Raw genomic sequence first — 72,089 nt, 5'->3', positions numbered from 1 at the left:
ATAATATTGTGAAAGTTTAAATTAAATTAATAAAATTTCCCCACTTCTCACACACACACACACACACATATATATACACACACACATAAGGTTTTATAAAATGTAAAATAAGTACGAATTGGTCGTGAGATAGCATTGGGATTTCAGAAGGATCGTGTGACACTAAAGACTTAAAATTAATTCCAAAAAAGTTTAATTTTAAGTCTTTAGTGTCACACGATCCTTCTGAAATCCCAACGCTATCTCACGACCAATTCGTACTGTTTTACGGGGTGGCTTATTCGTACGAATTTGTACGACCTCACTCGTACATTTTTATCCGATTTGTCTAAACCCCAGTGACGGTTTTAGGTTTAGGGGCGGGGTTAGGTGTAGGTCATTCGTACAAATTCATACGAATTGTGCAACTCATAAAATGCGTACGATTTGGCAAAAATCGTATGATTTGGTACGAGTGTGGTCGTACGAATAAGCCACCTCGTAAAAAATTTACGAATTGCCGTGAGATCGGGTTGGAAATCTAGAAATTTTTATGGAAACCATTATAATATTTTTATTATTATTTAAATGTATATTTTTTGTAACATTATGAATGTATTTCCTGTCACTTTTGACCAATTTAATGTGTGCTTGATGGATAAAAGTGTTAATTTCTTTCGAAATAACCCATATTTTTGAACGGTAGTGTTTGAGCTTTTGAAAACTGCTGGTTTGTAGGATGCCATGAGGATCCACTATGAGAACAACACACCCTTCCTCACCATCAGCAGCATCACTCGCACTGTCGAGGTCTCTCACTGGGGCAACATCGCTGTGGAGGAAACCATCGACCTGAGACACACCGGTGCTTACCTGAAGGGCCCTTTCTCCCGCTACGACTACCAGAGACAGTCTGACAGCGGCATCTCATCAGTCAAATCTTTCAAGGTAACTTAACTCTCTCAACTCATTAGTATTTAGCAAAATTATATCTGGTCCTTTAGCCTTGCTCGGTTAAACATGGCATCCCAGTAGCCAACAGTTAATATTATATAAAGCTTGAAACTGGCTTTAAGTAGAGAAAGCGGTTGGTTTTCTTCAACTTCCTTTTATTTCTTCTCACAGACCATCCTCCCAGCCTCTGCTCAAGACGTGTATTACCGTGATGAGATCGGGAACATCTCCACATCCCACCTCCAAGTTCTAGACGATTCTGTAGAAGTTGAAATCCGTCCCCGTTTCCCGCTGTTCGGCGGCTGGAAAACACATTACATCGTTGGTTATAATCTTCCCAGCTATGAGTATCTCTACAATCTGGGTGGGTGTCCCGTATCAGGTTGACAGATGAAAATATTTTCTATTAAAATAAACTCATAATGCCACATCCTCTTGTCCTTTAGGAGATCAGTATGCTCTGAAGATGCGTCTGGTTGATCACGTCTATGATGACCAGGTTATTGACCAGCTGACTGTGAAACTGATCCTTCCTGAAGGAGCCAAGTGAGCATCTGATATACATTAGCATGAGCAAACCTCACCAATAAAATCATAATTAAATTTGATCTGGTGATTTACCGCTGTTCTGTTGTTCTCCCCAGAAATATCCACATGGAGACTCCCTACCCGATCAGCCGCAGTCAGGACGAGCTGCATTACACTTACCTGGACACCTTTGGCCGACCTGTGCTGGTGGCCACCAAGAACAATCTGGTGGAGCAGCACATTCAGGACGTTGTGGTAAGATAAGAGTTGCAACAGGGGCCTTTTAAAAGGTGTTAAAGCTCTTGGAGGGATCCAGAACCTCTGTAAAAGCATTGTCTTCCTCTGTCCTGTCCTGGTACTCTTTACAGCAGTGCAGAGAAAATATCGACTGAACATTTGAGCTGTTTTATTGTCTAGTCTAGATCTGTATAGAGAACTAATTTCTAAAATAGAAATTACTAACTTAAAAAAAAAGTACAATTTGTAAATGCTCTATTCAACTGGAAATGTAAGCAAAATGTTTATATATTTTATAATATAGTTTATTTTTCTAATTAAATTTTTATAATTTTCTTAAACAGCTTACATTTTCTTATAATAAATCATTTTCCTCCTGCATTTATTTTATTTTTTTTTTACCAGATTTAACACAATACAAGATATTCATAAACCACCTTTTTAAATGATTCTACTGTATTGTTTGGAGACTTTAATTCAGTGTATCGAAGGTAATGGGATTACACTTTAATTTCTGAACAAAAAGCTGAGCAGCTGCAACCTGTTATTTCACAGTACAGAAACATTGGGACTCATTAAGGAAAATTGTGGAGTAATTTCCCCATAAAACACTTTCCCGAAAACTCCTCCAGATAAACAAATACTTTGTAAACATTAGATTTGATAGTTTAACATCAAGGGTATGTAAATCAATTGCAGTCATGTCGTAAATTGGGTGCATGTGCACACGCTTTCACAATTAGTGTAATCCCCGCCTCTGAATTATACCTTGTGTAAGTAACGCGTTCAGGAATGCTGTGGAATCTTCTGGACTTCCGTATCAGTTTTGGCTCCAGGATACTGCATTAATGCAAAAAAGAGACTAACTGGCCATATGCCTAGCAATAAATATTCAAGTAACGCGCGTCTACCAAAGCGTTTTTATCCAGCTGAGGAAATGTCAGGTGCTCTTCTGAAAATGCTATGGTCCACAGTAGCAACATATTATAGAAGCCCGTTTCCACCATTGAGTAAAAAATAAACATTTCTGTCTTGCAATTCTGGACTTTCTTTTTGTCCTCACAACTGCAAGTTTATATATCGCAATTCTGACTTTGTAACGGAATTGCGAGTTATAAAGTCAAAATTGCGTGATATAAAGTCTGAATTGAGATTGCGAAGTTGCAATTCTGAGGGGGGTTTTTCTCGCAATTGTGAGTTCAAATTTCGCTATTCAGACTTTTTTTTTTATTTATTTTTTTAAATTGTAAGTTAAGTCAAAATTGTGAGAAATGAACTCTATTCTGAAGAAAAAATTGTGAGAACTGAGAAGTCGTAATTATCTTGTTTTATTTAGTGGCGGAAACGGGCTTCCGTAACGCATTACTAGCATCCGTTTTGACGAATATTACTCGATATAAAAATGCACCAACATTAACTTGTTCAGTTCTTGTACATGTAGGATGGTTTGTGGGTGTAGTATTTGCCCTGCCCATCCCCCACTGATTGGACGGCTAGGTAAAAAGTGACAGTGACGATCACTTTCTTTTTACCCAAAGTTAACAGTTCTCAACTCCTAGTAAATAAAAATACATGGTAAACAAACTTGGAAAATATTATTGTATTGCATCAAAAATGCAGGGTCATCAGTTTGCGAAAAAGAACACGTACAATTTTACACACATTTACACATGGTGAGGAACAGGTGAACAGCTCTTTCTTACCAACTAACATTTTCATGAATTAGAAAGTTTACAGTTTTACGAACAATTTTTAATCATTATTCATGCCAGTTCTACTCTGCTTCGACTGTACAGGTGCATTTGCAGAGTAGCTTCAGATTTTTCCAAAGGAATTGAAGTGCATGTAAAGTTCAGCAAAAGTGTGCTTGTTCAAAAACTGAGCCTTGAGTGAGTATTAACTGTGTTTCTCATTAGGTTCACTACACCTTCAATAAGATCCTGATGCTGCAGGAGCCTTTGTTAGTGGTGGGGGCATTCTACATCCTCTTTTTCACTGTCATCATCTACGTGCGCCTGGACTTCTCCATCACCAAGGTGCGTCTGGAGCATGCGCTAATGTTGAAGAGAGGGTGAAGGTGTCACATTAACCAAGCTGTCGTTTCCTCATTTCCTCCTAGGATCCAGCAGCAGAGGTGCGCATGAAGGTGGCCTCCATCACCGAGCAGGTCCTGACTCTGGTGAACAAGCGTCTCGGTCTGTACCGCCACATGGATGAGGTTGTGAACCGCTACAAGCAGACCCGTGATACAGGAGCACTGAACAGCGGCCGCAAGACCCTGGAGGCCGAGCACCGCACCCTCACCAATGACATCAGTGCATTACAAGCCCGTCTCAAAGCAGAGGGCTCCGACCTGGCCGAAAAAGTAGAGTCAATGTCTTCTAAAGCCCATCTTTAAACCATATTTAGGATGGCTCAACTAACAATTTAAATTCTGCCTTTAATAACTCAACCTAATATCATTCTCAGACCTTTTTTCATCTCCGGAAAACACAAATGAAGATATGTTATTGATAAAATCCGAGGGCTTATATATCGCTATAGATGTAACGGTGAACCGTGAAGATCAGTTGAGATGCTAAACTAATCGCGAAAACTAATCGCGATACAGTTGGAGTAGGAATTTCTATGACTGTATCTCTGAGGGAAAGTTGCTGTCTTTATAAAAGTATGCGTTGTATTTATTTTTTAGCAGTAACCCAGGAAACACCGTATCATTGCTGTTCATAAGCGCCACCTGCTGTCAGAAACATGCAACAATAGCCTAATGAACACCTTTTCATTTGCTGTACGAGTTCAATCTGATTTTGTGAGAAAATTTAATTGTAAGTTGCGTGAATCATAACATCCCTATTTCTGACGCAACTACCACATTTATGGCCCCTAAAGGTAGTACCGTATTTTTGGACTATAAGTCGCACCTGTGTATAAAGTCGCATCAGTTCAAAAATACGTCAAGATGAGGAAAAAAAACATAAGTAAGTTGCACTGGATTATAAGTCGCATTTATTTAGAACCAAGAGAAAACATTACCGTTTACAGCCTCTCGTGGCTGGAGACGGTAATGTTTTCTCTTGGTTCATTTCTCTTAATTGATTTCTCTCGGTTCATGTCAAATTAATTTTGATAAATAAGTCGCACCTGACTATAAGTCGCAGGACCAGCCAAACTATGAAAAAAAACTGTGACTTATAGTCCGGAAAATACGGTAATACATTGTTAAAATAGTCCATGTTACATCAGTAGTTCAGCCTTAATTTTATGAGGCTAAGAGAGTACTTTATATGCGAAGAAACAAAAAATAACTTTATTCAACAATTTCTTGTCTTCTGTTTCAGTCTTCAATGTACCACTATGAAGAGAAAGAAATTGTAATTATTATTATTTTTATTTTAGTTTTTATGCACAAAAAGCATTCTCGTAGCTTCATAAAATAAAGGTTGAACCACAGTGTAGTAGCTCCCTTGCTGTCTATGAAGGGTCAGAAAGCTCTTGGAGTTCATCAAAAATATCTTAATTTGTGTTTCGTGAGGTTAAGTAATTTAATGAACCAGTTTTCATTTTTTTTGGGTGAACTGTCCCTTTAAGATAGATTTTTTTTTTTTCTCTGTTTTCCGTTTCTCTGTCTGCAGGTTGGTGAGATCCAGAAGTTGGACAACCAGCTGAAGGATCAGGTGTCCCGATCCTGTCAGGAGGCCGAGCGCCTGGTGGCTGGAAAGGTGAAAAAGGACACCTACATCGACTCGGATAAAGCCCTGACAGGCAAGAGGCAGGAGCTGGTCAGCCGCATCGACAGCCTTCTGGATGCCTTGTAAATCAGACACCAGATGTCCAGTCTTCAGCCGGGCCATGTCCTCGCCCTCAGAATACGTCACCCATACTCAGACTGGACCGACAGATCAATAGTGTACACTCACAAACAATATGCATCATTCTGTGAACATCACGCTTGTGCCTTCGTAGGACGTGAAAGTGATTTTTGCAGGATGTGCATGTTGTTTTGTGTGATTTGGAAGAGGGTTTTGTGTGTGTGTGTGTACTTGGATGCAGAATCTTTTTTTTTTCTTTTTTAAGTTTCAAGTTTCTGAATGTCAAATGCAGTCTTCATTCACAAGATTCCTTTTAATATTCCTCTGCAGTTTTGGAGTCTGGTTTGAATTTAAATTAGTTCTGCAACCCTCACCTAAAAAACACCTTTGCACTTATTGTTTCCAAAAAAATGAAAGAATAGAGAATGATCTGCTCTGTGTCCTAAAAAAAGAAGTATGTAACCGCAGATCCTGAAACGGTTGCCACTGATATGCTCATGTTTGCAAATTTTCCATTGGGGTTTTATTTCTCATATTTTTGTATGATTTTCATTTTTTTGTAAATGATGCATTTCATATCTACAGTGAATGATACTGATTTTTGTATGCCGAGGGTAAATGTGACAGATGTTGCTTGTAAATCATTTTCATTGGTCCGTGAATAAATAAGGTATGTGAAACCAGACCTATGATGTTATTTTGATTTATGCAACCCCGTTTACAAATTAAAACGTTTTCACTTTAAAATGTTTAAGCCATAAGATACCTTTATATCTAATAAAACTAAAAGAAGTTCAGCTTAATTACGAAGTCCAATTTTTCCATGAATATATATATTATTTTTTTTCAAAATAACTATATATTTGAGAAGTGTCTTGTTCATGATGTATAACTATGAGAATCAATTATTGTTTTGGTTGTAAGAAATGTTAACACTTGAATATTTCAAGTATAGATGCACGCACGCGCACACACACTCACACACACACATAACTGTAAAATTACTGTGTATTAAACCCTTTTTTAACAAAAGCCTGACAATAACAAATGAGGTCCTTCTAGAATGTGCATATGCCCAAAAATTCAGTCACACAGCATAAAGTCCAAACGTTCTTGCTTTTAGTGTATATTTATATATATATATATATATATGTATATCATATGGTGTGGTCTGCTGGTAAAAAAGAAAAAGAAAAATCAATGCAACCTGGATAAACCTCCCAATAATGAGTTTTTATGTTATGACCACAAGAGGGCACTGTTATTCTGTACACACTGAGAACATACTCGTGCAATCTCAACCTAAATCTAAACCATGGATTATAAAATGTAGTTAATGTTTTAACCCTTCTTTTGGAATAAGTAAAGGATAAAAAAAATACATCTTTGATCTATTATCAAAAAATAAAATCAATATGTCATTGCACTGCTGTTTGTAGCAATACCTAGGGTTTGATCACTGCATGTATGGGCAGAGATATAAAACATAATAATGATATAAAAACAGAATCACCAGTTCTCCTTCATTACTGATGTAATCTGTATAGTATGGCCATATTTCTGTGCAGGATTTGTAACCAGTTCTCAGCCAAACCCACAAAGCTGGCAGAGGCCAACCTGAGGTCATCACCTTCCCCGTGAGGTCATCAGTGGTCAGCGCAGGGCCGTTTCCTGGGGCAAAATAACAAGAGCCATTCTCGTCTCCATGATAACGCAGACATATTGTATATTCTGTACAATAATCATTCTGAAAATACACACTGGAGGGAAACCGAGACAATGTCTGTTAGCACTGATGCCTAGAGCGGCCCGACCCGTACAATGGCACGCACTCTGTGTTTGTGGTCAGGCTTTCGCAGCGGAGGGTGGGAAACCCTGCCAAACGCTCATTCTCACACATACGCAGACAAAATGCTGTCAAGAAGGCTTTTGTGAAAGTCCAGGGCATGTGTGAATGCTGAACAGAACATACAAACAGAAACTTCCCTAGAATGGCTGCATGCTTGTGTTTTTCTGTGCACATCACTCATATGTTTATAGTTACAGAACTTACTAACATCTGTCAGTACATCAGTCTGGGTCATACTGAAGTGAGAGTATTTGATTACACAGACAATACTGAAATAATAGTGCAGGTACTGATTGTTTTACATTTTTTAACTACCATTAAAAAAAAGTAATGATAATAATATTTATTGAGCAGCAAATCAGTATATTAGAATGATTTCTGAAGGATCATGTGACACTGAAGACTGGAGGAATGATGCTGAAAATTCAGCTTTGTATCACAGGAATCAATTAAGAGGCTTTATATACAGCATAATGCATTATGGAAGTATTTCAATGCATGAATTACACTTTTAGTGCATTGCATGAACTCAGAAATAACTGTATCCACAGTTTTAATACATTATAATAATTTTCTGTTCAGTGTCACGCCTTTAGAAAATATAATGCATAAAGGCACATGACAAAAACGGTTTCAGACGTTACAAGAAAGCTGCAAATATTACAATGCATTTTAAACTTACACTTATTTATATATCGATATAATGCAATCGATACAATTACAAATGTGCATTGTATATAACTTTACAATGAAATATGCATAAAGGCTTGAAGCATTACTGTTTAGATTTTTAAATATATTTAAGCACAAAACTGTTCTTTTAAACTGCAATAACATTTCACAATATTGATCTACTGATCAAATAAAAGCAGCCTAGCGCAGGCACATTTAAAAACTTAACCATCCTCAGTCCTTTGAACAGTAGCGCAATTATTCAATTGTTTTATGTAATTACTTATTTTAGATATTATGTAACTAAAGGTTTATTTATTTTATAAAATTTTTTATTAAAACTTTTTTTTTTTATTCAATATTATCAATAAAAACAACAACAAATGTAACACTTTATTTTACATTGTCATTGTTAGGAATATTGCATGCACTTAATTATGATAATAGAAAAAAAAATATGCATACAGTAATTGCATGCAAGTGACTCTAGACTTAATCCTCATCCTAACCCGAACCATATAGTAAGCACATTTAGTTAATTAATACTCAGTTAATAAAGTGTAACCAAACAAATACGAGCAATACATACAGACCAAAAATGTGACCCTGGACCACAAAGCAAGTCATGAGGGTAATAATAATAATAATAAAAAAATAACCTTTTAAACATTAATTTATGCATCATCTAAATAAATAAGCTTTCCTTTGATGTATGGTTAGCATAGGACAATATTTAGCTCGAGATACAACTATTTGAAAATCTGGAATCTGAGGGTGCAAAAAATCGATATATAATTTAAAATGATAATTTTGACCCATACGATGTATTGTCGGCTACTGCTACAAATATACCCATGCTACTTATGACTGGTTTTGTGCTCAAAGCATTTTTGGGTTCTTTTGACCTCCTAGACTAGCTCCAGCCTCCCAAACACATAGCAACACCCTGCAAGCCACCTACAACTCAATATAGTGTTGTGGTGAGTTTTGCAATGAATCTGTCTTTAGATGTGAAACTTTAATTTGAGGTTTCGAATCTTTAACATGCAACTGCTAATTCAGATCCTGGATGCTGATTGGTCAATACAGCGTTCCATCCGTGTTATATTCACAATATAGCACAGCCTCTCACTGCTAATTGCTTAAAGAAACAACTTTTCATCTCACGTCTTGATTTTGAGCCACATGTCAGATATTTGACATAATAAGGCCGTGCATGCAGACACGTTGAGGTTTGTCTTGGTTTCCAGCACGAGCTGATTGGCGAATGAGAAAGGGTCGTTACGGGTGAAGCCCCACCATCAGAGCTTCATCTAGAACATACAGTACAGCTCCTGCCAAAGCTTGCGGTTTAGCTGTTGACCAGACCGGAGCTTAAATTCTGTTTGAAACCGGAATCCAGCAGCAGTACTGTATCCTGATGTGGTGCACAATGAAAGTTGAGACGCAGAGAAAGAGAGGTGGATGTGAGGGTTGGGGGAGGTGGGCACACACCCGCTCCAAGCTGAAGAGTTCAGTGACAGTTTCTCAAAGCCCAGGCTGAAAGCTCAAGAAGCCTCCAGCACCGAACAAAGAGTCCCAACTTGGCCGGTGTTCATTAGCGATAGAGCGCCCACAATAGAGGCGAGTGTGAGGTGGTCCCGGGCCCCGGGACTGTACTGACCCGCCGTTGATTGATTGTGCCGGCCCGGGCTCACCTGACGGCCTGCAGAGAGACCCGTCAGTGTCAGAGAACAATATCCTGCACTGTGCAGCTTGCGACTGAGCACGCTCGTAAATCACTACTGTGACACAGACACCGCCCTCACTGTCCGCACTCCATGACACGCACACACACACACACACACACACACACTCTGTCAGAAAACCTCAAGCTGTGCAACTACGTGAAAGGGGTGTTTTTGAAAGGTTACATTGTAGCACCTGACTTGGGCCGGCAAAGAGAAATATTCAACTTATTAACCACGTCCTCTCAGAACAACTTTGATATTTGTGTGTAATTATGAAATGGATTTAAAGCATCCTGGTGCTGGGTTCTGACACAACACTCCATTTAGTGACAGAAAACACCTGTTTACTTAAAACATCTATGGTTCTTTCATCAAAAAGTAAACATTTGCCTCTGAAACACTTTCTTTTTCGGTTGAAGCCACCGATCGCATTCGTTTTTTCATCAGATTCAGACTGGACATCAACTGGCAGTTTATGGAACAAGAGTTAACACTGATATTCAATAATTCACTACACAAAGCACATTACGATCAATACAAAGTGTGTTTAGAATCAATGCAGCTTTATTTGTTATTACTTAGTCTTTTTGCGTAGTTCTGCTTTGTATGTTTTGGAAGATTTCTATCATGTAAAACGAAGGATTTGCAACAAAATACTGTAAAGTTAGTAAGGATGGTGTTTGACATCAACAAGATGAAGTTTTGGGATTATCTGCAACATTAATTTTAAGGTGTCCTTACAAGTTTTTACCATAGTAATAATAATAGTAATATATGCATAATTACAAGCAACCCTAACCCTAAACTGGCAGCACTTTATTGTACAGTCCTGTGTAATTTATGTACTTAACAATTATAGTTACTGCGTAATAACTAAGTATTAACCCTGAACTTACCCCTAAACCTTAACCCATGTAGTTACCTTATAGAATATTCTTGGGTAAGCACACTGTAACATACTGTAAAATAAAGTGCTTAACCCTAATTAATAGCCCTCAGTTCATTTCTGTGCAAATACACTGTAAGGAAATCTTAAAATAAAGTCTAAGCAGATTTTTGACTAAGCCTAATTATACACAATTATTTGATTGGCTGCATTTTATCATTTGCATTCATCTTTGTTTTTCCCCAGCTATCTGTGACAGTAGAAGACAGACCACTAATACAAGCCCCTTTTCTATTCTAAACAATTCCCCAAAATCCCCCAGCTAGATTTAAATAAATCCCATTACAGATGTTACATTTCATGTTGTTTGCAACATTTCATGTCTACTTCCAATAACCGAGTCAATGAATTAATCGTTTTCCATTATTTTCTTGCTGCTCAGTTTAATAAAACCTTGCACTGCCTTCATCTTTTTATTAGAAACAAAGACCTCCAATAGTGTAACAGGAAACAGACACCCCTCCACAGGTGAACATATGACCCCTAAAACATCCCCGTGAAGTGGACACGAGGCCCGCGGCCCGATCCTCCCCTCAGAACAACTTTTATCTCAAATGCACTTTCATCTTTCTTTCATCCCGTGTTTTTCTCTTTAATAAAGAAAGATGAATTCCAGCTGCAGCTTCCTCTATCTCCGTCTCCTTCCTTCTCCTCAACATCCTCTCAAATACACCGTTCCATTATGAGAATAAATTCAATTTCATGTAGTTCTGATGCTAAATTCTGATTAGATGAGCTGCGTTTGAATTTTCTACAATGACAGCTGTCAATAGTGCACTGTTAAGATACTGAGAATTTTTCCTTCAGATTACATTGAAATTAAAATCAATGCCATATAAATATAATATTAGGATAGATAAAAATTGATAGCCTTAATGCACTGTTAGTCGCTTTGGATAAAAACCTCTGCTAAATGCATACATTTTTATTTAATTTAAATTTAATATTATAAATATACATTTTTATATTTTTATGTTTTTCAAAGAAGTATCTTCTTAATAAGGCTACATTAATTTGTTAAAAAAATACAATAAAATAGTAATATTGTAAAATATTATTACAATATAATAATAACTAATATATATATATATATATATATATATATATATATATATATATATATATATATATATATATATATATATATATATATATATATAATTTATTCCCATAATACAAAGCTGAATTTTCAGGAGCCATTAGTCCAGACTTTAGTGTCACCTGATATTTCAGAAATCATTCTAATATGAAACATTTCTTATTATTATCGATGTTGAAAAAGGTTTGCTGAAGTTATGATATTCTTTTCCAGGATATTTGAAAAGAAAAATGAATTGAAACTTTAAAAGAGAAACAGCTTTTATTTGAAATAGAACGACGTACAATTTCCTAAATTTAGAAGTTTAGTCTTATTTCATGTTATCCTAACAGGAGTAAAAGCGCAGTGTTTAAGCATAATTATATGCATATAAATATAAATATAAATATATTTAGCACGGTATAATAAAACTTAAATTAGATATTTGAAAAAGAACACTGATCAACATTAGAGAAAACTTAATTATTCTTAATTAATTATCAGATAATTTTACTTAAGTTTCAGACTTTCCCCATTTTAACTGACAGCCATTCTTTCCAGGTTTCACTGACTTTGCAAAACTCTTGACTGAAAGTGACTGAAATCCTCTGACAGCGGCTTGTCCAGATGAAGGCCGATTTGAAGCTCATTCCAAATCGGTGATTTCTAGAATATTGCATCTTTACAATGTCATTAACTCATTCAAGTCCCCTGAAAAGGCTGGTCGTCCGCGAAAGACAAATGCACGAGAGGACAAGATAATGCAGAGAATTTGATTGGGCAATCGGTTCAGCACTGCAGCTGGAATTGCTCGTCAGTTCAGCGCTGAACAGGGAAGGATCTGTCACGGCATATGTATTGAAAGCCCACTCTGCAGTGACCAAACCTCTCATCAGCAGAAAGAATCAAAAGGCTAGACTGACCTTTGTTGAGGAGCATGTTGAGTGGAGAACTGGTTCAAAGTGAGGTTCAAAGAGAACTATTTATAATGAACACACAGTATAAGCAATAAAACACTGAAGGCTGTTCAGTACAGTGATTCAGAGGTTAAAAACACTCCTTTCCCATGGTATAATCAGTGTAATGCACAGCTTCAGAGGTCCAGCGGTCATTCCACACTGACAGAGATTTAGTAAGAGAAAAACAGGAGAGAGCAGGATGAAAGGTGAGCGGTGCCCTGCGCAGGTGGCAGGTGTGATCACGGCGGTAAAAGACGAGGGACGGCAGGAACAGAGGGACACAAAGGAGCGGTCTGTCTCCCGCTCACAGCTGCAGGGGGTGGAGATGAGTCCGGCTGACAGATAGACAGACACGACAGCGGAGGGGAGGGAGACGCAAAGATGGACGGAGAAGCTCTGACGGTGATACTTCAAACGCAGGATTGGGTGCTGGGTGCCGAGAGACACATTCTTTCTAAAAGACGGCGGAAGAAAGAGAGAGACTGAAAAGAGTAATGCTGCCTGTGCGCAAGTGTGTGTGGCTGTCTGTAGATGTTCAGAGAAGAATGATCTATAGAGTGGTTTCAAAAACAATATTAAATGTGTCTGAGTGGCAATGCATTCGATAACAAACAAACGATGCCGGAGATTTTTGCAGAACTAGCATCACTTTTCAGAATAACCACAGCTGGTGTAGTTTGTCACATCAACTGTGAACGCAGTCCACTAATGTTTTCACAAATCAGAAATATAAGTATTGGTGTATATAATATTATATATTTAAAAAAATATGGGTCAATGACAAATAAATGCCTTTGATAAAGAAAAGGGCAAAACTGTTTAAAAACCTAGTCTAAAAGTTCCATGTACCAAGTGTTTAAGAAAGTCTGCTTTTCTATTCGTTTTGGTTTTGATAAGCTTTTATAGCCTTTTTACCATTTTCAAGAAGAGTTTCAATTTAATCACTCAAAATTAGTAAAACCAAATTGCACAACAACATTTTACAGTTTGGACTAAGCTTGCCTTGTCATAAAAAAAGTCAGAATATCTGATTCTGATTTTAAAAGTCTACTTTCCTTTGAATATGGAGTGCTATAGATTAATAAAGATCTGTGTGTGTGTGTGTGTGTGTGTGTGTGTGTGTGTGTGTGTGTGTGTGTGTGTGTGTGTGTGTGTGTGTGTGTGTGTGTGTGTGTGCGTGCGTGCGTGTGTGTGTGTGTGTGTGAAGGCCAAACTGGAAGTTTTTTGTATATAAGTGTAAACACTATACATGTTTAGTTTTCTAATAGACCTGTGTTAACCAGTCAAATGCTTCTGCTCTCCTCCTCGTTTGTGTTTCTGTCCGGAGCTCCAGCTAAGACCCCCTGATCTCCGACACATGGCATCCCATCAAAGCATCTCTACCCCAGGTTCTGAGAATGAGTCAGCCCCCTGATTCATCTCGGAGGAAGCATGCCTGTGTCAGATCCCCGTCTAATGTTTTTTCATGAGTCTGTGTGTGTTATTCTTTGCCTCAGCATGACTCCAAATGTAGTTTCAACCCAGCTCCCTGTCAAAATACTGCCCGACCACTTCAGGACACACACACACACACACACACACACACACACAGATATGTCGATACATATCTGATTCCTTCTGAATATCTTCAACCATGACCATCTGTGTGCATACACTAACACACACGTACAGTCACACAAGCTTGGACTGATTGGAAGGGCAAGGTCACTTCCCATTGGCTCTACTCGACTGCTGATAGGAAACTTAGATAAAAAGACTTTTCCTTCTCACCTCCCCAGACACTTGAAAACATCTTTCTCTCTTTATCCCTCTCCACTTCTTCTATCCTGCCCCACAGCATTAACTATTTGCCCTCTACCTGTCCGAGTGAGACGTGAAGGGGAGGCCAGGTGTGCTGCCCACCGGCACGTGATGAAGCCTGAGGTTTGGAGCTGTTTGACAGAGAGGAAGTGACCTCGTGTCCCGCCTGCTTCCTGTATCAACTCTTTATTTACCCCTCCACCAAGTTGTGTGTCGGACCGCCGATTTTGCTGTCCTCTGAACATCTGAAGTTCACTTCCACCTGCACCAGCCTGAGACCACACAGACCTACAAGCTCAACCTCTATTTTTCAATACCCCAAAATACCATGAAATAAACTATTTTACATGCTCCTATGGAACAACGAGGCAAAAGGCACGCTGTTTTTTAGGCGCTTCCCCTAAAGTTGCTGAGGGGAAAGAAAAACAAAATATGAGAAGAATGAGGAGACTAAGAGTAAAGGTATGGTCACATTTTGCCTAATTTCCATGGGGCAACAAATAGGTCAATTTTCCATTGTCAGTAGTATAGTGAAGTATGAAGCACTGCTCACAGAGAAGCTGCTTTCAAACCAGCTTGAACATAATCCCACAAAGGACAAATCAGAAGTCCATACACTTAGCCTACTAATATAATAACAATTAACTATGCACAATTACATGCAAGTATCCCTAAACCAAACCCTAATCCTAACCATACAAGTCAAGTCACCGTTATTTATATAGCACTTTAAACAATAGAGATTGTGTCAAAGCAACTGTGCAGCATTAATTTGAAAACTAGTGTCAATAATGCAAAATGACAATAGTAAACACTCATTTTTTCAAAGGCAGTTCAGTTGATGTCATCATCCAGCTCAGTTCAGTTTAAATAGTGTCTGCCAGTTTATCACAATTATAAGTACATTAATCAGTACTTAAATATATAATTACACTGTAACAAGGACACCTTAAAATGTGTAGCCGAAAAAACCCTTGTGTAAAACTCCCAATCGCATGGTTTCAGATTGAAATGAATGGAATTCACCCAATTTCGCAGAGCAACACACTTTAAGAAAATAAATAACTGTAAAAATTTGATGAGAAAGGTAATACTAGGGCTGCATGATTGACTGAAACAAATCTGAAATTGCCAAATGGCAGTAATTTAATTGAAATAAACACGTAGCCTACTGCTGGTTGCAGAGTGCAGCGCAGCACTGTGTTGTTTTACACACCAGCAGCTCTTGATCCACTGTTTTCTGTGTCTCGGAGAGGCTTGGTTCTGCTCCACACATTATTTTATAGACATATATGCAACCACTAACTTAGGGGTTAAATTATTATTATTACCTTATAAACAAGTACAGCAAACATGGAGTTCTGAAAGACAAGAGGTTATTAGGTTATTATCATTTGCTCTTCATTTAATTTCATCAGTCGCAAATTAAAAATAAATGAGTTATTGGGTTTACATGCATTATTTAAAGGTACACATTGACAAAATCAGTGCATTGCTTGTAGCTCTATAAAGAGGTCATTATAAGAGAGAATACGGGCTCGTAACTGAATATAGATCACTGGAAAGGGAATGCTGGGAGACTGTAGGGAGTGATTTTGGAAGGATGATGTTTTAGGGCAGGGTGCAGACAGGAACGCTGTGCTGAGAGTGAACTGGACAAGCAGTATGGAGGGTGGACGGTCCGGGAAGGGAAGAAAACCCACGAGCTGGAGCCAGTTAAGAGGAATATCAGGAAACTCCCCCCTCCTCAGTCAGGACCACCCCTCCCAGCGCCCTCTTCCTGCCAAAACTCAGCACACTTCCTCTGCAGCTATTGGGATTCCCACCTGGGACATTCCATCCATGAAATGTGCCTCGCACTCCCTATCTTTCTCTCTTTTATTTGTGTTTGATTTACAAAGTGTAGGCTACACATGGATTTCCGCTCCTAAGTTTACGTTTCTCATTCGTGGTTAAATTCACTGCCGGTTTTTACAATATTAGTCCATCTACAGAGTGCAAATAATTCTATGAGTTCTGATATATATATATATATATATATATATATATATATATATATATATATATATATATATATATATATATATATATATATATATATATATATATAGACACACACACACACACACCCTCTCAAGCTTTTGTTTTAACCATTCCACCCTAATTACAACACCCCAAGCATCCTGTCCCCTCAGAAGTATTGGGGAGCTGAACACATTGCGCTCTGACCGCTAGAGGTCACTATATCACAAAGCAAAACGGTTCGATGTCTATAATCTGTCATTCCGTTCACTGCGAGCTACTTCTTTTTCTCAACACAAAACGGTCGATGTAGACAGGTTTTTCTTACTCAGTTTCCACTCAACTCAGAAAAAAAAGCCATTATCCTGATGAAATTAACTAAATGTAATGACAGAGGAGCGAATGTAATGCGAATGAATATGCAGGGACCCGCAGAAAGGGCGAAAATACCAGGTTTCATGACTTTGTGTCTGACCTTTTCGGAAAACGAGCTAATCCTGGGGTATAATAGACTCTGGGGCAGATATGGAAAACTGCTGCTCCCTTATCTGCGTCGCCGTGGAGACCATCAGAGAGCGCGCGCCCGTGAAGATGCCGCTTTATTAAAACGGGAGTTTGTATATATTGGGAAAAGGCGCTTTTTGTCATAAGTGTCACTCACGTGCACAGCGTTCCCCTCTCTATGGTAAATGGAAACCTGTCTCTTTTCTCTAAAATAACAAAATTCACTTCGAGCACGTTTAAGCAAAGCAAACCATTCTTGAGCGCAGAATGGGCCTCTCAATAGAGTCCAGCATCTTCTCCAAACTAGAAATGATCACTTCCGCCTCCCATTAATGAAATGCCCAGTTGTTCATTAAATAAAACAATATAGCACAGAGTCTCAAAGCAGAGGTGACCTACTGAATTGGATCTGAATTGGCTTTCAAATTCAACAACAACAATAATATAGGCCTAAATATCCTATTTGATGACAAAGGCAATTAGTAAGACTCACTCTCTCATTAACATGTGTAAAACATATGTTTTGTTTATTATAGCCACATGTTTGCTTCAGTGGAACATAATGACGCTTGTAAATATGACGGATTTTCCGATTTTCTACTTTTTTTATTTAAGTCACTTTGGCGCCACTTTCAACTTACTTTGAATTTTTTTTTTAGTCGGAGCAGTTTTGTGTGTGTGTGTGGTTATTACTATTATTATTATTATTATTATTATTATTATTCCCATGCATTGTGACGTGTACACTTTTCAGGACGAGCGTTTTAATGGAATTAACTTAAGCGTTCATTAGAGATGAAACGAGTTGAGCGCTGTTTTAAAGCCTAATGGAAGGGCTGATATCCAGTTACAACTCTACTCCTGGAGATAACTCTAGATCTTCTGATGAGAGGCATTTCCACTGAATCAAAATGATTTCTGACTAAAGGCCTAGAGATATTTTAAAGGGCCAATATTGCTTTTTTTATTGTCTTTAAAATAAGAGACTCCCATAAAACAAATATATATTTTACATGCTATTTAAATGATTGTATTTATACGTAGCCTATTGTTAATTTAAATCCTCCTCTTATTGCTTTTTCGTAATTGATAATTTACACAGTAGGCTATTGCAAAGCGCTGTGTCCAGGGCCGAGTGTTTTCAGCTTTCTGTCTTCCAATTTAATTTATAGGACTATTGATTTTATTTCCCATAAGAAAGACGTGCAGAAAAGGTGGGTAACGATACTGCTGATATCCCCCGGATAAAGAAGGCAAAACAAGTGTTTGGATGAAACGAGCTAATTTCCCAACTAATTCAACACGTAACAGATCTAATGACAAGACAGAATAATCACGCAGATACTTATCAACAGTAGCGCTACAATATGAATGATTCTGGCTGCATTGATATGTTAAGCGCGTGTACCTCGGCCCGTCCAATAAACTCGCTCAAACCCCCAGCTAATATTGGCCCGAGCACGTTAAATGTGTAAATATTTCTCCTTCGGGTAGCCTATCTGTCTCTATCACCCCTGCGATCTTCCCCCTCAAATGATGCTTTAGATGCATTGAATGTATTTGTTGTGGCGGTTTGAAAAGGCGGTGATAATCTGGGGGAGAGAGATAAGAAACACCAATTTATTCAGCGCCGTTTTAGACCCTGTTTCCAGCCTCGCTCGGTCCTGACACCTCCAGCGGTAAGCTGATAACGATTAGGCCATTTATTATCTTCACAAAGAACAAAGATTGCCTCGCGCCGATGAAATATTACCCCCGGTAATAATCAGAAGGAGAGGGCCCTGGCATCTGATGCATGCATATATAAATAATAACTTTAGAGCCCTTTAAATAAAAAAAAAAGTAATGCAAATTATGATAATAAAAGAAAGAAATGGGGGAAATATTAAAAATAGAAACAAACCATAACAAATAATTTGATAACACAAAAGCAACATGTTTTGTGAAAGTGTGGAATAAATGCGTTATCTAACATAAACATTTCTGGCTTTGCCATTCATTGTTTGGCATTAATGAAAAGGCAGTCGGGGTAAAATGAGTCGGATTCTCGAGCGCACTTTGACGCAGTGACTATGCGCGGCTCCGCTGCGTCTTTGATGGACAGCGTCAAATGGAAATGTCACCGTGTCTGCCACAGTGTGCTGCTGGAAAGGAGCATGCGCCTTAAGCAGTCGCCTTTATTAGTCTAAAGTAGGATTTTTTTTTTTATGCGCTGGAGATGCAAGCTCGAGACTGATAAGCGCTTATCTCGCACGCATCATGCAACCCGTTCTCATCAGTCTGCGTATAAATAACACGACTTTACATTTTCTATTTGCGTGTAATGCATACGCCAAATGCCATTTTTGCGTGCATATGATACGCCAATCCTTCCCATTAATTTCGGTGGAGAGCAGATGCGTCCAAATAACACGCATCATCTTCAGCGGCAGTGACGTCACTAGCGTGGCTCGTTCAGTTCACCTGATGCGCGTACACCTTCAAACAGGTAAGCAAGGGTAAATATATTTTTTTATTCTTCTTTTTGTAATGATATCACGTGGTTAAGCGTATTGTTTTAATTATTTCAGTATTTCTGCATCACGTTAGACAGGGTCGTGTTTTTAAAGGGCAGTTTATGCTCAAATTATGGGTCAGTGGGCTGCTCAGCTAGCCTACCATTGTCATTAGCCTAAGCTAACCTGTACTGTTTATAGACCTGTTGCAGTTTTAAATAAATTTATGATGTGACATATGGGTCTTCAGCTTTTAGACATGACTAATACAAGCACAACAAAGCACCCAACCCAATATCGCGTGATAATCGTGATCGTGTAAAAAGTCCACACATTTAGCATATTTTTACAATACTAGCCTAACTTTTGCTTGACCACGTCATGTGTAGCCAATACACACACAGTAACTACAGCATATTTACCATGCTTCTCCTACTGTAACCGTAGTTTTACTCTGGACTTTGTAACGCACATAACCACGACATTTACTATGGGTTTACCATAGTAACCATAGTTTTACTCTGGTATTTGTAGTTACTAACACACAATAACCACGACATTTACTATGGGTTTACCATAGTAACCATAGTTTTACTCTGGTATTTGTAGTTACTAACACACAATAACCACGACATTTACTATGGGTTTACCATAGTAACCATAGTTTTACTCTGGTATTTGTATTTACTAACACACAATAACCACAACATTTACTATGGGTTTACCATAGTAACCATAGTTTTACTCTGGTATTTGTATTTACTAACACACAATAACCACAACATTTACTATGGGTTTACCATAGTAACCATAGTTTTACTCTGGTATTTGTAGTTACTAACACACAATAACCACAACATTTACTATGGGTTTACCATAGTAACCATAGTTTTACTCTGGTATTTGTATTTACTAACACACAATAACCACAACATTTACTATGGGTTTACCATAGTAACCATAGTTTTACTCTGGTATTTGTATTTACTAACACACAATAACCACAACATTTACTATGGGTTTACCATAGTAACCATAGTTTTACTCTGGTATTTGTATTTACTAACACACAATAACCACAACACTTACCAGGATTTTACCACAGTAACTGTTTTTACTCTACACTATTTGTAAAGCACAGTAACCACTAAGTTTGCCATGCCTTTAATATCTTTTTGTGATGTAATTGTAATTCAGTGTTTTTTCTGTCTTGCAGTTACGTCGGATTACATACTCCACAACAACCTGTAATCCAGCAGATCTTTAAAGAAGCCATCTCTTGTCAAATCTCTCTCTCTCTCTCTCTCTCTCTCTCTCTCTCTCTCTCTCTCTCTCTCTCTCTCTCTCTCTCTCTCTCTCTCTCTCTCGCTCTGCTAGAATTAACAGGGAACTTCAACTCCACGCTCCCAATGCTGATATTGAAGAAGCAGTCAAGGGGGCTGAACAAGTCCTTCAAAGGATCAACCCTTCACAGGTAATGTTGAAGACTCTTAGTTATAACTGATTTGCTTTAATGAACGCATCCTTATATTATGTGTTAATCAAATATTTTGGTCACAGATCATTTTAACACACTGTCTCAACATGTTTATATTTCAGGAAGGCCTGTCATGAGATTTGAATTTGACCATCTTGTGCATTTATGAAGAAGACCAAAAGCTGCAAAGGCAAACACTTCCAATGGTACGTCAGATACATTTTTCTCAGCATTTGATGTTTCTTAAATTTTGGTTCACTTAGCCCATCAGGAAGAACACTCAACAAAGAGCATGTTGTAGTAGTAATAATTCATCCAATAATCATATTATATTGCACAAGCGTACTTGTACAAAATTCTACAACTTTTACTCCTACTGCTGTTATTGGCCATTACCACAGCTCCCATCAGATTGTGCCCATTGTAAGAGTGTTTATATCATGAAGTTTAAATGAAGTCCATTGTATTCTTTATTAATCTTTACAAATTGGTGCCGCCCCTTCCTGTTTCAATAGTACATGATATCTGTCCACACCTCATAGTCTGCCTTTCTTTCTATGGTGACGTTACTGAACACATCTGTCTTAGAAGCAAGAGAATGGAAATCCTAGTTTAACTTTTCAAGTGCTACAAATCAGATCTTCAATGAATTTGGGCAATCAGATCACTTAAAGTTGTTCACACAAAGACCAATAACTATAATGAGAAGTATTTTAGCATCCACACCAACAGACAGTACTGTTCTCTTATATCTCTTAAATGTTCCTCTCATTCTGTTAAATTTATACACAAAATTCTGCATTTCTCTGCCTTTTTCACTTCATCTTTATCCTGTACTCCCTCACTCACACATTCTTTTATGCTCTGTTGTAAGGCAGAAACTGAGAGTTTGCATGATGGCATTTTCTCAGACGCTGAATCTGATGTGTACAGATGAACTCAGGAGCCTACTAGAGTTGCCAAGGAACTTGTGATTGAAGTATATAATTATATCTGCTTTATTTATATTTTTAAACAACAATAATGATTAAACATGGGGTCAATAAATATTTTCTTGTTTTACAGCTGAAGACCAGAAACGCAAAGAAAATCAGTCAAACCAGTCCTAAAGAAATGAGGAATGAACATGGACTTCTTGTGCCCCAAAAGAAAAGACAGAAAGGTGAAAAGTTTCACATTTCAATTTGTATGTCTGAATTCAATGCAGTTATGTGTGGTACAACATTGATGTTGATCTCTCAAAAGACTTTTCAAGTCCGCAGTTATAGTTTTTCACATATACATCTTTTTTATAGCTCCTAAAATGAGCAAATAAGCTGTGCATCATCTCTGTGATTTGGGAAGGAAATGACTGAATATGGTGAGTACTGACACCTGCAACTGTATTCACCAACACTATTACTCTAGAATGGTTATTGCTGTTATTGCTGACTTATTGTTTTGTCTGTTTGTTTGAATTAAGATGAAGCCAATTGATGAAGATATCAATTGAATGGCCACCGAGTGCATCACTGCTACCTGAACCCATCAGTTATCTTCTGTGAAGACTGCATTCACAAACCGCTCTACTGCGACAGCTCAGATGTTACGGCCTGTAAAAGTAAACATCACAGCTAAACAACGAGAGCTAGTTGTGGTGGGATTCTTTTGGCCAATATCCCCAACAAGAATCAATGTTAAGTCCAGTGCAACAATTATAAATAAAAATACTATATATTGTTTATTGATTTACCATAACCTAAATACATGTTTTGGCCCTCCAGGATATCTAGACCAGGTGGAGTGTGAGGAGGACCGTCAGAGACTCCAGCCAGCCGAGCCATGGATTGCTCTCACTGTTACCATCAGGCATGCGTTATAACAGAACCTACACCAGCAGACAGTGAGACAAGTTCCTTTCACAGGCAATCAGACTGAACTGAACTCATACCAGTAAAACCATACACACCCCACCAACCTCATATGCCCTGCACTCTTATCAGTTATGCTGACTGGACTCAATATTATTATGCACCCTGACATTCTGTTTGCACTAATTCATACCGTGCTTTACTGCAGAGATGTATGTGTACTGTGATTATTATTGTTTTCAATTCATGCTCTTTGTATAGCATAATTTTTAACATATATTGTTCTCTACCTGAATTAAGTCCCTTATATATGTGTGTTGCATATATATATATTCAGAATTTGTATTTCATATATATTCATGAATTAATTCATTTGTCATCCATACTGTCACGCTGCAGTCTGCACCCAAGACTTTCATCACCTGTATACTTGTGTTCATTGTATTGTGACAATAAAGATATTTGATTTAAATTAGTTACATGTCTTTTGTTCATCAGTTGTGCTGTAGGGTGCTGCATAACAACTGCAAAAAAAAATGTATGACATGGAAGATTATGATATGTCCAGGACATGGACAAGCAAGAAGAGGAAGAAAAGCAGGAGAGCTCTAAAAACTTGATGTGATTCTTTGGGGCTCAAGACATTTCACCATGCATGCATTTGCATGGTTTCATCTGATTAGAAAAACATGGTTTTAACATAACCCATTTTTAATATTGTTAAAAATTGTATATCATTTGTCTTAATACACTACTTTAGTTGTCTTTATGTTGTATCCTCCAGTAAAGTACTGCACATGGTGTTGGATAATAAAGTAGGGTGAATATTCTATATTAAGAATGGTGTTTGGTAAATACACCATTTAATTTTGTAAACAATAGATAAATGTGTTTTAATTAAGAAATGAACATTTGGTTACATTAATGACATTCAGTTAGATGAAGGGCAGGCTGAAAGCTGCATTAGAAGATACTGCATGGACTATAATGCTGCAGGAATTTCATGTACAACTGAAGGTGATGGACAAGGGAAAGATCAACATGAATCCAGTACTGTATAATAAGCAAGATGAGCATGCACATTACTGATGTTTAGTACCCGAGGAGGACAAATATGAGGTTTATTTTACACAGAGACACAAATTAGCTCTTAATATTATGATTCTTTGCATTGCATGAATTGTATGGCTTTGCACTATAAACTACACACTCTCTGTACCTTGTCTTACTGAATGACACATTGACACTGTGAAAGTACAATGAAGTGTCACAGTATGTATTGGTTGTTTAAATTGGTGTCTTTGTTTACTTTCAATACTGTATCCTTGCACCTGATATAATTCAATATTTGGAGCCTATTCCAAATAGGCACTGATGTATATTTTTATGGTTCTATTCTTATTCTAAGATAAACATGACTTACAACTTACATATTGACAATTTGTTGAAAAGAAAAACTTAAAAATTATGACTCAGCACAGTCTGTTGTCCATGATGAGAAAAGGTATTTGTATGTTTTACTGCCCTTCCATCTTCAAGGGCCCAGTAGAGTCCCCTAGAAGAGCAAAAAAATGTAAATTTCAAATGGCTGTAAATCAAAGTCTGATTATAGTGTCAAAGAAAAAATTGGCAGGACAACTACTTATGCTATGCTAATTAAATAATGTTGGACAGAGTTTTCAAACATATATGGAAAGGTGGTATAAAGGTGTTTAAAAAAGTGCACTTAGTAAAATATCGAATTTCAGCCTGCCTCTTAAATATGTCATTAATTTTTACACAATGAACATGTTTAGATGACCCTTTGTTAAAAAAGATTGCATTTTCCCATTTTTTTAATTATTAAACATTTTAAACTACATTACCCATAAGCCTCTGCCATTCTATCGTTTGAACGCGAGTAATATTAGCGCTGGTATTTGGAGTTTATTGGAGTTGTGCTTAGGGTTAGGGTTACGATTTCGGTAAAGAGGTAATTTCTCACGACATAGCAACACTGCATTGTTAACTGAAGGTGTTACTGACGTAATCATTACAGTCAAACGGACTTTGCAACATTAAGCGGTTTATAATTTGGGTTAAAAGATAGTCCAATCACAGCGAGTTCTGCGAGAGCCAAGGGAACGTCAAAGCCAATGGCAACCCAGTTGAGCAGAGGCGTCACACTAACTTGTACATATATGGTCATTTATGCCGGGAGCTTCCGGGTTCCTGTAGTGAATGGACAGAAGCTGCAGTTACCCTGATGCAGCAAGAAATACGTTGATTAAAGGTGTTTTTTTGTTTTGTGTTTTAACGAAGGTATAATGATTCCCATTGTATTGAATAGGCTACATTGTTTACACTAATATTAGTGTACAGTACTTAAACTCAAAAGTTTGCATATACTGTGTGAAAAATAAATGTCAAAATGTTTCATTTGCTTAAAAAAAACACCTCTGAAGATTATTTAAACACAATATTTTTCTACTACTCAATTTTCCTTCTGTAATATTTACAATGTATTTATAGTGTATTAAAGGTAAACAATTTATCACATCTACGTTTCATGGAAATGGACCCTAAAAACTTGCCATTCTTAGATCCACCAGTTGAACTATAGGAATAGAAAACAAACAAACAAACATCATGACATCAATCACTCATTGTCTAGTCATTTTACAGTGTTTATTGATATGTCAAACTTTTCGCAGATAAACATAGTGCCCAGAACAGTCTCTCTCCAGTTTATTCCACTATGAAAAAAAAGAAAAGTTGATAAAAAAAAAAAAATGCATAGAGGTAACTAAGTGAAAACAAACAAACAAAATTGCAACAGAAACTCCCTTCAAAAAACATAAGTTTAATATTCAAAAATAAAAAGGGAATTTGTTTACAGAAATCCTGACAAAAGATGCCAAAGAATAATCAAGGCTACAGTTGAAAATATATTGTTTTCTTCCCTTTATCAACCAAATAGGCAAAAATGATTAAGAACAATGCTTTTTTTACAATTATAACCTTTAAAAACATATATCCTGTAATCATTGTTTGCTTCTATTGTGAATAAATGCAAAACAAATAAATGGTTAATAATTATTATTATTATTATGTGTATATATATATATATATATATATATATATACAGGAGTGCTTATAGTAGAGATTGGAGTGATGAATGTAGAGGAAAAATGAATACAAGCAGAAATGCTAAGACTGGAGGTTGGCAGTAAAGGACTGAGAGCAGATGTGTCACACAAGAGAGGAAGATCTGGAAGCTTTTGAATGGGCTGATATTGTGAAGAGCTGATGAAGAATGATTAAGTAATCTGTGAGAAATCCTGCAAGAAGAAACAAAGATAATTTATCACATTATGAACAACAAAAACACTGACAACAACAAATGGCAGAATACAACATACTGTAACTGCAGTGTGCATAGCAGTAATTGTACAGTATTGTCTGTTGGTGTGGATGCTAAAATACTTCTCATTATAGTTATTGGTCTTTGTGTGAACAACTTTAAGTGATCTGATTGCCCAAATTCATTGAAGATCTGATTTGTAGCACTTGAAAAGTTAAACTAGGATTTCCATTCTCTTGCTTCTAAGACAGATGTGTTCAGTAACGTCACCATAGAAAGAAAGGCAGACTATGAGGTGTGGACAGATATCATGTACTGTTGAAACAGGAAGGGGCGGCACCAATTTGTAAAGATTAATAAAGAATACAATGGACTTCATTTAAACTTCATGATATAAACACTCTTACAATGGGCACAATCTGATGGGAGCTGTGGTAATGGCCAATAACAGCAGTAGGAGTAAAAGTTGTAGAATTTTGTACAAGTACGCTTGTGCAATATAATATGATTATTGGATGAATTATTACTACTACAACATGCTCTTTGTTGAGTGTTCTTCCTGATGGGCTAAGTGAACCAAAATTTAAGAAACATCAAATGCTGAGAAAAATGTATCTGACGTACCAAGTGTTTGCCTTTGCAGCTTTTGGTCTTCTTCATAAATGCACAAGATGGTCAAATTCAAATCTCATGACAGGCCTTCCTGAAATATAAACATGTTGAGACAGTGTGTTAAAATGATCTGTGACCAAAATATTTGATTAACACATAATATAAGGATGCGTTCATTAAAGCAAATCAGTTATAACTAAGAGTCTTCAACATTACCTGTGAAGGGTTGATCCTTTGAAGGACTTGTTCAGCCCCCTTGACAGCTTCTTCAATATCAGCATTGGGAGCGTGGAGTTGAAGTTCCCTGTTAATTCTAGCAGAGCGAGAGAGAGCGAGAGCGAGAGCGAGAGCGAGAGAGAGAGAGAGAGAGAGAGAGAGAGAGAGAGAGAGAGAGAGAGAGATTTGACAAGAGATGGCTTCTTTAAAGATCTGCTGGATTACAGGTTGTTGTGGAGTATGTAATCCGACGTAACTGCAAGACAGAAAAAACACTGAATTACAATTACATCACAAAAAGATATTAAAGGCATGGCAAACTTAGTGGTTACTGTGCTTTACAAATAGTGTAGAGTAAAAACAGTTACTGTGGTAAAATCCTGGTAAGTGTTGTGGTTATTGTGTGTTAGTAAATACAAATACCAGAGTAAAACTATGGTTACTATGGTAAACCCATAGTAAATGTCGTGGTTATTGTGTGTTAGTAAATACAAATACCAGAGTAAAACTATGGTTACTATGGTAAACCCATAGTAAATGTTGTGGTTATTGTGTGTTAGTAACTACAAATACCAGAGTAAAACTATGGTTACTATGGTAAACCCATAGTAAATGTTGTGGTTATTGTGTGTTAGTAAATACAAATACCAGAGTAAAACTATGGTTACTATGGTAAACCCATAGTAAATGTTGTGGTTATTGTGTGTTAGTAAATACAAATACCAGAGTAAAACTATGGTTACTATGGTAAACCCATAGTAAATGTCGTGGTTATTGTGTGTTAGTAACTACAAATACCAGAGTAAAACTATGGTTACTATGGTAAACCCATAGTAAATGTCGTGGTTATTGTGTGTTAGTAACTACAAATACCAGAGTAAAACTATGGTTACTATGGTAAACCCATAGTAAATGTCGTGGTTATTGTGTGTTAGTAACTACAAATACCAGAGTAAAACTATGGTTACTATGGTAAACCCATAGTAAATGTCGTGGTTATGTGCGTTACAAAGTCCAGAGTAAAACTACGGTTACAGTAGGAGAAGCATGGTAAATATGCTGTAGTTACTGTGTGTGTATTGGCTACACATGACGTGGTCAAGCAAAAGTTAGGCTAGTATTGTAAAAATATGCTAAATGTGTGGACTTTTTACACGATCACGATTATCACGCGATATTGGGTTGGGTGCTTTGTTGTGCTTGTATTAGTCATGTCTAAAAGCTGAAGACCCATATGTCACATCATAAATTTATTTAAAACTGCAACAGGTCTATAAACAGTACAGGTTAGCTTAGGCTAATGACAATGGTAGGCTAGCTGAGCAGCCCACTGACCCATAATTTGAGCATAAACTGCCCTTTAAAAACACGGCCCTGTCTAACGTGATGCAGAAATACTGAAATAATTAAAACAATACGCTTAACCACGTGATATCATTACAAAAAGAAGAATAAAAAAAATATATTTACCCTTGCTTACCTGTTTGAAGGTGTACGCGCATCAGGTGAACTGAACGAGCCACGCTAGTGACGTCACTGCCGCTGAAGATGATGCGTGTTATTTGGACGCATCTGCTCTCCACCGAAATTAATGGGAAGGATTGGCGTATCATATGCACGCAAAAATGGCATTTGGCGTATGCATTACACGCAAATAGAAAATGTAAAGTCGTGTTATTTATACGCAGACTGATGAGAACGGGTTGCATCATGAGTGAGCATCTTCTTCTGTACAGATTGCACAGCTTCTGTAAACCCTGCACCTACTGCTCTCAACGCTTTAACATGACAAAAGATGCATTAATAAGATCTCTAATAAATCCGCATGTGCTAAATCCGTATTTATTTATAATCAAAAATATTTGTGTTTTGTAATAGCAACAAAAACATGTTAGAAATTATGTTTAGTTAATTGTGACAGTCAGAATACTGCTCTTAATTATATGGTTTTTCTTTGTTTTCGATTTAAATGGTTTAGAAAGGATTTTAAAGGAGCAATATCACACTCGTCCTTTATTTTACTCGGAATTTATGCTACATCTTTAAATTTTTATTAAGAGTTTTACATCTCATGGTGCAATGGACACCTGTTTGTCTAGGCGCAAAAAGTTGCATGAGGCGGACAAAAATTTACATTTTATAATTTTGCAAATTAAACTTAAGGTAGAGCATCTAGAAAGGCTTCCTCCAAAATGACGTGATTCGCCGTGACAAATGTAAGAAACAGCCTGTATCAGGAATATTCTCTTGTAATAAGATATGATTAAGTTGGCTATGAAAAGACATGCCAACTCATGTCATGATGACATGATCCTCACAAAATGATAGGATTGATAACCAAATGCACTCAAATAGCAACCGATAAACACAAATACAAAGCGATTCATCCAAGGTGCACTTGCCAGAAAATGCGTAACCAATAGGCCTACTTGTCTTTTTTTTTTTTTTTAAACAAAATCTGTTATTCCATCTTTACAATATAAGTGCAAGACAAAGGGGAAACCAAGGATTTCGTAGAATTTTGATTTTTATCATCCTAAAGGCCTGCTATGTAGCAGCCAAGAGTGATTTGACTGACTTGAATCGTTCACCGCTCGTGTTCTCTTGAATGAATGCAAAACAATAGCTGGCATTGGACATTGTTATTTTGATCATACTACATAATGCAATTAATTCTGTCAGAGTTCACTCCTCTCGCGCTCTCATTGTGCGCGTGCACTCTTGGGGGAAGCCGGGCGCGAGAGGCTGGAGCTGCACCTGCCCTGCCTGAGCCTCTGCACGCGAGCCCACGGTCTCGTGCCAGAGATTTACCGAGGCTTTGCATGTTTTAAAAGTTGGTGTTATGTGAGAGAGAGAGTTAAAACTGGCTGGGAAGGCAAGGTCGACCACAACGTCGCAACTTATTATAGACAAGATCAAGGAGGGATAGAATTCATTAGGATGGGAAGCCTAAAGGCGTCTCATATTAAAAGTAAAGATTAGCATATTCACACATTCAAGCACACATCTGCAACATCACAGTGATTAAATGAGAACTGCAATAATTAATATACAAATGCATCGGTCTACTGTACTAGTATGATGGGGTTAGCATTCACAATCTTTCCTGCAATCCCATGTAATATCATATAAAATTTCTGAAATTAAGTCTGCCAAACCCATAAGAGTGACAGTGTTAGGTGCAAATCCGCACCGCATTGTTTGCATATGTGAAAGTCAAAATGTTAAGAGCTATGCGCAAAGCCTTTAGCAACTGGGTCTTGTTTCATAATTATACGAGTGTGAACACCACACATAACAGCTTCAGCACAGCTTTTAATCATCAAAGCACGACCCGGAAGACTAGATTGGCTGACGCACGGCGACGTTGCAGCAGCCCTACTTTTGTGCCTCAAGTTTCGCTGTTTCCAGAGAGAGGGAGAGAGAGAGAGAGAGAGAGAGAGGGGGAGAGAGAGAGAGAGAGAGGTGTCAGAGACTACACCACGCCGTAAGTCACTGAAGAAACAGCGAAAGCATTCTGGAAAGACTCTTGAGTGTCTGGAAAGGTTGCCATCGCCAGCTAGAGAAGACTGTGCCCAGATCGAGCCTCAGCGGAGCGCAGAGCACAGCGAATCACCGCTACTTTTCCTCCAAAGACGGTGCCACACGGAATTGGCCCCAGGACACATTTCTCTGCGAAATGTCAAGAGGAGAGAGCCCAATCATACACTCTGGTAAGACGCGTTTTGCGCAGGCTATCATTCGACACAGCGAGCGTGAAGTCGAGTAAACCCCAAAGATTATTCACGCTATTTAGAGATGTATTCATATAGAGAACTATAAATCCAAAACGGGCTAATTATGCTGTTTTAGGGTTGCGTTTAATTTCATTTTAAATCTAAATAATTATTGTAGTTTGCAGTTTAAAATGGGTTATAATAAAACAAAAGACAATGTATTTAGAATGCCTGAATAATAATAAATACATTAAATATCCTATATTATATAGGCTATAAAAATTGTTGTTTAAAGCTACGTCATATTGTTTTACTAAATCCATTATTTGTACGACCGCAGGCATTTAATAGAAAAGACTAAATCGATAGAGATTGTCACACGTCTTCATTTTCACATTTTTATGTTCACATGAGCTAATAGTAGCCTAGTATATGGTATTATTTGTAAAATTATGATTTACTTATTTTAATTTATAACTAACATATCCTAACAATGCCCATGTGTATCTTTGTAAACAAGTTAAAATCCAAATGCAATCATTTACACGGTTATCCTGTAATACACAACAGAATTATTAATGAAACGAATACAATTTTACGACTTAGGCTATATTAAATAATGCGCATGCAAAATACAATATAGAAAATTGAAGACTTAATCCTAGCTGAAATTTGTGATTGTGAGGATACAGTTTTGATGTTGACCAAATATAACCTTGGCATACAAAAATCGTAGCATGCACATGGCTGTCTGCCAATTTCAAACGAGCGTAACGATTTATTTATTTATGTATTTATTTTTAATGGTTATAATTGTGAAAGCGAATGTGATGTGTGTTAGCTGAGTTTTCTGGAATGCCCCAAGGACGCTTGCATTAGTCCACCTGTGCTGTTTATTTAAATCATTGACTTCAAGAGCTGTCAAGCACAAAAGGAGGGCGGGCGCGCTGTCATCACCCTTCAGATTTATGACTGCCAAAGGAGGATCATTTTCCGACTAAACTAACGCTATCACTCAGAATAAGAACTTTACCCATAAGTCGCACAAGACAAAAAGCGGCACGTAGCTATAAGAACAAACGCAGCTAGAGGCATCGTTTAATACTGCTATAAAACGCATGCACAAATATGAGACTTTGCTGCAAAATAATGTGGATTGTTGCATGAAATGAAAAGAGGGTGAAAGGCTTTGCTTTCAATCCCTGTTATCCATGCTTCAGCAGAGGACAGGAGGCTTGTGACTTTGCCTGTGCTTGTGTCTGCCCCCGAGTGTCCTGTCACAATCTAATTACCCGTGAGTAAAGGACAATACCGCTTCAGCTGGTCTGTGTCATTCCCCCTATATCCAGTGCCTGCTTATCTTCACAAACCCTTCTGCGGCGCTCTCTGCCCCCTCCTGTCCTCTTTTAACCCCACGGAGAATGATAAATGCGGGGCGAGGGAACGAACGGGCAAAGCCATTTCACGGCACCTGTTAATTAAGGGAATGATTGGCTCCATTTTCGCTGAGCTTGTTTCCAGCGCTCTCCATTATTTTTTATGCAATTAATTTAAAGCGAATTAAGTTGACATCACAAACATGATGTCATTGTCGTCGTCACAGTCACACATGGTGGACAAACCAACTTGCGTTACATAAGAAATAAAGTCTGAAACTGGACACACACACGCACACGTTTAAAGAAGGGTACGTTAGAGTCCTCAGACTGGGGTAATAACTCCAAGCCTAGATGCTAAGTCCCAAAATCTTTTGTTTTAACATTGAACGCAACTGGATTACCACAAGTAATTAGTTCAGGTATTCTCTTAAGAATATTTAGCCTCAGGTGATTTAAACCAAGGGTCGTTATCAGTGTTAAAACTGGTTGAGATGACATGGCTAAAGGTAGCTAGAAAAAACACACAGAATATAATAAATAAATACATAATATATAATAAATATCTGCGCAACCTGCGGTTTAAAGCTGCACAGAAATTAACATAATTGACAATTCATAATTGATCATAAAAATATAAAATTTTAATATATTTCAATATGTTAAATATTATAATGTACTTTTTTATTTATTTTGCACTTTAATATCCTGCTAATGACTGAGGAGTGTCACACCTCTTTTATATGCCACTGCGTTTAACATAACATTTAGAGCAGCCTCAAGTCGCCTTCTAAAGAGTCTTTTTGTATAGGCTATTATTTTTGATTATGCAGTAGCACAGCACTCAGTCTGTGATAAAGCAGTTATGACAAAGAGGCCATTTTAGACTCTTTAAGTTTATATCAACTTCCATTTATGTCTGCATAATCTGCTATTGCACCTTTAGAATCATAAGACTGTGTGTAAAATGGATCATTACAGTGCAAAACTAAGCATCACATTATCCTGTACACTCTAATTTGTCGGTTTCAGGCTGCCAGGGCTTTTTGTGCTGTGTAGGGCCTCAGGCCAGAATCCAGTGTGTTAAAAATTTAAGATTTAAGCATCTGATATTGAAGTTATGTTCATTGGTGCCTAAATTGATTATAAAACCAACAGATTTGTGTATTATATATATATATATATATATATATATATATATATATATATATATATATATATATATATATATATATATATATATATATATTAGGGGTGTAACGATACGCGTATTCGTATTGAACCGTTCGGTACGACGCTTTCGGTTCGGTACGCGGTACGCATTATGTATACCGAACGGTTCGTTGGAGTAATTAATTATATTTGAAAAAAAAAAAAAAGAGAGAGAAAGAAATATAATGATATGCGTTCAACAAGGTAGCCCAATAACCCAAACAACGTAACAGGCAACGCCCCTGACACTCCCGAAGAAGAAAAAAACACCATCTTATATGTTTATGTTAGGCTACTCAGCAGGCGCTCGCTCACTCAGTACACGCTGAAGGCTCGTTGCAAAATAGCCAATGCGTTTAACAGACTAGAAATGAGAAGATCCTCCAATAACCAACAGGTCTGGTGTTTGGGTGCACTTTGGATTCCCTTTAAGCTATAATGGTGATGGCAAGAGAGTGGTGGATAAAAAAACAACGGTATGTCGCATCTGCAACATGACAGGGTACACCAGCGGGATTACAAAAAAAAAACAAAAAAAAACAGCGGGAATATCTGGGATATATGCGTCAGTACTTCCTGGGAAAAGACGAAAAAAAGGAGAAACATGCACGCAGCAAACTATCCCTGCAGCATTTAGACACTATAGCTTACAGGGAATCCAACCCAAACACCAGACCTGTTGGTTATTTTAGGATCTTATATTTCTGGTCTGTTAAATGCATTAGACATTTTGCAACGAGCCTTCAGCGCGTGCTGAGTGAGCGAGCGCCTTAGGGGCCGTTCACATATCGTGCCTAAAAACGCATGGAAAACGCTAAGCGCGTCTTTCTCCTGAGGCGTCTGTCTTTGCTAAGCAACAATGACGTGCTCTCTCCATGAGACGCGGAAATTTCAGCGAAGGATAAATGGATTTGCAGCTCTAAAAATCGCTTGCAGTAGCTCTGCTACTGAATTTATTTCAAAATTGCAATCCATATACAACTATGATCAGCTGATCCTTCATCTTGGCTGAGCTCTCAACGTTGTTACGGGAAAGGATGAAGCTGATTGGTTGGTTCTTGTCACATGACCCGCGGTGCGCTTGCGGCATTCTGAAAAGTTGAGATGTTTTTACATTTTGCTGTATCTAAAACGTATCGAACCGAACCGAACCGAACCGTGACATCAGTGTATCGTATCGAACCGAACCGTGAATTTTGTGAACCGTTACACCCCTAATATATATATATATATATATATATATATATATATATATATATATATATATATATATATATATATATATATATATATTGTATTTTTTTTTTTTTTTTTTTTTTTGATGCAACTGAAAATACGGTGAAAATATGGTGCGAAAGGTTGTTGGTTCGATTCCCAAGGAACACATGTTAGGTAAAAACTGTTAGCCTGAATGCAATGTCTGCTAAATGCATACATTTATTTAAATACAAAATACCTCACAAGTCTTCCATGCTGGTACATTCTAGCTCCTTTACCGAGATACTGTGACGTCAAGGCATGGCGTCAGAGTGGCGGCCGGTAGGGGCTCCGAGCTCGCGCTCCAGTTATTGCCTGTCAATCATTGTTGCTTCAGAAAAGAGCACACAGACTAAAACTCCTGCTTTAAATAATAATAATGATAATAATAATAATAATAATAATAATAATAATAATAATAATAATAATAAATACTTATTATCCCATAGACACCACAATTATTTCAAAATCGAGTTAAAACGCAATGTCTCATCTGAAAACTGCTTCTTGGTGTAAAAATGTTATTCCATTAAGGAAGCAAAAGGGATCAAAACAGTGTCTTTCTCGAATGATAGTGATGAACGAGCTGGAGCACCCTGGTAAACAAGTTTATCTTGTGTTCTCTTTGATTGATCCAGACAAGCCAAATGAATAATTAATATACACAAAGCGTTGCTACAAGCAGTTTGAGGCCACAGAGCTAGCAAAGGTGAGAAGCAGCTATCCAGTGGAGCACGTTTCTGTATCTTCAATATATTATAATGCTATTCGTTTAGAAACAGTCAATGGGATTTTATATGTTATATGTTTTTTATTTATTTTATTTTATTATTATTATTATTTTTATTTGTTTAATTTTTTTTTTGGAGTTTCAGCTGCATGAATTCCAAACACATTTAAAACGTGTTTTTGACTGAATGGGATAAAAAAATAGCTAATTTAACGTTGAGAGATGAAATCTATAAACCCTAAATTCAAATGAAGTCTTCTAACCTGCATCCACGGTTTATCTAAACGCTTATCAAGCTAATTGGCGACGCTCTGTCTTTCTGCCTGCGGTGGGCGAGCCTGCTGCTTGTTTTGCCACGAGATAATTGTAAGCAAGAATCAACGAAGCTGCCCTAATGGCCGCCAATCGGCTCTATTTGGACCTGCCCATGCGACCTGTCGGCTCCACCGAGAGACGGGCCCGCTATTAATATGTAAAGTGACGTTTGATCGCTTGAAACAGCATACAAAGACAGTGTTTTCACAAGAAGAATGTGGTGACAACTAATTTAAAACAATTAGACGCGCGAGAACAAAAGCCCCCCAATTTAGAGACCATAAAATACTCCTCCCCAATTAATGCCTGAGGTGCCAAGACTTGTGTTAGTTTGCTTTAGGCACATATCTCATGATGATACACGTTTTGTTGAATTAAGCCAATGTTAATGGTCAGGCAACAGGTCCTAATCGGATTAATATATTCTTTAACAAAAGTTTATGATACCTGCAATGAATATTTTTATGTATCAATAGAGAAAATTAAAGTCATTGCTGATCGGCACCTTAATAATACTTCTATTAGCCTGCTTTTATTCTATAAAAGCCTGATCTACAATTTAGTTGCGTATACAATAATTTTAAATATTTTTTGTCTGCATAAACTCTCTGATGAAGTAGGCTATAAGACCTCACATTAAGGCTACATTATTAATTTCAGGTAATTCTGCTCTCTAAATAAAAAAGACAACATTATCACACATCACCAGTGTGAAGCTCTAAAGAAAGATTTCATTAAATTGCTCTGCTGAATTATGAGTCTCTCAGCTCTCTGGATGTGGAGCACTAGGCCGAGAGTCGCCGTGGCAGTTCGCAAAGCAGATGTCCGAGCCAATGACAGTCAGCGCGATCTGCTATTGGTTAACAGAGCCATCACTGCCAGCCCGTGACCCCGCCCATGTTCGTAAGATATGGAATCTACTGGCGCCAGATCCGACAGTACACAGGCGCAATTCATTAATGAGACTTCTCTCCGCTTCGGACAGCCGCACAGTTTTTTTTAGAGCGAGTTTAACAATTGAGCTGTGGACAATTTAAACCAGTGGCAAATTACGAATGTCAGCAGACATCTTGAGGATTAACGTTCTTTGTACGTGAATAACACGGGGAAAATAAACTGAGGATTGCAGTGCTGAAATGCTACTTTGCGCCGTGAGTAGCCTACTTTTCGATAGTTCTTTAAAACTGCGTATGCTTGAGCCTGTAACGCAGCGACTTAGTTTTACAGGTTGCAACCCATATTTCGATAAAGTTAATCTATCTATTGTACGAAGTTAGATCTTATAAATGTCTTTAGATCTACTCTTGCAATAGCTATTAAACGTAAAAAATAAAAAAAAAAAAAAAAACTGAGATGCATCTGTTTGTTATTCTCTTACAGGTGTTCCCAAGCATTGTTGAACGCAAAGAAGCAGGACCCCAATTTCACATGGGCATGTGCAAAAAGTGAACAGGGCATCACCGACTGAAGCAGTAAGCTCACGACACATATTTTAACAATCTAAAGGACCATTTTGGTGCTCCTGGGTCTGCTAGCGTCCGATAGTTTTCCAGCAGACATCTAGAAAACTCCACGAGACATTTTCGAAGTTCGGACAATTTAGACATGGAGGTCGCGGCCGATCAGTCTCGATGGATGGCCCATCATCATGCGGTACTCAACGGCCAGCACCCAGAGTCCCATCATCACGGGCTTACACACAATTACATGGAGCCCATGGCCCCTCTTCTGCCCCCGGACGAGGTGGATGTGTTCTTGAATCACTTGGACTCGCAGGGGAACCCGTACTACTCCAATTCTCGGGCGAGAGTATCATACGGACAAGCTCACGGTAAGATGCTTTTCTACGTCAAATTTAGCAGGCTACATATGATATTTTGATGGCAGAATATATGTATTTTATACATATGTCATTTTGCAGTTTCCTAGACATATTTCATTTACACATTAGGCTACATTAATCATGAAAAAAAGGTTTTATAAATTACGTAATAGCCTAGGTAACTTGTTTATTTATTTAATAGGCGATTTAAGTGCTAAATGTGAACTTATTTGTGAATCTGTGTGAAATAGTATGCATATTGTTATATATATATATATATATATATATATATATATATATATATATATATATATATATATATATATATATATATATATTTATTTATTTATATTTTTTTTAACATCAGTATAAAATCTTGTCCACGTTTATGGCAAAAGACACATTTTGTTCAACATTTTGTTGACAACGTTTGTGCTTAAAAAGTGCAATAAATAAAAAACATGAAATCATTGACGTTATTTGGAATCAGCTGGCTATGTAAAACGAAATCTTTTATAGGCTACAACCGTGTTGTGCGTGAAAGATTTCGATGACTTTTACTTTCACGGGCTTTGAAGTGAAACGTAGTGCGGCCTAAATACAGGACTTAAATACCGAAAGTCTCGACACTTCACTAAAGATATGCTGATGTCAATGTTCTTGTTGTTGTTTTGCACAAAACTGTATTAGCTGTACGTAGGACTGTGTGTCTGAAAGAGACAAATTAGCCGAGAAAAGGGATGACAAAAATGTGTCAGAAATGTTAGCTATCGGATTTCTTCTCTGCGGCGTGAACTGTCATCTCCTTGAGGTGTGTGTTGAAATGTAAAGATAAGAAGAAAAAGAAAATGTCCAGCGAATGACTTGATGAGGAAAGGGAAGTTCGTGTCAGGGAGAGAGAGGGGGATCAAGGCACTTCCCGGATGCCAAATCAAAACGAAAAATTCCCGATGTACTTCTTAGTTCAAGTGTGTTATTTGTGCGAACAACAGGCTGTAGTCTTCGTTCAAAAGTTATCGTCTGTCGTTTTCTCAGGAGAATTTACGTCTGTTTCTTGTTGGAAAAATCACGTCGGGGCGAAGGAAAATATATTTCAAGTGCTCGCGTGCAGTTTTAACTAAAAGGGTATCCTAAATCCTCAACCGCGGGTTTGTGTGTGTTGCATAACTGATATTTAAGTTTATTTCATCTCAATGTCAAGTTTGTATTATTCCAGTACGGAGTCAACAGGTGAGAAGTGAACATTAGACATTTTGTTCTTTGATAGCCTACAAACTGTCTCGGCTTAAATAGTGTAGGAAATAGACATTATGTTGGTAATTTTCATTTCGGATAGAACTTTATGTTCGTTTCTTTCTTGTTTTTCTCAGCTCGTCTCACGGGAAGTCAGGTCTGCCGGCCACACCTCATACACAGTCCCGGGATTCCTTGGCTGGACAGCGGGAAGGCAGCGCTCTCCGCCGCTCACCACAACGCCTGGGCGGTCAGTCACTTCAGCAAACCCGGCCTGCACCCCGCCAGCGCCGGCTACCCGTGCAGCAGCAGCTCCAGCACCGCTCCCGTCTCCTCCCTCACATCCGCAACTCACTCCAGTCCACATCCCCTCTACAACTTCCCCCCAACCCCACCGAAAGACGTCTCTCCGGACCCCGGCCCTTCTTCTCCGACTTCCACCACTATAAGAATGGATGAAAAGGAGTCCATCAAGTACCAAGTGTCCATCGCTGACGGGATGAAAATGGAGGGATGTAGTCCTCTTCGAGGAAGCCTGGCTATGAGCGCCCAAACATCGTCCACGCACCATCCCATCCCAACCTACCCAACGTACTCTCTTCCCGCGCCACACGAGTACGGCGGCGGTCTGTTTCATCCCGGTTCCCTCCTCAGTGGATCCGCTTCAAGCTTCACACCTAAATGCAAAAGCAAGACGAGGTCGTGCTCAGGTGAGTTTCATTAGCTCTAGAGCTCTAGAGAAGCCTAGATAGGCATGTTTAGAGAAACATTGTTCTAGGGAGCATTTTAAAAAGCATTATATATCAGCTGTCGAAATGCAACATCAATACAAAACATGAATATAGCCTAGGCTATGCTAGGATTTCGTGTAATTCTTAAAAAAAGTAAATAATAATAGGCTAATTATATGTAGCCAAATATTAGACATCCAAATATTAGACAAAATGTTCTGGCCTTGAAATATCCATTGTCCATTATCTTTATTTATTTATTTATTTATTTATTTATTTATTTATTTATTTATTTATTTTTTCTCAGACACGTTTTAATTTTCCATGGTGTTTTATATATTTTTTATTTTATTGTTTGTGTAATTGGATGAATTCAACTGCCATTTTAGCAATCTCCCTCGAGGCTACTCTACATCGCAATTTTTAAATTATGACAAGCACAAGTTTCAGTAGCTCTTAAAAAAATACCACACCAAAATGCATCACAATTCGAAGGCGTCATATTCCCAATACAAAGTGTTTATCTTGCATAAACTGTAAACCAAAGATAATTCTAAACACTACTGCTCCACATACATCGATATTTTTAACTTCAACTTATTATCAATACTTTTAAAAGTTACAACATATTTTAGGCTTAGGCTGTTGCGTTTTTCGACCACGCTGAATTTAATTAGTGGTCAAAATAATTCAGTTAAAATTGCCGAAATTATATATATATATATATATATATATATATATATATAGTCTAACATTATGATAAAATATTGCAAAGGATCCAGTCAACATATGAGAATAAACAGGCCTACCAGTCTATGCGTTAAAGCCTATCAAAGGTGTTGTGATGAAACAAAAAAACAAAGAAGTTAGCATAAAATGACAAATAAAACTTAATGAAAAGTGGAAAATTGTGCTTTCGCAGAACCTTTGGCTTTAATAAAAAAAAAAAAAAAACAGGTTCCTACATAACCACAAAATGTTTTTTCTTTCTTTTTTTTTTTTTTTTTTTTGGTTAGGCCTGAAGAATGATTTTATTTGGCTGGCTGCGTGTTGCCTCACGCTGTGTTTTCTTTTAAAATGTATCCCTTATTGCGCTTAAAACGTTTAGGAGTCACGACGCGCTGGCTCCAGTCACATCCTGTATACCTTCAGCTGAACAAATCACGACATACTCCCCCCTCCGCCCTCCCACGACCCCAATACTGACAAAACCCCGGCGGGACAGGCCTTCACAGGCGACGGGACCCTGCTGTTTGTGTGCTTATTTATGCACAACCTCTGATGCCTGATGCACTGCTAATGAAGACCTTTATTTTGATCAATTTTTTAAACACTTTTCATTACAGTTACATTACACATGTTGCTTATGTGTAATTATTATTATATGACATTTAAAATAATAGCTATGTAAATACAAGTTGCTTCATAAATTAATGCATAGTAAATATTATGTTTTTTATTATTAACCTCAAAAATTCAAAACATGCCCTTATCATTGTTTTAACATTTTATGTGTGCTTTTTATTTATTTAGCCAACCTATGATATGGAAAATATTTTGTTCTGAAAATATTGTTAGGGTTGACTGTGCAGTGGTGAATGGAACCATTTCGAACTTCATAGTAAATTGGTTTTCATCATTTCATCATTCTTTACCTGAAGAGATTCAATGTAAACAATCAAATCAGTCCTACAAACATGATTGAGCACTGACGGAAAAAAAAAGTGTATTTATTTTAAAATTCAAAAGATATGCATTAGTGAATCTCCTCTAATTATTCACCCTTTTTGCAGGCCAGTTTTCACCTAACATGCCCAGCACCAAGTTTCATTTAAAATGCGAGTGATAGGCTACTTGTAAGCATGTTAAGCCTAAAGAGAAAATTAAATGAAAATTACTGACTTACAACATATCACACAAACTTCGAAAGAGCATCCATTGTCCAGGTGGATTCTTTTCTCTGGTCAGGGTGGGACAGCGACTATCCCACATTATAATGTGAATAATGGAGAGGTGCTCAGGGGAGTGAGGAAGAAGAGCATATGAATTAAAGCCCATGGCCCTTTCCAGCAGGTTAGGGTGCTTTACTGTGATATGACACCTGAGAATAGGACAAGCCGGGACAGCTGGCTGATAAACAGGGGTGGGGATGCATGGAATAGAATTCAACTTACATTTGAATCACTTTCTTTTCTTAAAAATATTGTCTTGCTCATTTCTCACATAGTCACGCAGTGACAAAAATGTTATTTCATCCACTAACACATGCACGTTCACAAATTCCGATATCAGTTATGTAATACATCCCTCTCAGATGAGAGATTCCAGTGTGGATGTCATGTTAGATATTGTCTAATTAACTTGGGAGTTGTTTTTCTTTGCCCAGACCGTGCCTTTGCATGACCCTGTGTTCCTGTATTGTAGATGGAGTGTGAACCTCTTAATTATATAAATTTCCCTTGCTTTTCCTCCACTTGAATTCTGCACAGAGGGGCGTGAATGTGTGAACTGCGGAGCCACCTCCACCCCGCTGTGGCGGCGGGACGGAACGGGCCACTACCTCTGTAACGCGTGCGGCCTGTACCACAAGATGAACGGCCAGAACCGACCCCTTATCAAGCCAAAGCGCAGACTGGTGAGTCGATGAGCCCTCCAAAATCCTTTCAGTTCCCCACACACATGCATGAGAAAGAGGGCTAAATAGGAGCACTGAGCAGAAAGCCTGAGCACAATTCCAGGAAAGTGATATTTTCCCTATAATCTTCCTGGAATTGTTTGTCGCCCTCACCCCCTGGTGATCCCCTACTCTGCCTGCTACAATACTGCTACTATTGCCATTGTTCCCGCTATCATTATTGCTTCTAGTTCTGATACTGTCACTGATACCAATGCCCATGCCATTACAATTATCACCACTCCACACTGAGAGAAACCTGTTGCCGCATTATTGTCTGAGCGCATCCATTTAGATCTAGCAGTTTGATCTACTTTTTTTTCTGGTGGTGCTTAGAAAGCCACATGCCATTGGTTTTGTTTTGTGTGGCTGGCTTATGATTTGGGTTCCATTTTCGAATCGCTAGCAGCATGGCTATCTCATTTAATCTTGATGAAATGTTTAAAAGCAGATTTTGTCTGTCTTATCTGAATGGCTCTTTGCATTGAGATGACCGACAAAAAGCAAAACTAAAGTTTCAAGATTATTTAGCTGTTTTCATGAGAAAAGTCAGACTTAATTAAGCCTTGGTTATTAATCTCCTTTGGTTCATGGACAGCTTGTAAAAGGAGGCTCCTCTGTGCTCTTATTTAAATATAAATAGTATCTTGTTAGAATGAAATACCTGGACAGGATTTCTGTTTTTTATTTCAACATCAGGATTCTAAGAAAACAAAAAAGAATTACATATTCAAAGAATACAATCTATTTTTTTTTATTTATTCAAATAATCTTATTTTATCCTGAAACTCTATATCTCTACCCCTGTCTCTTTACTCTGTTATTGAGTCATTTTTCCAGTCTTTCAAAGCATGATGTAATATTATTATAGAAATTCATTTTGGAGACACAACAAGCAGTTTAATTGAGTGAGACCGTCTTTTTCTATCAGCCATGTGTCATAATTTAATTTTCACTTGGCTAAGTGACCATCAGAGTGTAAATACAAGCGTAAGTGGGAATCTTATTTCCAGTGTTGTAAAAGAGACACTTAGTGCCTAGCAGGGGAACCATGAGCTTTTACCGAATTACATATAGTGACATATTCAACGAGGAATTAAACTGTGAATTTTAAGATTACAATTCCTTATTATGGTGATTGGTATTATTTTTAGTAGTGTTAGGTGTAACATAGGCATAGCTGAGTTTTTTTTCCTCTCTTAAGTTTCTTTCTGTCTTTCTCTATATGTTCTCATGGTGAAAAAAGGCCACAGGGTTTTCCATGGAGTCAGTGTGCTGGCCCATGCTTTTGCATTTTGGGCTGAAGTGTTTTCAGAGCGCTGTTCAAAGGCCATCCAGTTGTTTCCTATCCGGATATCTGCCCGGGCCCGATAAGGAAGCCAGGCTCCCGGGTGTTTCCGTCTTCAACAAACCCGGCTGAATTTTCTCTGGCCCCGGCAGGCCCGAGTGACATCTACTGTAAAGCGATTATCAGAGACTATGTGTGAAGGGGCTGGGGCAGGGATTGGAAAATAAATGGATTTATACTCTTTGCTCTCTTGTTTGCCATGCTCGACTGGCACTGAGTTGAAGTATCGGAATGTGTGTGTTTTTGTTGTCGTCTGCGTTTTGTTTAATTGTATTCATAGCGGCGTTTTTTTTTTTATTTTTTTATTCAGATCATCTTTTTACAAAAGCTCAATAGAAATTAACGAACACAAACTGCAAATGCTATATGTGTTGGACTGCGGGGAAATTGCGTTGTATGCCTATAAATGTTTCTCATTATGTGTGAAAAATTGATCCGTAATGGACAAAAAGCGAACAGGGGATTGATGACCCTGCTTTGCAGTCGCCACGCCCACTAACGCCTTTGATTCTTGGCATCAAGGCGAGCGGGGTATCGAAACGTTTGAAATTAATGATCTGTCTAATGAATTTACCGAAATATGGCAGAATGTATTAGATACAGGTCAGTTTCACCGGGCACAGTTTTTTCTAATCAAGGTCAAATTGGAAAATTGAATTTAGCGTGTTTATATGCACAGAACAGGCTGGCCTATATTTAATTAACCCAAACACGGAGGCGACTCCCTGTAAGAGATTACACATGTCCAGGCCGCGTTTGCTTTAATGTTTTTGGGGATAGTTTTGAAATTCTGTCTGATGCAGAATACGTCACCACATCAGATTCGTTTCATGAATCAATTTACTTCAACCCAAAGCATAACCCTTGATTGCTACAGTGTGGATCATAGAACGGAAAGAAGTTATGTAGTCCATTCGACAGTTGCATTTGGTACAATAAATAAAGACAGTGAAAATGAGACTGCTACTGTAAAAAAATAAAATAAATGATATTTAAAAATAATAGCTAGTAATAGCTATAATGCAGTTGCCATATATGGGCTTTTTATGGTTGTCGAGAAACTTTGAAACTTCTTCTCACAATAGGCTAATCAGAATAATATGCTCATCCATGGAATGTGTAGGCTACTATTCGGAATTACGCTGTAACCTAAGTTTTAACATTGCCAAAGGCTAGGCTACACTGCCGTTTTGGATAATGGATGTTTTAATTTAGTAGCTACACAGCATTGAATATATTTTGTGTGTGTTTTCTTGTCTACAGTCTGCTGCGAGGCGAGCTGGCACCTGCTGCGCGAACTGCCAGACAACCACGACCACTCTGTGGCGGCGCAACGGGAACGGTGACCCGGTGTGCAACGCCTGCGGGCTCTACTACAAACTCCACAACGTGAGTATTAAGAGCTGCAGACACCGAGAGTGACAGCGAAGTGGTCAAGTGGGCGGACAGCTTGTATCGATTGAGGAGAGGGAAGACTGAGGCCGGGGACGCAAAGCCGGCTTTCCCTGTCAGACAGAGCCCGTTGACCGTTTTCTTTTTAGATTAATCCAGCTTTGTTTCAGAGGAGGGCGTTATTCCCAGGAGGGACGGCAGGGCGGGTCTGCTATTCAAGATACGGCGTCAGTTATAGGCTATCAATTCGGAGTTGTCTGAAACTAGCCTTTTTAATGTTAAGCTTGGCTGCGATCTATTTAGCAGACGAATAAATACATTTCACCTTAATGAAACAAGCGAAACAAAGGAGGAAAGAGAAAAACGGAATTGTGTGACAGCTGAGCTGCTGAATTGCTTTTTTTCGATGTGTAGTTGTCGTTTGAAATTCAACCCTGAAAGCATAAAAGACCACATTATACACTTTGATGTCGGCTAGAATTTGTGTAAATACTACATCTGATAAATGCGTAATTTATGCAAATAATTTTAGAGAACATTTTCGGTGCCATGGGTAGAAGGTTATACTTTTTTATTTATGAAATGAAGGTTTATATAAAATCTGAAATCTGATTAAATAAGCTTTGCATTTATGTACGGATAGGATATGACAATATCAGGCCGAGATACAACTAGCCTATTTGAAAATCTGGAATCTGAGGGTGCAATAAATCTAAATATCACAGTCCTTAGCAATGCATATTACTAATCAGAAATTAAGTTTTTGGTATATTTACGGTAGGAAATTTACAAAATATCTACAGGGAAAATGGTCTTAACATAGTTTTTTTTTTTTTTACATTTTTTTATTGGAACATAAATATTAGAATCTACAGTCTACTGTTGATGTGTTTTCCTGGTTACTGTTCTAAGTCCATTTAATAAACTTAAAAACATTTAAAAAAGTATCTAAACTTATGCAAAACCCCATCATTTTTTTATACTTCCTTTGCACTCATCATTAACCTACACTATCTCTTTTCTTATAGGTCAACAGGCCACTGACCATGAAAAAAGAGGGCATCCAAACACGCAACCGAAAGATGTCCAGCAAGTCCAAGAGGTGTAAACGATCTGGCGAGTGTTTCGAGGAGCTCTCCAAATGCATGCAGGACAAGACCTCTCCGTTTGGCAGTGCCAGTGCTCTGGCAAGCCACATGCCACACATGGGCCACCTGCCACCGTTCAGCCATTCTGGACACATGCTGCCCACACCGACTCCCATTCACCCTACATTCAGCCACCCTCACCATTCCAGCCGCTCTCCGGCCTGGGCCGAGCCTCACTGAAGACCCATGCTCGCTCGCATCCCCTTGAAAGGGGCTTCGCGTTAGCTCCTCCATACTCCCCCTCCCCTCCCGTAAAGAAATCTTAAGATGAGGGACGCGAAGGGGTTTGTTTCGGGTTCGTTCCTGCTTGGTCACTGCAAGGAAGGTGTCATCTCATCAACAACCACGTCAGCTTGTATAGAGGACGGTTTGCGTGTTTAAGAAGCATCTCTCCCTTCTAGACACAGAGGACCTTCACAGACAGAGCAGAGGGAGAGAGAGCTATCTTTGCTTTTAGCTTTTCGTTACGTTTTACTGAGTCACTTTGGTACTGTCCTGAAAGAGAGGATGTGTCTTTGCAGATTCACTGTGTGGCAATTCCTTCTCAGAAACTGTCTTGTTAAGGACTCTCTCTGACGAGTCAAAGAAAGAGAGACAGAAAGAGAGAAGACCACTAAGTTTATCCCCTCTTAACATGCTGGAAAACACCCCCCCTCGGGCATGATTCCCTCTGAATGGACTCTATGGATACGACATACAGTACAAGCAAAGAAATGTTTATAAAGGTTAATTGTTATTATAGTTATTGTTATTATGATAATTTATTTTCACTCTTTATCTCTTATTTCGCTTTCCTCAGAACACATTGTTATATAATAAATATTATTTGATTGTTATTGATGAAAAAAATAAATAAAAAAAAACACACACACACACACAAAAAAAAAACACTGACCTATCCTAGCCAAGGTGATGTTGCTGAGCTGTACGTTTTTATCATTTTCCATTACGCAAATAAAGGAAATAAAGTTTTAATACTTCATCCTTTCCCTGAGTACTTCCTTGCTAATGTTTTGTGAAATCAAAGTACAGTCAGTCTTCTCAAACGGAGACGTTTCTGCAGCTACAGGCTGGTTTGATCATTTATGTTTCCGATTCCAGGGCATCGTATTTCCAACCAGTTACTGTAGTTTAACATGAGAAATGCACGCAAATGCCAAAACATGCACAAGGCCAAACACAAAAACACCCAAGCGCTCGGATACGCTGCTGTTCCATATACTAAGTGTCAGAGGGAATTTCACCTAGGCATCGTTGAGCTCTAGAAGGTAAGCGATATCAGATGCACAAGCTAAGTGCTTGGACTGCAGTCCGTCTGGGGAAGAAGGGGACCTCTGTGGCATATAAGCCCCCCGGGGTGCTTCAGTTTGACCCAGACAACAGTCTCCAAACATTGGAGGAATGGGTGGAATCCAATCACACGTGAATGGGAAGAGCCATACTGTACAGAATGCTTTTAGATGGACAAATCTGTTGTCCCTGTGTCAGTCTTTTCATCTGACCTGCTTGCTTTTGGCTTGTTTTTCTGGAGCCAAAGGAAAAGTAAGTAAAAGGACAGCAAGTTTTTTGGTTGGAGAGAGAGAAATTGAGACAAAAGAGAGAGCGAGAGAGAGAGAGAAGAGGAAGGAAAGGCAATCAGTCCAGTCCATGAACAAACACGTGGGGGGCAGTTTGGAGCCTTCTCCCACAGATGTGCTTGCAGCTGAGGCTTGCAGGAAACAGCTCTTAACCCGGTCTTATTTTCAAGCTATTTAACCCAGTGAGGTGTCTGAGGAAACCATCAGCCCAGCAAACAGTTAATGAGAGAGACCCAACAACAGCGCAGACCATGCTGAGGAGGGCCGACTTCAGGTCAACACTGACTCATGCACAAGTGCAGATATGCCCATCCCCCATACAAATGATCCACACCCCTATATTCTATTCTATTCTATTCTATTCTATTCTATTCTATTCTATTCTATTCAGTCATTTACTGAAGTATCAGTTTATAAGTGTCTTGATTAATCTTCAGTGTTTTCTGAAAACCAGGACCAGTTCAATCAAAAATCAAAATTCTGTCATCATTTACTCATCATCAAGTTTTAAAATCATCAAAATTAGATTTCAATACGCAAATAAAGCTTTTTTTTTTTCTAATTCCACCGAAATGTTAATGCTTCAAAAAGTTTCATGAAAACTGTGTAAACGTTCACGCATATAAATTGAGAGCGTTTAACAAAATCTTCGAAAGAGGCATTTATATGATGATCATATTAAGTGTAGGATTTTATTCCCATACAAACATTGATCAGTACACATACATAGAGGTTATCAAATATGATAAACATAACATCAGACGTACTTGCTTGACACATAAGAAAAAAAGCTGTTTTTGCGCATCAAACAAACACACTTGAGCTTCAGTTTAATAAATCTGTGAAACTGATTCCTGTTGAACTTGTGAAACCACAAGTTCTTAAGAAAAAAAGTATTTGTGATTTATATATAAATAACAAATTTGTCGTTTACTCACCTTGATGTTGTGCAAAACCTATGAGACTTTCTTTTTTCTCAGATAGGATACAAAAAAGATATTACCTGAAGCTGTTGGCCCCAACCAATTGAAAAAGGTAAGAGAAGGTCTGCTCAATTGAGCTCCTTCCTGCACAAAAAATGAACTCTATGAAGAATTTCATTCAGATTTCAGGCCCCACCATAGCACAGAAACTGCACTTGTTAAAATTACAAATGACTTGCTTCTTACGTCAGACCAAGGCTGCATCTCATTGCTAGTCTTACTTGATCTTAGTGCTGCGTTTGACACCATAGATCATGACATACTCATAGATCGATTACAAAACTATACAGGTATACAAGGGCAGGCTCTAGGATGGTTTAGATCCTACCTGACCGATCTCTACAACTGTGTTTATTTCAATGGAGAGTCATCTCAGTTATCACCAGTAAAATATATAGTGCCACAAGGATCTGTCCTAGGTCTTCTGCTAATTTCAATATTCATGTTGCCCCTTGGTAATATTATTAGATAATAGGGGATTAGTTTCCACTGTTATGTTGATGACACTCCACTATATATCTCAACGAGACCAGATTAAACTTCTAACTTGTCTAAGTTAACAGAGTGTTAAAAATTGAAAAGGTTGAATAATAATTTTCATATAATCTCTTGGATTACAATCTGCAACTAGACGGATGTACTGTTGCTTCATCTACAGTCAAAAATCTTGGTGTTATATTAGACAGCAACTTGTCTTTTGAAAACAATATTTCCCATGTTACAAAAACAGCATTCTTCCATCTTAGAAACATTGCCAAGCTACGAAACATGTTATCTGTTTCTGATGCAGAAAAGCTAGTTCATGCATTCATGACCTCTAGACTGGACTATTGTAATGCACTTCTAGGGGGTTGTACTGGATCTTCAATAAACAAGCTACAAGTCGTCCAAAATGCAGCAGCTAGAGTCCTTACCGGGTCAAGAATCATATTACCCCAATTTTACAGTCTCTGCACTGGCTACCTATTAAGATCTGTATCAAAAATGTTATTACAAAAATTATTATTACTTAACTAGTCTTCTACCACGCTACAATCCATCACGCTCCCTAAGGTCACAAAGCGCTGGACTTTTGTTAGTACTTAGGATAGCAAAGTCCACTAAGAAGGAGGTAGAGCTTTTTCGCATATGGCTGCTAAACTCTGGAATAGCCTTCCTGATAATGTTTGGGGTTCATACACACTCTCTCTGTTTTAATCTAGATTAAAAATGCATCTCTTCAAGCATTCAAATAATGAAGCTCATAATCTCGGACTGCAACTATATCTGATCAAATGCGCATTATTATTCTTTAGCTTGGGTTAAACAAATAAATGATTTTTGGTTGGAACAGCAGCTAAGCTAATTATGTTATATAACTATTGTTTTTATGTTTCTGCCATGGTGTTGACTCCGTGTTAACTAGGATTTACACAAGTTTCATTCTGGATCCAGAACACCTGAGAATAGATGATGAGAACCTCAGATGATGCAACATAACATAACCTGAAACAACATAAAGAACTAACACACTTTGAAATAACTTTGATTGCATCATATAATAATTGCTGTTAATAGTGTTCATCGTCTATTTGATTAGGTCTCTAATTGATTTTTCCAGACATTTCTGCCATATTTACATAAACTCACAGTCACAGATTTTATTGTAAAAAGCACTATATAATTCAACTTTAATTGAATTGAATGGCATATTTCAAAGAATGTGTCGTGTGTTTTTATTTTTTTATTTTATAGAAAGCATGGGGTCCAAAACAACACTGGTTTTCAAAAACTAAAATACAGAAATTACAGAAATTTGAATGTGGACTCAGACACTTCTCATCAATTATCAAATATTTTAAAGACCAAATTATCTAAGCTGTCACTTACTTAATTACACATTACTTTGTTTTAGCTGCATAAATCCATTAAGCTATAAAAGTAATGTGTAATTAAAGCAGTCACAACTACTTTATGTCAACAATTGCCTAATATGTTTCTGTTTTATTGCTCATTAGTAATTTATGTGAAACATCTCATAAAGTTGATACTTAGATGGCAAATAAGAAATATGCTTAATAAAAACTTAAAAAGTCTTAAAACACTAATTAAAAATGTACAATTTTCATAATTTAGAAACTTGGCAAGATATATTCAATAAAGTGATCAGATAATCTCATAAATCCTTCATAAAGTCCACAATATTCTGCTTCACCAATGAAAAACCTGTGTTTGTAGCAATAGTCCAGGACTGTAACTGTTCAACTGCATTCCTGCTGTGTGTTTGCCAGTTATAGATGCCACTGGGCTTTTCTGTTTGTGCGTGTGTGTGTAGGTATTTGTGTGTGTGTGTGTGTGTGTGTGTGTTGTTCTCTTTGGCCAGGCTCCCAGAGCATGAAACATCCAACGGACTCAAACAGGGCACTCCTGAGGGAACTAGCTGTCTTCCCCCAAATAATAATGGGATTGGGCCGCGTCAGAGAGACGGGAGAAGGAAAAAGAGAAGCTTTATTCAGTGTAGAGACTGAGGCACCGTGCATGCTCGCGTGGTTCCACGTGTGTCCTTGTCCTCTCCGTCCTCACATGTGTGCTTTCATATAACTGGTCTCTTCTTACATATATGTGTTTGGCCATGTTCAGAGTGAAATAACAAATACTGCACTGTAAAGACTGTGCATTCTAAAAATGTGCTAATGTACTCTGTATACTGTATTCATGTTGGTTTCATATTGTGCATATCGGTCACATCACTGATAGACTATAATGCAGTTTTATCAAAATATTATTCTTTTTAGAGATTAAAACAGTTTAAATAATATGTGCATTAAAGTCAATGCATTTATGTGCTGACAAAAAAAAAAAAAAACCTAAAACAAAAAAAAACTATTTACATTTTGACAAATTGTAATCAAATTTATATGAATTTGCCCTACTACCCACTTAGGGTTAGTTTTAGTTCAATTGATCTTCATATTTATTTATTTATTTATTTATTTATTATTATTATATATATATTTTTTTGTATTTTACATTGTATATTTTGTATGATACAAATTTTATACAAATTCATACTTTTTCTCATTGCATCGGTTTGTGGCATCTCATCACTGACCCAAATACTGTGAGTGGCACCCAGTAATCATCCAGCATTTAAATTTGGTTAACTTTTGGCAGTTAAACATCATCACACCATCATCATTCCTCACACTGGAAACAGCGGGTCAGGTCGAGGAGAGTACTCTGTTTACTTTGAGTAATACGGCAAATATAATACATCACACAAGTAAGGCACAAAAAAAGCCTCCCTAGTGTTTTCTGAAAATGTATAGCAAAAATAGTTATGCTAGTGTGCTTACATGCTATTCTGAACATATCCTCCTACTTCATTCGTATATGTAACAGAGGCCAGCTAATAAGTGCTGTAAGGGGAAACTTTAGTGTCTTGTTAGCATGTCCACCTCCCATGCTGTAAACACCATGCTTGAATCTCACTCAGAGCGAGTGAGGTTACCTACTTCCCTACTACATAGTAGGTGAAAAACAATATTTATAAAACAGTAGGCGAACTGAGATAGCCTCCTACTTCCGGTGAGATCCTAAAATGTGCATCTAATGGCCCTTTACTATTTCATAAGGCCACAGAAGAGGATTTGAGAATGTTAGCGAAGAGACGCAACTGATGCTGTGTGTCACATGACAATGACAACATGACGCATGTAGTACTTCTGAATTGCATTCATTCTGCACACATTCATACAGAACACTTTTTAACGGTCACAAAGTAATGACTTATTCAGAAGAACTAGCTATTAGAAAGTATGCAGACAGCGTTTTTGAATACAAATGGCTGCATAGCATCACGGAACAATAAATCATAAGATTAACATGGCACATGGAGGCAAGGTAAGATCTATGTCCGCGAATAGTATTCTACAATAACAACAATATTTTACTTTTAAATGAAGATGGCTAAATTATGACGGCGGACCTTTTAACGGCACGGATATATAGTATGGTGGAATGAAAGCACGGAGACTTATGACTGAGGCTTCAGAAACAGCACGGTGGCCTCTCGTCCCCGAGCCATGAGAGCTTTATGAGCTACAATCAAGACGAGTCTCCTCTTCTTTTCATCCTCTCATCCTTCCCTTCCCCTCTCCCTTCATCTCCCTCACTCCCTTCATGTATTTGTTTATGTATTAAATTGAATTAAAGGAATCAAAAGGTGGCGGGGGCCGTGTGCACACAGACTCGAGTTATGGAGCTAAAGATGAAAGCGTAAAGAAGCGAGGAGAGCGGTTCAACCGCAGGTCTCTAGCAATGCACGGGGTCAGATGCTTGACCTCATACAAACATGCTTCAACTAAACACGCCGTGCCCTCCCTTTCTCTTTTGTTCTTTCTCATTTTCTCCGTCTCTCTTTTTCGGTCACTATTTCTGCACCCCGCCAAGGAAATAAGGAGTCATATCCTACGAGGAGAGAAAGGAATTTTGCTCATTCCTAAGGCACTTTCTTTGTCTCCAGAATAAGACTTTGTCTGTGTCAGTGGTTTGGAATAAAATGTTTTCTACAACGCTTGTCCTTGTTCCGCGAGCGCTCATGTGACAGAACCGAGCATATTTGCTTTAGATTTAAACAATTTTACAACATTTAACCAGATTTAAAAACACAAACATTGAATTGACCCCTGCCTCCATTGCGTTTTATTACAGATAAACACTATAGTAAGACAGAAAGAGAAAGGACAACCTTTTCACTCTTGGGTTCTCTGCTGGAACCACTGCAAAGGTCATAAGGCTTTTTCTGCTGATGGTGGGGCATCCCAGATCACACACTCTCACCTACACAAACACACACGCACGCAAATTGCACATTGCATTGGTTAGGTATTATTAGCTGAACTTCCTCTTTCAGGTCTGACATAAATTCATAGAAATATGGTCCCTTGGTAATGAAATGCCAAGCAAGGGGTGGAGTAACGGTAACTCTGTTCAATAGCCTGAGAAAAGTAAGTAGGAGGGAACGGTGGTTACAACATGTGTTCTGCCATTGTTTCTCCCCCAAGAGACACATTCAGAAAACACACATACACATAAAAATACATACACCGGGGTCCAAAAGTCTGAGACCACAAATCTGGGATTGTATTTGTATTATTACACTATTCCTAGGTCACTAATCACACAAGCAATTTTCCTTTGATAAGACATCTCTTTTGATGGTCTGATGCTTTTGGATCATCTAGAGAACATGACTGTCAGGTTTTACAAAAACTTCTGGAGTTTAGCTCAGATTGAGTGCTGCTGTCATTAAGTTGAGATGCACTGTATGTAGCGACAGATAAGTCTTCTGTAACGTGTCATCTTGATCAACATGATTAACTTTATTTTGATAGTCCTCTTTAAGTGTATCTGCGCAACTACATGTGAACTAACTCCTATTTCACAAATTCGCCTGCCCATCCAGTCCTGATGGTATATAGCACACAAATTTGGCTTGCTGTCTTCAATGGAGGCTCGAACCCGAGGCTTGGCTTTAGCTCCCCACCATTGTGGTACTACATAGAAGGAGATGGCACAATGACTACTGCTGATATAAGCTTGTAATGACTCTGTGTCAGCTAACTCTGAGTTGAGTATTAATAGACTGGTTAGGGTTAGTAGAATAAGTTGACATACTCAACATATAAAAATGTTAGCAGGTATTAATCAGACAGTCCACTAAAACTCAAATGACTGGTAAGTAACATGTAGTTACATTAGTAAAGTTACATACACGTAGGGATAGCACTTTATTTTACAGTCCTGTTCCCCATGTACATAATATGTACTTATTATAGTAATTACAATAACTATGTAATAACTAGGTACTAACCCTGAACCTACCCCTAAACCTAACCCTACCCCATGTAGTTACCTTGTGTTACCAGAACTTCCTTTGATAAATACACTGTAAGTACACTATAAGTACATGTAAGTACACGTACTGTAAAATAAAGTGCAACCCACGTAGGAGAGGAGAATGTCTAAAGTAGACTATTAAAATTAATAATAAAGAATTCAAAATAATTAAATTGCTCATGGATGAATCATAAATACGGTGAAGAGATTTTCAGATTTAGGGGATTTGTCATGTAATTTTGCATCCCGTGTAAACAGCATTACTGATTATAATGAGTTCTATAATATTTTGTCGCACCTTGCCTCTCGCGTCCAGTGTATACAGTCTTATATACTAACCTTTCCAGATGAAATAACAAACTAGAGGAAGCCAGTGCCTCATTCTAAAGGCCAGGACAAAGCCAAGAAAAAAAAAACGTCAGCTCCTCTCTCATTACACTTTACTGTTATTCCCCTCTAGTTTCCTGCTCGTGTGTAAGGCAATTGTTTCAAACCTGCAGAAAGGCCAAAAGGGAAAGTTACAAAACTACAGCCACCAAATTGTTTATTAAGCCGAATGCAGGAAGAAGGCAGGGAAGCATTTTTGGTTTCACTTAGGATGACTGGCTGTTGAGACCATACCTTTGAAGAAAATGTGAGGGGTGCCTACCTGTACAAATAGTTTCTGACACAATGTTAGATTGTTGTGGATGGTTTCCAAGGCTTTAGTTTGTGTTTTCAAATGAAATTTGATTGGTTGTTAAGGTGTTCTGCATGGTAGATTATCCAGTAAAAAAAGGACATCACCAAGTCTCTGTAATATTAAGGTCTCTAGTAATAAATCAGGTTTAATGTATACTTTGTTCCCCCACCCACACATATTATCAACTTCCAAGCAAAATGTATAAGTCTGATTTCTTATACAGCACATTTGTCTTCAGTCACCATGATGTGAGGTACTATTCACACTTGTAAAACTAAAAGTATTAAGTGTTTAAATCCCACGGATGAGCAATGGTGATGCTTGAATGAACACACACCACTAAAAACAGTAATAAATGATTCATCTATGTACAAAAAAATAAAATTCCTGAAGCAAAGACCATCGGCAGAGATCAGAGAATCTGTGATTGCTTCTAAGAAACATATTTCAGGAACAAACCAGATGCAGGTATCAGGATGTCACTTTCCGTTTCTGTTTTCGTCTGTCCCATTTTCTTGCATTTTGTTTTTTCTTTTTCAGTTCTCTTCACTGATTCATACTGTACTTCCAATACGCTTAAACCAAACCACTACAGAGACATCAAACCCCAACTCAATAATGCTGGCGTTGAGCCCTGTAGAGCACATTCCTCACACACGCACACGTGCGCGCACACAACCTCACAAAACAGGAAGTGAAAACGTTAAGCAGGAAATACTCGTATTGTATTATTAGGTCTAAATAAGCCCCAAAATCGGTCAAAATGGTGAAAAAGGCAGTGTGAACTACATTATTTTTTTAAAAGATCCACGGCTGACTGCTTGTCACACTTGGTTGTGCATGTCTGCTTTGCAAACCAGTACATCTGTACTGTGTTTTACTGTACTGTACAGCTCAGGGATAAGAGAGTGAAAGAGAAACATGTCATGTAGAGAGAAGTGAAAAAGATAAAAAGGAATGGAAAGTAAGGGTTTCACATAAATACTCGTGGTTAAGGACTACCTTTATTGCTTTTTGTGGTTTTCATATTGGGGTGAATATATTTGTGAAGCCCATGATTCCCAGATTTGTCTGTCAGTATGCAATGTTTTGTCCATAATCCATAATCATGACGCCTGGATGCATATGATGTGATGTTCTGCTGCTGGATTGTCCAGTGTTGTGGACGAGATCCAAAATTAACATTTAATAAATGTCAGACACTATCCAAAATGTTTTATTTCTGTCAATGTTAAGTGAAAACCCCCTACAGAAGAGGTCTGTGGTTGACTGTAAATAAAGTCTAAAGTTAGAGGGTGTGGTCCTGGTCCTAACTGTGCTCTGTGAGAAAATGGGTCGACTTGCCCACCTGGGACAGGAGTATTGTATCCTTTCTCTACACTGAGAAAGACAGAACTGGAATCTTTCTTTGGAGGCGGCTCATACAGAAGCTGTGAGGTAGCTAGCATCACATTTCCTTCTTTTCTGAAAAAACAAAAAACAAAAACAAAAATTCTATTAACTATTTTTTTTAAAAGCAAGCAAACAATTCAGGCACTGATTTAATTGCTGTATTCACCAGAAATTGGACACTAGGATGGTATTGGGATGTTGCATAAACATCTTTGTAACAAATTACACTTCTACAATTTTGTCAGTTTTGTGGACTCTTGCATGTTAGGAATGTTACAGTAAACCTCATGATTTGTTTGTCATGTTTGATTTATGTGCTCATAGTGAGCTGAACTCACTGTCAAACAAAAGTCAACACAAATGTTTGTTTCACGAACATTTCCAACAGATCTTTTTGCAGTTGGGTTGGCTTTTGTTTTCTTAAGCTGACAGACTAGACGAATATAATGTTTCTGTTATTTTTATGCTCAGCGTCCCTCTCCAGAAAACCTTACAGTTTATATTGCGTCCATTACAGAACATTGATTGTTCATCGGAGTGCATTGTGGGTATTAAATAATAAATTGTTCACTAATGCTGTTTCTTTTAAAGTTGGATGTTAGGTATTTCCAGTTGTTATATGTTTTCTGACGCTACAGCACAGAAAAGGAAACAAAATAGCAATGTTAACATTAGCTTAGCAAATTTTCCAATGTCGATAAAGAAATCTTTTCCTTTTTTTTTGCAAGTAAACTACAGGCGATAAAAGATACTATGCAGTGCTAGCATGATTTAAGGTGAATATGCACAATGAAGATAAATCAGCTAAAAATATCAATATGTTCACAAATAATAACTAATAACTAAAGCGATTTCTTCTATTTTCTGCCTTTCTTTTAGTGCTAACATTAATGCTTGTCTTTTCAGTTGTAGCAATACAGCTATTAATGTTTACATGTAGTCAACAAAGGAAATCTCATTTATGAACTGAAAGCACCCTTATGTAGAAGAGCAAATACGTATTTGCATTTCTCCTGAAAGAACTAATATGGAGGCTAGCACTGGGGCCACTCTCACCTGTGAGAGGTAACATTTAGCAGCTTCAGCAGTATTCATATGTCCCACTTGAGACACTATTGCATTCAATGCATCCTCACGGGACACACAACGTTCAGGCCTTCCTGTTCTTTTCTAAGGCAGACAAATTCATCCCCACTGTCTGTGCACAAACAGGTACATTCATCCGGCCTGCCATTGACAGAGCAAAGGGGGCAAGTGCTAATGCCAGAACAGGCTCAGGGGAGTGTTAGTCTGGACGGCCCATCCCCATCCGCACCCCATGTGCTTTCACCATCAGGTAACTGGAGCGGGTGTATCTAGGCCAGCCTGGCACATCGCCAAAGTCAGGGGTGGGGGGATAGAGAGGTACAGAACCTGGTGTCTGTCCCCAAGAGAGTTTAGAGGGACCAGGGATCAGATTGAAAGGGGACAACAATTTCAGAGACCATTACTTCAAGACTTCACTTTAGACATAAAGAAGTTGGGGACAAAAGCTTTTCTTTAAATAACTGCTTCTTTGAGTAGAATTTGGCAGGTTGCAACAATTTTGACTATCACCATGTAAGCGTGTGGAGAACTGACAAAATGGGTTTGCCTTGGAGCTTAGAAGCCTTCTAGCCATCCCTCATTTAAGCCATCTTTGGCATTACAGGTAAAAACCTCTCCAGACAAAACACACCACATTGTTTTTCCACACTTCTGCTTTTGTTGTGTCTAGTATCTTGCTGTTCCCAAGACCCCCTATGTCTTGAGTAGCAGCACCACTACATAATTCATACCTAAAATCTAAGCATTCAACTTCCAAGATCATATTCACAGATTTATCAAAAACAAACAAACAAACAAAAAACCTCAAAACAATTTAAAGAAGTTCTCATCTAACTCACAGAACTTTAATGAGCCTGACCTGCAATGGCCCCACCCAAATAAACATTGCAGTCGCCTAATAATGGAGCACTTTTACAAAAAAGTTTCCAGATGGGAGTCTTCACTTTTGGCTTTCAGCAAGGCGACATTCATGGCTGCATCTCCCTCCAGAGCAAGAGCATGGTTATGACTCTTACATACTCTAGGGCCATGTGCATATGCTTGCTGGGCTGGCAGACGCCAGTCTCTGTGAGATTAGAGCACTAATCAGTGATGCTGAGGGTGCTGGAAAGGTTCTATCTCACAGGGAAATCACTATGAAAACCTGTCTGCTCTCTCATTCGCTCAGTGGGATGTTGCAACTCCAGCATCTAGTGGGCCTTATCTCCACGAAGCAGATTGCAGAATTTGATATGCATCTGTGAAATGGTCGGAAATGACAGTCTCCGAAAAAAAAAAAAAAAAAAAAACTACATGATGAGGCAAACGGTGTGTCTCAACATAACCTCTCTTTTTCTCTTTCTTGCTCATCCTTTCGCTCTCTATCTTTTTCTGATCAAATTCAACATCTAATCTTTGATTCAAAAGAAAAATATACACCAAGCCGATCATTTTCCCCAGTAAACGAGTGTGCACAAATTAAGGCAGATGGAAGATGCGCTGTGTGTCCATGGATACATGTGTTTGTGCATTAAAACTACTTATAGAGCCTATGAAGATTGGCATCGGTTAGATCTTTTTCTCCAACATGAACATTGTCACTGATAAGAGTTTGTCCTCGTCAGCACGACACACTAGCAGCACCACGGGGCTTTATCGCAGGTTGAGAGTGTGTTATAAGGTGTTCTCTTGGGCCTCTATCAAAGTACTATCTGAAATGATCAGAGGATTGGGGTTATGATACGAAGTGTGCATTTGGGTTGTGATATGTGGAGATAGGAGATGTCTGAAAACGTGATAGTGTCTCAACCACAGAGTACCTAAAACTAAACACTTTTATGCATGCATGTTAGGTGATACTCTCCTTTCCATATACCAGCTGTTTGTGAGTTTATAGCCCAGGAAGTTAATAGTGACCCATACATCACCATTAGACCACCCTGAGTAAGTATATCGAAGGGCCCAGAGCTGAAATGAAAGGTAACACACTGAGGCCATAAGATTATGGGTCCATCATGTGGGAAGGGTAGCATGGAAAGAGGAAGATCTGACAGTTTTAATTTGCTTTGCAGCAAGCTCTATAAAAGGAGAAAAATCCGTACACAACTGTGGAGGGAGATAGGCTCTCCAAACAAGGGGAAACAAGATCATTTGACTACTTTCAACCCTCCCACTGCACAAGCTCCCAGAGCCACGAGCAAAGCTGCCCTGGGGTCAACTCCCAACTGCCCCTACTTCAGCCATGACATCACAGGCCGCAGAGGTTGTTGAGGAGCGTGCATAATGCCATGGGTTGCATAGTGGATGTGCAGCCAGAGGTCAACTACAGAAAGAGAGAGAGGGAGATAGACAGACAGATAGATCTACAAAGAAAAAGTAGAGGGCCTTTTGATTAGTTTCCTTGGCAGGAGAACAAAACTGTAAGGAATGTAGGCAAGAGGGGAGAGAGAAATGACCGAGAGAAGAGAGGGACAGAGAGAAAGAGAAGAACAGTGGAGGCTACAGGACTTGCTGAGTAAGACAGGCCTCTTGTTGATTCATTTAATCTTGAGCTTGTTCTGATTCCCCACTCATATAAAACTTGTCATTTACACAATGAGAGCACATATTGGTCAACTGTTCCTACCCCATGACCACTACAGAAAACCTTCAGGAAATCCCTGGTTCATTGAAGCTGACTAGCCTATATTTCATGATTCATTGTAAATGTAATTCTAAACAATTAAGGTGGACATATTTGGCTTGCTGACTGAATTAAGGAAGGTTCACACTGCGCTAAGATTTTAAATGACACATTCAAGCGACTGGAAGCCATTTCTTTATTGAATTATTGAGGTGACATTATTAACAAAGACCATTGCTGATGGAACTCTTTCAAAAACAGTGATGGGATTACTACCAATGAGAGAAAAGAAAGTTTATATGATTTGCTTCCTAATGCAGTTGGTTGCAACAGGAATGCTTACCAACAACCAACAGTAGACCAATTTGTCACTCTCCAGGGATTCTCAGCTGTAAGAGTCAACTCCTCATTATAGGGGCTTAGGTATAAAGTTCAATGGACTTGTTAATTAGTTAACCATGTTCATGGATCAAAAACCTTTGTACAGAAATAATTGTCTTAGTATTTAATCACTGCCCTCTGACATTAGGGTTAGGCAAGTCTTGGGGCTTGATTTATTGTAAAGAAACACAACCATTCATTACACTTCAGGTAGGACAGGGGTGTCCAATCCTGCTCCTGGAGGGTCATCTTCTGCAGACTTTAACTTCATCTTGCTCCAACACCCCTGCCCTAAAAGTTTCAAATAAGTTTGAAGACCTTTATTACCTGGTTCAGATGAATTTAATTAGGGCTGGAGATGAACTCTGCAGGAAGATGGTTTTCTAGGAGCTGGACTGGACATTTCTAGATTAGGGCTATGTTTGGTTGATGTAAATGTTGCTTTAGGACCAACAAATAATGTTCATGTCCTACTTAGATCAGTTGCAAGTTGTAAGGGGTTCTGCAAGACTTGTCACATGAGTGCAACCTTTTATATGGTTTGCATTATGATTCACATAAATGACAACTTGAAGTTGCATGCTTCAAAGCATGTTTAATAATATGGATGAACATTGATCCTAGATTAAGGTGGTTGCATTGCATAAAAGTAAGTGAGTTTTAATCCTGACTGTGTGACTGTGTACATCAAATTAAAAAAAAAGCTCAGTTCAGTTGTAATGAGGCAAATGGCAGTTGCCTCAAAGTTATGAAAGGCCTCTTATTAGACCAAAGATATTAACTTTATTCACGAATAAACTCTTTCACCTCTTACTGATTCCCACTTATCCACACAGTCTGGCATTGTCCCCTTCTGCTGTCCAATTCAAGCATCACATACACACAGGCACAGCAATGTCAGGCCCATTTCACAGTGCGTCCTCAGCCTCCTCTGTGTGTGGCCGGGGGGCAGCGATCACTCCATTGCTGTGTAAACACTGGGACACAAGCTCACACCCTCCATCTGATTAATAGACTAAGAATATTGGACATGACAGCGCAGCCAAGCCTGCGAGATCCAGCAGCACACAGAGCAAAAGACTGCTCTGTTCTTCTCTGCTACTTTCTCTCTATTGCTAAACTGTAACAAAACAAAAACTTTAATTAAGGTGCTCAGGTTTTTACCCATCATATAAAATGTGAGCTGTTTTATATATGAAGTGTATGAAATCACTTCAGTTTTCAAAGATATTTATTTTCATTTTTATTAAAAAAAATATATATATTTTTGGGGGGCGGGGGTTGTCTTTATTATATAGTATGTATCAGAGGGTACTGCAGAAGTGAAGTGGGAGATAGAAAAGAAACCCAGGATACAAACTCAGGTCACATGAATCATAGTTGAATTGAGTCATAATACGCTCCACATTAGCCAAGCCCACCCATAGTGCTAAGACATTAAACCCAAATGTACTCAATATTGTTCAGGTACTCAAAAAATTAAATATTAAAGCTGCAAAGTTGCAAAGTCCTGAAAGGCCACAGATTGAACTTTTATTAAAATAGATGCTTTTTTCTTTTTTTTTTAACCTTATATTCAAAAATAAGTGTAAATAAGTTCACATAATACTCTGAGCTCTTACGTTTTCTCTCAAGCAAACAGTTTTGTTTTAGTTTACCATAAACGTATTAGCATCCCACATTTGCATGTTACACAACTATGTGATTACGCATTTAGAGTACCTTAGCATGTTAATGTCAAGTTTTAAGACAGCGTGTTGTTAGAAACAGTCTTTCTCACTGTTCCTTGCTCAACTGGAATGACACTGCAATGTCTAAAGGTCTCAAATTGTGTTTCACAATCATGGGGTACAATTTGTTTTTTTGTTTTTTTTTAAACAACATCTTCCAAGATCAGTTGTGGAATAAATAGCTCAAAGGTGCACTGAAAGCTATTCTGTAGCAGACGACATCAGTTCTGCCATCAATGCTGGCAAACGATTGCTAACTAATATCAGAAAACACACACACACACACACACAAATATAATCCTCCTGCAAATAATACATGTCAAACTGATTTATTAAGAATTAGCTTGATCTGGTGATCAGTATGCACTGGATTCTGTTTCCTCTCTATTATTGTGCAATCACAGTTGTTTGTGTGTCTCTTTTATCTCTGTCATGCTGAGAGACGATTGGGAAATTGGCTTAACAAACCTGTGGTGAATGATATACCTAAATTTATAGACAGGAGACTAAGACATAAGAGCAATACAAAAGAACATAGACACGGTCATGCATGCATCGCAATGTTCCACTTCACCTCTCTGTGGCATGCAATGTACGTAGGCCTTTGTGTGTGTGTGTGTGTGTGTGTGTGCGTGTGTGTAAGCATGACATGCAGACGCCAGAAGTGACCGAGCCCGCTCGACAGACACACACACACAAATACACACACACACACACACGCGCGCGTCCATTGCCTCTGCTCAGATCATGTGTCATCAACATTAATACTCTATTGTTTGAAGTGAAGGAGTTTGGCTTCAAACTTTATTTGTCATGTGACCCGAGTCAGCACCCCCCCCCCCCATACTCGAGTGCCCCTCTCCCCCCCCTCCCGCTGGCGCCTACACGGTTTGTTAGGGGCTGCCATAGGCCATCATGTGATCAGACTGCCATTTACCAAATGCACACACACTCGCTCCATTTGCAAATCAGGGTACAAACACACATATCAGTCTCCCTTATTCATTTCATGTACATATTCACTGGCGCAGTGCCTGCTGCTTTCATCAGGGTTGAATCAGAGAGCTAATACTAATCACAACAATAAACGGCATTATGCTGCTCACATCAGAGACCTTTCTCTCTCTCTCGCTCGCTCGCTCTTACGCTCTCTCTCTTTCTGTCTGTTAGACACAAGGCAAAGCAGTCACACCTCAAGGCATTCGATCTCAATGCACGTACTCAACTCGCTCAGATGACAAGTTGCCGCCTTTAATGTTTTCATGCTTTGTTTGCATTTGTTGCAGATTGAACACGGACTGGTTGTTACGTTTTTTGACGTTTGTAGTTAACAGAGCATGAATCAAGCGTGCCTCAAAGCAATCCTTTGTCCTAAAAATGAATTTACTGAACCTCATGTCAATCCGAACCCTCTTCTGCGGGACTAAAGTTTTGGAAAATTCCAAAATTGCCCATTCTTAAAATTTGTATTATAAGTTAGGGTTATTGAATGGAGACTGGGGCTGTTGTGCAATGTAACCTATTTCAGTTCCTCTGAAGCTGTATTGTAAAAATAATAATAATAATAATAATAATACCTTACTGTGTTCATGAGGGATGATTCATAATTGATCTGGCTCACAAAATTAGTCTGAATAAGTGAGTCACTCATAATACAGACGAATCCTGTTCTTAAGTTCAAATCAGAAAATAGCATTTGAGATTTTTAGTCCAACATGAATTAATGTTTCAGTCCCATTGGAAGTTTATTTTGTTTTTGGTATAAAAGCTTAAATTTATCTTACAAGCAGCCATTGCAATATATTATATCATCTTTATATTGAACATTTATTCATCGAAACCAAGTCACATCCAAGTCTAATCGCAAATTTAATACTGTTCATCTAAATTCCACCTTGTTGAATTTCAAAAAGGTATACAAATAAATATGTAAACTGATCTAAAAGTAACAATTCTAATGTACAAAATATTTATATTTCAAATAAATGCTGTTCTTTTCAATGACATCATAGAATCCTGGAAAAAATAAACCAATCAAACAAACAAATAAATAAATAGTTTTGACCAAAAAATATTAAGCAGCACAACAGTTTTAAACACTGATAATAATGGGAAATGAAAACTGAGCAACAATTCAAAATATTAGAATGATTTCTGAATCACCATGTGACACTGAAACCTGGAGTAACGATGCTGAAAATATCAGCTTTGATATCACAGGAATAAATGACGTTTTAAAATATATTGAAATATAAAATAGTAATTTTAAAATGCAATAATATTTCACCTGTTTAAATAAAAAACACAGCCTGGGTGTAGTTTCAACAAATCTTTAATGACTTTAATGACTTTCTTACAAATCCACAATAAAACACACTACAGGGTAGTCATTATCATAACTGTAAATAAGTTCACTTTGTAAAAGAGCAACGAGGACGAAAAAGCAGAAAGAGAAGCGCGTCGCTGTGCTTTCTCTCTCCCTCATTCGCTCTCACCCTCTCTGGCAGTCTGCCAGCCAATGTAACCCAAGACGACATCGGTTTTGCCCTTCCTAGAGAATTTAGGAAGCCATTAGCAACATCAAATCATTACTCTAGGAGAGAGAGAGAGAGAGGGAGAGAGAGAGAAAGACGAGGGATTGAGAGAGGAGAAGAAGATCAGGTTTCTTTGTGTTTTCATGTGGCCACTCCATTACAGTAATGTGCTGGGGCCCATTTAACTAATGCAGAAAGACACACTGATACCCATAATAAACAGTATTACACAGTGAATTAGAGCCTCAGACGGCACAAACAGAGACAAGCACCCTGTTCCTACGATTACACACACACACACACAGATTTATGTTCTCCATTTGAGCTTGCAGCATGTCATGATCCAGTGTTGAGTATAAAACAGCATGTTTCTCAGAGTTCATTTCTGGTGTGTTTGCAAAAGTGAAGAAGCTTGTTGAGAGCTCTATACGGGCTTCTTCTAATCATGGTTTATATGAAATGATATTTAGAGACATGCTCTTCTCCTTGGCAAAGCAATCAAGCCGTAATCTAATCACTTATTTCACATATGCAATCTAGATTTCAAAAAGATGTCTAGGCGACGTCAAAAAATAACAGCCTTGTGTTCAGAAAGACTTCTGATGAGAGATCAAACGCAAACACACACACACACACACACACACACACAAACTGTAAAAAATCCAGATACAGGCCGGTGAATTCAACAACTAATAGGAAAGAAAAATATATTCCTTGAGTCCTTTTTGATGAGACTGACTGGTTTATGAAAACAGTTCCAGATAAATATGATAGGTGATAGGTATATAGGTATTAGATATTATATACACATACATACGTACAGGTAAATGTATGTATATGTATATGTATGTATATGTATGCATATATATATGTATGCATATATATATATATATATATATATATATATATATATATATATATATATATATATATATATATCCACACACATACATATTTTGTTGCTTTTAATTAAATGTCTGACTTTGTTATATCATATTATATTATATTATATTCAACTTTAGATTTTGCGGTGGAATGTGCGTGGGATATGTTTACTTCAGAAAGCAAATTCTACAATAAAAAGTCAAAGATGCTTCATGAAACATAGCTGAGATCTCAATTAAATCTTAACTTCTGAGCAATTCATTTCTTTTCTTTCTTCTGGGAAGCATTAACCGTCTGCAGAGGCCTGCTGAGATAATGTGACGCCTTTCTAAGTGATCGTCAAATATTTGATTAGCTCCTTTAATTAAAAATCAGATGAGGCAGTCGGACAGGATCACGGCACGCAGTCTTACGAGGGCGATCAGTGAGACATTTCAATTCCTTGTGTAAAGCTGCACACAGCATTCGCCTTGCCTTGTTCTCTCTCTCTCAGTATCGAGTGAAGCCACTGTCACCCTGATGTTAATCCAGTTCAAATGTAAACAGGCTTAGCTCTTCATTCCACACTTAAACCATATCAAATATATCAAAGCAAGAGCTCAGTGGCGTCCTTGGCTACAGCGAGGTCACGCTGCGGCCACACGGGGCCACACACCCAACTCAATTAACCTCAGAGCCAGGCAGTCTGTCTGTCCAACATTCACAGTGTGTGTGTAAACTGGGATTTTAGGGTTTAGGGGCCTTAATTGTGTGTGAACAAATCTGTGTTCCAGTGTGTATGTATGTTAGCCCTAGGTTAGTAGGTCAGAGCATGGTAAGTGAACACATGAATCTATATATTTTTTTGTGTATATGTGTGTATATTTGCAATAAGAGAGATGTATTTGTCCATGTGTGTAGTTCATCCATGTAAAAAACTTGCTGCGTGGGTCACTGGTGTCGTTCACCATAGCATCTGCTATCAGTAATTTATAATTAATAAAATAGTGTGTTTTCTGTCTATTTGTTCACTTTTCTATTTGTTCAAAAACACATTTTACAGTAGTGCTCAGTTTGTTAACATTAGTTAATGCATTAGGTCCCTTGTGAAAAGAAGTGTACTTAATTGTATTAAATGTGTATTTGTAGAGTACTTCAAAACCTGAAAAGTATTTTAAAATTGTAAAAAAACTGTACTTGCATAAAAGATAATTTTAATTAAATAAATAGCCATTTAAGTGTATTTAAAGGGAGTAAGTATACTTTCTCAACTATATTTCTTAACTAAAGCACATGTAAAGTATGTTTCAACTGTATATTTTATATTTTAAGTTATTTTATATAAATTAGGTTAGGTTCTATTTTAAATGTATTAAATGACAATTACATCATTACAAATATGTAATTACACATTTATTTAGTTTGACAAGTATAACTAGAAATGTCATTCAATGTAATTACGTTATCATGAATGCTTGTCAGCACATTCAGCAGCATGATCAGTTATGTAAACAACATATAAAGATTCACAAAAGTCTGACTTATGTGGGTCAAAAAGTATTCACATTTTCAGCTAACTGCATTAAATATTAATTTAAGCTTTTAGTACATTTTTCATTTCATTTTCATTTACTTGCAATGTATATATTTAACTATTAAGTATCCGAATACATTGCATTTATTCACACTTCAGGATTATTCTTTAAAAGCATACAAGCACTCTTTTGACAACACAGTTTTGTTCAGCAATTTGATATATTTATCTATGTTACTCATGTTATAGTTTATTGTTAATACATGCTTGTTCTCTCTATCTCTCTCTCTCTAAACATATATACTATTTCTGCTTGAATTGTTGAAATTGTTGAAATGTATTAGTATATAATTTATAAATTAACCTTAGCCTCTAAACCAGGGATAGGCAGCGTCAGTCCTAGAGTGCCGCTGTCCTGCAGAGTTTAGCTCTGACGCTAATCAAACACACCTGAACAAGTTAATCAAGGTCTTCAGGATTACTACAGGTACAGACAAGTGACCCCTGCTCTAAAAAGTAATTTGGGTGACCTCTTACCGCAACTTAAATAAATGCATGGATGCCAATAAAAAAATAAAAAAATTACTGTTGACATAATGCCAGTTCTTTCATTAAACTCTAGAAGGCAGAGGCGGATTTAACATAACTGATGATATTCACAGCGTAAAACGACTTGGTACAAGCTGATTGGTTCATGTTGCATACGCAGCCAATGAGCTAACTGCTTTACATTTAAATAGCTGGTTAGCATCTACTTGAGAATTTAGCAGCGCACTTTCAGTGTTCCTCTGAAACCCTCCACCTTCCTCAGCTCCACCTGTACAGATCTGCTTCGGGTTATTTTATATGCTACTTGTGCAGCAGCAGTATGTCTTAAATACTCACAGCACCATTTTACTTGCTTGCAGCAGCAATAATCTAAAACTACAGCAACAACCAACAGCAGCAGCAAATCAGCTGCAGCAGCATAGAAGATCTTTTCCGCCAAGACAAAATACATTAACATTATCATAACCATTACCATGCTAAAATCTTCTTGATGAGTACATTAAAGTAACATTGTGTTTACTCGAATATCAATGCAAATTTTTATTTATTTTTTTGGGCAGTGAAAGTGTTACTTGTGTATTTTTTTATTTTTTAGTGAAGGGAAAAGCTTCCAATGTTTAATGCCATTATGTTTGACATTTGAAAGAATTTCTATAATGTTGAAGTTTTTGTGGTTACCATTGTGGTGAAGAGTAGACCGCGTGAAGGTAAACACATGGACTCTACATGCAACAGTTGTTCTTATGCCATTGACAGTTCACTTCTGACTTCACACACAAAACTAAATTAAAGTTGGTCATAACTTTATTTTACCACTCATACTAAAAAATAGCAAAAATAATGGTCACACAAAGGTTGCTTGTCTTACAGTAGCATTAGCACTCAGGTGGCCAGTGCTCAGTCTAAAAAATGACCTGATGTGCTTTTCCTAGACCCTTTACTGTGTGTAACCTATTAACAAGTTAAGTACATGCAAAAACAAGTTATATTGATATTATTTTATTCTGGGAATGGGGGCTTCTTCTGTTTCCCATTCCCATATATACCCGAGAGGACTCATCCAACAGTATCTCGTCACCCCATTCCCCTGCATTAGACCCTATAAAAATCACCTTAACATTCCCCAGAGTGCATTTCCTAATCTTCCCCATGTCTTTCATTAATTACTGATATTTTAGTTCAATATGGCGATGTTAAAGCATTCTGTTTCAGTCAGTTTCCCACAATTCCCAGGGGTCTACCTGTCATGCTCGATGTGGAGTCGCAGCGTCATGAATGTGTTTTGGGGGCAGTCACCCCAGTGCTCACAAATATAAACTCGCCCATCCTCACAGACCCCTTCACCCTCTGAGACATCCAAGCCCATCATTCTTATTGTAATACAAAAGTGTCAATAATGACCTGTTCTGAGAACTGTCCTTATCTGATGCCACACAATACCCCCAGGACCCCCCCCCCCCCCCCCCCACCCCCCCAGCCAAGCCAAGCTCAGTGTCTGTGCATATAATCACTGCACATTCCCACACCAACAACACGTAATACATATGTCCTTGATTTTGCACGTCAAAAACATGTCTGTTTTGTAATACACCCCATAATCTATAAACAAACTTAAATATGTCCTAGAAAGAAAGTAACAATAAAACAAATAAACAGTTAAAGCAAGCTTTTTAGTACTATTTGTTTTACATTAATTTCAATAGAAAATAATGGGAAATAAATTAACAAACAGAACAAACAAAACAAAAATAAACAACACACAAAAAACAACATAACTCAACTAAACAAAACAAAATGCAAAACGATAAAAACAAAACAAAGATCAAAACAACAAAACTAAATGCACAAAAAACCACAACAAAACACAATGAAAAGCAACACCAAAGCGATACAAAACCAAAACAACACAACAACAGCAACAAAAACAAAAAAAGACAACTGATCAACAAAACAAAACAACACACACACACACACACACACACATTCACACACACACACACACACACACACACACACACACACACACACACACACACACAAGGCCACTAAAATGATGGTAATGAGAACTGGAAAGGAAAATGGAGGGCATTTGTTTTGAACAGTTCAACCAAATACTGTATGTTCTTGCATGTACCTGTGACTGGTGTGTGTGTGTGTCTGTGTCTGTGTGTCTGCTGACTCACTGTAACCATGATTACATCAGTCAGCTCTGCCGGCTCTAATTGTCCTGTATCCCGTCCATCATGGCAGATTTAATTGTGCTGGTTAATTAATAATTGCGTTTATCGAGGGGACATCAGATGCTGGATGTTGGGACGGCCTGTCAATGTAATTGGAAGGTCTGACGAAATGCCAGAGGAAAGAGAGGAAGCTTTTACCCAGGAAGGTTATCAGTGTGCCGCTCCAACCTGTCATTTACCGCAACATACTCGCTCTCCTTCCCTCCTCTACCAGTCTGTCTCTACCCACTTTGCATCCCTGTTGTTCACTTGTCTGTCTCTCTTATTACATATCTATTCAAGAGTCCCTTCTTCTGCAATTAAGCTTCTATACTGTAAAAAAGTAATAATAATAATAATAATAAAACACCTCTCACTTTCACTCTTTCTTTGTATATATAAATGATTAATTATTGCATGTGAAGACACTTACACACAAAACACCCAAAACAACATAAGTAAGAAATTAGAGTATGTACATCTGAGTTTTGAGACTTCTGAGTATATACCTTTTACAATTAATTATGTGAGGACTATTTTGCGATAACATTACATGTATTCTCCTATTTTTGAAAGTAACTAAATTTTGTTCTAATTGGCAAGAAATTGTAACAGTGCAGCATTTCATAGGTGTCATCATTATTTAATCAGGTAAACTGTGACGCACCCATTCTAAAGTGTCTTTCTCCATTTACACACAGCTTTAGCTCAGATCAGTCATGCTGGATCGCTTGAGATTGCTGAAATTGATCTATTGATGCTTATTGGCCGAGCTAGAAATACTAACACAATTACCTGCAGCCCAAATCATTCCCGCCCCACGTCCATCTTCATCAGTACAATGCCTGAGGGGACGTGTGACTGCTGTACAAACACACTCTAACACTCTCCGCCTCTTCTCCCTTTCTTTCTACGTACTTCATTCTGTAATCTCTTCATCTTTCCCCTTTCTCTTCCGAGCTCCTGCCCTCTATCTTTCTGACCTCTTGCTCTTGCTCTCACTATGTCTCTTTTAAGTGGTGTTTGGCATAACAGCCACAAACAAACCTGGATCCTTAGGAAGAGGTACTGCTATTGTAAAGTTTAAAAAAGCATTGAATTGTTTAAAACTCTTTATATATATATATATATATATATATATATATATATATATTTTTTTTTTTTTATTATTATTATTATTTTTATTACAATATACACTACAGAAAATACCAGACTCAAAAAAACAAAAACAAAAAACAACAACAACAGATGTCTCTAGAGTGAGAAAAAAAGAAAAAGAATCGAGTATACGACAGAAATAAAAACAATAAGAGAGAACAGACACAGGGCATTATGGGATAGGATTCCTTTCGGTCGGTATGGTGGGCTGGAAGTCAGGCGGTTTTACGTAACCTGTTGAATGCTTATTGATCGCTTTGTGGTGTTTAAAGAATGGCTTCAACAATGGCATCTTCCTCTGTGGAAGAAAAGAAAGTGCTCCTTTCTTTCTCCGGGCATTTGTAAGCTGTGCATGATGCCTCGGCCACATGAATGTGCCATTGTTGAGCCAAATGGAGCAGCTTACAAGAAAAGTGAACAATACCTCACACCGTTAACAATGTGCAGACGGAGGATAGGTTGCAGGGGGTTTAAGAGTAGCTGGCTTTCGGCTTCTTCGCTGAGGACATGAGACCCAAATGAGAGGAGGGATGTGCGATAGTCTGTTTGTGGACGTATTGATTGAGGGACAGAGTTAAAAGGAAGACAAGAGGAAGTGGAAATGAAACACAGCTTTATTTTATTGTGGTGTGAGTTACAGTTGCAGTAACATCAAACACGGGCATTGTTAGGACTCCATTTAAACTTGTCTTCTCTCCGTCCCTCCCTTCTGTCTCCTCTTTGACATCTCTCTCCCATTTCCTACACTGTTTTTTTAAACCGCAGTCATTCCAATCCTGCTCATTTTCTCTCTCGCTCTCTTTTCTTATGATAAAATATTTTTTATAATTAGTGACATTTTGCTGAAAGTACACTTGCACAAACGGTACACTGCCAATTGCAACATAGGCTCATTGGAAATATG

The 72,089-nt window shown here is 37.9% G+C and overlaps 2 protein-coding genes and 2 long non-coding RNA genes across 9 annotated transcripts in view; 3 read left to right on the top strand and 1 right to left on the bottom strand.

The window, feature by feature from the left end:
- Positions 1-6,192, top strand: part of rpn1 (ribophorin I) — a 9,004-nt gene extending 2,812 nt beyond the window's left edge. Inside the window, exons 4-10 of the mRNA XM_052569272.1 lie at positions 718-927; positions 1,105-1,297; positions 1,380-1,479; positions 1,578-1,716; positions 3,615-3,734; positions 3,818-4,063; positions 5,331-6,192. Of these exons, the coding sequence (XP_052425232.1) occupies positions 718-927; positions 1,105-1,297; positions 1,380-1,479; positions 1,578-1,716; positions 3,615-3,734; positions 3,818-4,063; positions 5,331-5,513 (1,191 nt within the window). The 3' untranslated portion in view covers positions 5,514-6,192. The remainder of the gene's footprint in view (positions 1-717; positions 928-1,104; positions 1,298-1,379; positions 1,480-1,577; positions 1,717-3,614; positions 3,735-3,817; positions 4,064-5,330) is intronic.
- Positions 6,193-19,332: 13,140 nt separating this feature from the next.
- LOC127968235 (uncharacterized) lies at positions 19,333-22,802 on the top strand. Of its 5 annotated transcripts, none has more exons than XR_008155931.1 (7): positions 19,333-19,555; positions 20,779-21,036; positions 21,162-21,245; positions 21,914-22,018; positions 22,105-22,201; positions 22,335-22,399; positions 22,502-22,802. It is a non-coding gene; the product is annotated as an uncharacterized LOC127968235 (long non-coding RNA). The 5 variants fall into 5 exon arrangements; XR_008155934.1 differs by having other exon boundaries at positions 19,333-19,565; XR_008155933.1 differs by having other exon boundaries at positions 19,333-21,036; positions 21,918-22,018.
- A 2,129-nt stretch (positions 22,803-24,931) lies between these two features.
- On the bottom strand, positions 24,932-28,765 carry LOC127968237 (uncharacterized). The gene is made up of 4 exons (XR_008155936.1): positions 28,541-28,765; positions 27,061-27,157; positions 26,857-26,935; positions 24,932-26,209 (listed from the first exon to the last, which is right to left on the bottom strand). It is a non-coding gene; the product is annotated as an uncharacterized LOC127968237 (long non-coding RNA).
- A 1,766-nt stretch (positions 28,766-30,531) lies between these two features.
- LOC127968228 (GATA-binding factor 2) lies at positions 30,532-46,994 on the top strand. Of its 2 annotated transcripts, none has more exons than XM_052569275.1 (6): positions 30,532-30,773; positions 37,047-37,497; positions 38,859-39,431; positions 41,942-42,087; positions 44,738-44,863; positions 45,895-46,994. In XM_052569275.1, the coding sequence occupies exons 2-6, from the start codon at positions 37,272-37,274 to the stop codon at positions 46,192-46,194; spliced, it is 1,371 nt and encodes a 456-aa protein (XP_052425235.1). In that variant the 5' UTR covers positions 30,532-30,773; positions 37,047-37,271; the 3' UTR covers positions 46,195-46,994. The 2 variants fall into 2 exon arrangements, with proteins under 2 accessions (XP_052425235.1, XP_052425234.1); XM_052569274.1 differs by lacking the exon at positions 30,532-30,773 and adding an exon at positions 36,602-36,817.
- The last annotated feature ends 25,095 nt before the right edge of the window (positions 46,995-72,089 follow it).

Source organism: Carassius gibelio, chromosome B11 (assembly GCF_023724105.1).
Source record: "Carassius gibelio isolate Cgi1373 ecotype wild population from Czech Republic chromosome B11, carGib1.2-hapl.c, whole genome shotgun sequence".
NCBI classification, from domain to species: Eukaryota; Metazoa; Chordata; class Actinopteri; order Cypriniformes; family Cyprinidae; genus Carassius; species Carassius gibelio.
The sequence above is the reverse complement of the archived record's forward strand: the minus strand, read 5'-3'. Positions and strand labels throughout refer to the sequence as shown.

What these genes read in the sequence shown, in the direction of transcription:
- LOC127968228 (XM_052569275.1), top strand. Translation starts at nt 37,272, where the DNA reads ATGGAGGTCGCGGCCGATCAGTCTCGATGGATGGCCCATCATCATGCG. An exon ending in CAAGACGAGGTCGTGCTCAG is followed by an intron (nt 39,432 to 41,941) that starts GTGAGTTTCATT and finishes AATTCTGCACAG; the next exon opens with AGGGGCGTGAATGTGTGAAC. An exon ending in TCAAGCCAAAGCGCAGACTG is followed by an intron (nt 42,088 to 44,737) that starts GTGAGTCGATGA and finishes TCTTGTCTACAG; the next exon opens with TCTGCTGCGAGGCGAGCTGG.